The following is a 72,089-nucleotide window of genomic DNA, read 5'->3' as shown; positions in this document are numbered from 1 at the left end:
CCTTAGGGGGGGCCTCAGGACCACCGAGTCTAGGGGAGAGAGGGAATAGTTTATGGAATCTACGAACCAAGATGGGCGCATGGACATCTGAGCTCCTGACCCAGGAGCACTCCTCGGGACCGAACCCCTTCCACTCGATGAGATATTGAAGAGTGCCCCTGGAAAGACGAGAGTCCAAGATCCTCTTCACCTCGAATTCCTGGTGATCGTCAACCAGGACTGGAGCTGGGGAAGAAGAAGAAGAAGAAAAAGACACAGCAGGCTTAAGGAGAGAGACATGGAAGGCATTCGGGATCCGCATCTCTGGAACCGCCACCGGATTGATGATTTCAATGACAGGAAAGGGACCGATGAATCTGGGACCAAGCTTTGGGGTAGGAATCTTCAGGCGGATGTTACGAGTGGAAAGCCAAACTTTGCCACCAGGAGCATAGGGTGGAGCGGAAATCCTCTTCTTGTCGGCAAACCTCTTCTGGACCAGGGAGCTCTTCTGCAGATTAGAGGCAACAGCAGCCCAAATAGCCATCATGTGGGCAGCCTGATCGTTGGCGGCAGGAACATTGGTGAGGAGAAGATCCTGAGGGAACGCCAATGGATTCTGACCGTAGACACAGAAGAAAGGGGACTGATGCGAGGAAGAATGTAAAGCGTTGTTATGGGCGAACTCAGCCCAGGGAAGGAGATCCGACCAGTCGTCTTGGCACAGGGAAACATGGCAGCGAAGAAACTGTTCCAAAGCCTGGTTCACTCTCTCAGCAGCTCCATTGGACTGTGGGTGATAGGCAGAAGAAAATTGCAAAGAAATGTTGAGAGCTTTGCACAAGGATCTCCAGAATCTAGACACGAATTGTGAGCCACGGTCAGAGACGATCTCGGCAGGAAACCCATGGAGACGAAAAATATGTTGGATGAAAAGCTTGGAAAGTTCAGGAGCAGAGGGAAGTTTGCGGAGGGGAATGAAATGAGCCATTTTGCTGAACCTGTCAACGACAACCCAGATAACAGTGTGACCGGAGGAGACAGGCAGATCCACAATAAAATCCATGGCAAGATGAGTCCAAGGACGAGATGGAATGGGTAATTGAAGAAGGAGTCCTTTGGGAGGAGAATGTCCAGACTTGGAAATGGCACAGATGGTACAAGAAGAAACAAAGTCTTTGACATCCTTTCTCATGGATGGCCACCACACCAGGCGAGAAAGGAGTTCGGTAGTCTTCTCCACTCCGGGATGGCCGGCCTGTTTGGAACTGTGTGCCTGGGATAGGATAGACTGGCGACAATCAGGTGGAACAAAGGCAACCCCTAGAGGAATATTGTCAGGAGCAGAAGCTTGAGCGGAAAGGATTTGCGAAGCCAAGGAGGGAAATAGGGCAGCGACGATCTTGGAGGAAGGCACAATGGGTTCAGGATCTTCGGAGCAGGGAACTTCAGGAACAAAACTTCTTGACAAAGCATCAGCCTTTCTATTTCTAGAGCCAGGACGAAAGGTGATGACGAAGTTAAAACGGGAGAAGAACAGTGACCATCTGGCTTGTCGAGGATTCAAACGTTTGAGGGACTGGATAAATTCAAGGTTCTTATGGTCTGTAAAGATGGTCACGGGAATGGAGGATCCCTCCAGTAAATGTCTCCACTCCTCCAGGGCGAGTTTCACTGCCAATAACTCACGATTCCCCACATCGTAGTTCTGCTCGGAGGAGGAAAATTTCTTAGAAAAGAATGCACAGGGATGTAATTTCCCATCCAAGGATGATCTCTGTGACAAGACAGCTCCAACTCCCACATCTGAGGTGTCGACTTCGAGGAAGAAGGGAAGAAGGGAAGAAGAAGTTCGGGGTGTCTGAGAATAGGTGCAGAAGAAAAGGCAGTTTTCAAGGATTCAAAGGCTTCCAAGGCTAGAGGAGGCCAGTGCTGTGGTTTACCCCCTTTGCGGATAAGGGCCAGGATAGGAGAGATCTTGGAAGAGAAACCTTTAATAAATTGTCTGTAATAGTTGGCAAAGCCAATAAATCTCTGGATAGCCTTGACACGTGTGGGGAGGGGCCAATCAAGAATTGCTGAAACCTTGGCTGGATCCATCTTGAAACCCTGCTGGGAGATGATGTACCCAAAAAAAGGGATGGAGGACACTTCAAACGAACACTTTTCCAATTTAGCGAAGAGATTATTCTTTCTTAGGCGAAGAAGAACTTCCTTCACTTGGGAGCGATGCTCGTGGAGATTTTTGGAAAAGACAAGAATGTCATCCAGATAGACGACAACACTTTGCCCCAACAGATCTCTGAATATATCATTTACGAACTCTTGGAAGACCGCGGGGGCATTACATAGTCCAAACGGCATGACTAGATATTCATAATGCCCGTCTCGGGTATTGAAGGCGGTCTTCCATTCGTCCCCTTCACGAACTCTAATGAGGTTATAGGCACCCCGAAGATCCAGCTTAGTGAAGATCTTGGCCCCTCTTAACTGATCGAAGAGTTCGGAGATTAGGGGGAGAGGGTAACGGTTTTTAATGGTGATTTTGTTTAACCTCCTATAGTCGATGCATGGTCGCAGACCTCCGTCCTTCTTTTCGACAAAGAAAAATCCAGCACCAGCAGGGGAGGAAGAAGGGCGGATGAAGCCTCTTTGGAGATCCTCCTGAATGTAGGTCTTCATGGCAGCCGTCTCAGAAGGGGAAAGAGGATAGGTGCGACCCCGGGGAGGCATGGAACCAGGAAGAAGTTTGACCGGACAGTCATAGGGTCGATGAGGAGGAAGGGTCTCTGCAGAGCCCTTATTGAAGACATCAGCAAAATCTTGATAGATGGATGGAAGAGACAACTTGGAAGAAACAGAAGAAACCTTGATAAGGGGTACAGCAGGCAAACAGTTCCGTTGGCAATAGGGGCTCCAGCGGGAGACTTGAGAGGAGGACCAGTCAATGACTGGATTATGGGTGCACAACCAGGGAAGCCCCAAAACGAGTGGAGTTGAAGGGCAATCGATGAGTAGAAAGGCCAATCTCTCCAGATGCATGGTGCCCACTCTAAGAGAAAGTTCAGCGGTGGTTTGAGAAATAATGGCCGAAGACAGAGGGCGGTCATCAATAGCCAACACCCGCAGAGGAGAGGCCAAGGGTTGTAGGGGAACCGCATGACGAGCAGCAAAAAACCCTGTCCATGAAATTTCCGGCAGCACCAGAGTCCAGGAAAGCTTGCACTGGGATCTTCTGGGAACCGAATTGGATCTGTGCTGGAAGAAGGAAGCGTTGAGTAGAGGGTTGGGGAGAATGACAAACACCACCCAGATAGGTCTCCCCAAACCTACCTAGGTGCTGGCGTTTCCCGGCTTCACAGGACACTCATGGGCGAAGTGCGATTTGCCCCCACAATACAGGCATAGGCCGGCAGCCCTTCTCCGTAGCTTCTCCTATTCGGAAAGACGAGCCCGTCCGATCTGCATGGGTTCCTCAGTAGATGGAGCAGAGGAAGCAGAAGCCGCAGGAGTAGGAGAGGGGAAAGCAGAAGCCGGATTGAAAAGTAGGGGTCTCTGGAAGCGAGGAGCCAGGGTGGATTGGAACCGGGGATACTTCTTCGAACGCTCTCTGTCGAGCTCGAGTTGAAATTCCCTCTGCCGGGTGTCAACCTTTATAGCCAGCGCCACCAGATCCTCCCACCGAGAAGGAATTTCCCGGGAGACCAAGTCGTTTTTGATCCGCATGGCTAGGCCGTTGTAGAAGGCGGCATGGTACCCATCATTGTTCCAGGTGGTCTCCGCAACTAGGGTGCGGAACTCAATAGCGTACTCTGGAACAGAGCGAGTGCCTTGCTGGATCTGGAACAGGCGAGCAGAGGATGCCATAGCTCGACCAGGGGCATCAAAGACGACCCGAAGTTCACGGATGAAGGCACTGGCGTTGTCAATCAAAGGGTCCCCCTTCTCCCACAGAGGTGATGCCCACTCCAAAGCCTTCCCCTGCAGGCGAGTAATCATGTACCCCACTTTAGCTCGTTCGGATACAAACTGACCTGGCAGCAGGGCGAACTGGATCTCGCACTGGTTGATGAAACCTCTGCATGCATCAGGATCGCCGCTGTAAAGGGGAGGTGCAGGAATGCGAGGTTCCGAAGGCTGAAGTGGGCTTGCAGCAACGGCCACAGGGACCGGGGCCACAGGTGACAATGCCGACAACTTGTCCAGAATAGCTTCAAGAGCCTGACCGAAGTGTGACTGCTGGGCTTCGTATGACTGCATGCGGGAAGCCAGACCGCGGATAGCGCCACCGACATCAGGTGGAGCTGGAGTCTCCTCCGAAGGGTCCATGGCCCAACTATACTGTAACGGGCCCGAAGGCACAGTAATAGTGTAGACCAAAGAGGAGACCAGACCAGGTTCGAGGTACAAGAGGGTTTATCCAAAGAATCGTCAAAATACAGGCAAATAGGTCAGACCAGGCAGAAGACAAGCAGAATCGAAGAACAGGCAGAAGTCGGTACACAAGAATCAAAATAGACAATAACACCCAGGAACTCTGTAGCAGGAACCTATAGTTGGGCAAGGACTGGAAGGGAAAGTACGTTTAAATAGTCTCTGGGTTGGCGCCAAATTTTGACGCGCTTGCGTCAGACGCAGACGCCAGCGTCCTCACGCTGACGTCTCGACGCCGGCGCCCGATTCTGACGCCGGCGTCCGTTACGTCGCCGACGACCAATCCTGGAGTGGGAAGAAGGTGAGGTCATAGAGCTGTGCCCAGCAGGAGCCATGTGGTGAGGCAGGTGGTCACCATCTTGGACGCCATCTTGAAGACCTGAGGTAGATTCCATTACAGTAACCTGTTAAAAGCCAAACCACATGATAAATTTTTGAATTTATCCACAGATCTTCCCAATTCATAAATGTATATAACTAATGCTAGTAACTAACACATCTGTTGATAAAACAAACTTCTTGACCTGGATTTTTAATATACATACAGTAGAACCCCCAATTTCAGGAGATCAGGAAAAATTATGTAAAATCTGGGGAAATGTGTTAAAATAACATACTGTATACAAATGGGTGCTATACCATTAAACCCATTAAATTTAAAATGAAAGTACATTTGCATTTCAAATCCATTATGGTGGTATACAGAGCAACATTTTTAAAAATGTTGTAAATTAATGTCAACTTAACTGTATTTGCAAGGGCTGCATTCTGACCAGTAACATCATGGATGTATTCTTAAATAAATATTGCATAATAAAATGTTTCTCCAGCTCTTCATGGTCAGCAGCAACTCTATTAATCTACTAATATGTGTAAACTGGACCTAGAAGCTTCATCCACAGCTTTTCTATCACAGATCAATTAAACAACAGTATATTACAGGGTAATACCAGAAAGTCAAAATGAAAAAAAATTTCTCCCTTTTAACAGAAAGATGGCACGAGGATCTCAGATTTTGGAACACACTGTAGGTACCGTAGTCTATTAAACAAACATATACTAACAGGAACCAGGTAAAGAAAAAGGGTTTTTTTAATATCAAAGTAAGTTCAACTATTGTGGAAAAGAACCTGACGACAGATCTGCTTTTTAACAAACACACTCAGCCAGCCAATCATTGTGCCTGTCCCTGCATGGTGGAATGTAGAGTATATGTGATTTTGTATTGCTGACCCCACATAGGCTTGCACATGACATATTGGACTGATGTACTCACTGGCCAATAACTTTGATATTAGCACAATTTGGAAACAAAAATTGTAACTACTGGTTGGATAACTTTTTGAAAATGTTGGCCATTGCAAAAACCTACTACTGAAAGTTTTGCTTCTTAAAGTTCCCCTTTATTTTGCCATAGCCCTCTCCTACTTTTAGTGTGTGTTTAATTGTTTTTTTTTTAAATTACTTGCTAATAATATGCACATATATCTGAAGACTTATTTTGTGCTATTACCCAGCTGTATGCTGTAAAATGTAATATTTCCACAAAAATATTTTTTTTTATTCATTTTTGGAAGTTCTTAGTTTTTATGCACTATAGACAAAGTAAAAAAATTCGAAATTCTAAGTAATTTTTTGGATACTTCGACCATCGAATAGGATACTACGACTTCGAATTTACTTCGTATTCGATTCCAAGTAAAAATAGTTTGAATATTCGACCTTTCGATAATCAAAGTACTGTCTCTTTAAAAAAAACTTCGACTTCAATACTTCGCCAAATTAAACCTGCCGAAGTGCTATGTTAGCCTATGGAGACCATCGAAGTAAAATCGTTCAATCGCATGCTAAAATCGTTCGATTCAAACGATTTAATCGATAGTTCGATGGCAAAATTCTGTGAAAAATTCTTCGACTTCGATATTCAAAGTATTTTAATTTAATGGTCGAATTTCGAAGTATTTTTTACTTCGGAATTTGACCCTTGATATATCTGCCCCCTAGAATAAAAAGCACCTACCTCTCTTCTTAACTTGCTGTTTTCATGATCAGTTTCTACATTTCAGAGGGAAATCTCATAGAGATGTCACATACTAGCTGCTGTTACTAGTTATTCTCTGAAAATATTTGACTTTTATATGGTTATATTCTGGTTGACTATAGGCTGGTTCGCCTTCTTCTAATAAGTTTACACAGAAATTATTGCAATACAAGTAACAATACCATATACAACTATAAATACTTTATATCAGAAATATATTTTATACATTTTATTATATGTCCAACTTTGCTACTAAGTTTACCCCTAAAAAAAAAAAACTTAGGATCAGAGTAGCCACGTATGCTGTTGGAATTGACCCTGGTACCACTGGGACAGTCCCTTAGGTTTATTCCCTAGGCAGCTGTGACTGAGTACAATTTACTTCAGTGCCAGTAAATATAAATTTTGTACCATTCCTGAAATACTGAAGTCGATCTTCACTATCACCCTCTAAGCAATCTATTTTTTTGTGTCAGTCTATTTTTTGGATGGGCAGAGCCAGGATTTAAATAAAAAATGCAGGGACGGATTTTAAAGAACTGTGCGCCGATCACCCGCCCCCCACATGTGACCTGTACAAACCCAACCTACTCCCCTGCACTGTTAGCACACAACATGTTTTACTCGCAACCCACTGCACAGCTCTACCTCTCACTTCCCTCACCTTCGCAGCTCCTGTTTTGCCAGTACTAAGGCATGGGCAGGCAGTAGATTCAAACAACTGTCAACATTTACCACCCAGGCCCCAGTTCAGACGCAGTCAGCAGGCTGAATGTTGCCCTTACCTCTCTGCCATCCGAGGCAAGGACCAGCTCAGATATTTAATTCGCTGATATTCAGAAACTTTAGGGAAGGAGGGTTTGACATGACTCCAACTTCCAGTACAGCAGTAGCGAGAGGCTAAAGCTTATTAGAGCACGTCACCAGGTTAAGGGTATTTGGTAAAAAAAAAAAAAAAGACGTTATTTTGAATTGCAAAATGTAGTTTATCTGCTTTAGATGATGCTTATATTTAAGTCTTATTAACTGATTGGTTAGCACACTTGCATTGCGGGGCTGGGGTCCTCGGTTTTAATAGTTAGATGTTTGCTCTTGACACGCTGATTTCTCTGGATACTGTAGTTTTCTCCATACTCCAAGAACATACAGGCAGGTTAAAGGCTTCTGGTAAAAACTGACCATAGAGCATGTCGATGTAACAGGGATCCATTGGGTAGGAATTGATGTGAATAATGCATAATCTCTGTAAAGATTCTTGGAATAAGCTATATAAATTAAATAATAATAATCATATTTTCTAGTTATTGATAATACGGATTATGCAATAATCTGCTTTTGTCTGCTGGCTATACATGCCCAGATTTGGTCAGGCAGTTTGACCATACCGCCTGGCCATGTGGGCATGTATGGCTCAGATGATCATGCCTGCTCTAAACACCAAGATGTTTAGTGGAATTGCCACACCTATTTGTGTTGAGGCAAAGTTTTCTAAACTTTCCTGCAGTAGGCTGCATCTTCAAGCCTACAACAGTAGCCACTTGTTCATTTCTAATGGAAAATGCAATGCTGGTTGTCTATAATGTGCGCTAATATACTTGGAAAGAGTAATTTTGTTCTTCACATGTGCCTTTTCTCCAGAGAAAAACAAAAAATTAAAAAGTGGCCTTGTGTAATTGCATATACTGTAAATGCTCAGTATTACAATTCTGCACAATAATGTGAGAAGTCTGTTTTACCTGCAGTGATTCAAACGGAAACGATTCACTGAAATCTTCTGGTACTCTCTTACATTCGGAGAATGAATTTCCTTAAATTGGACAGTTTTGCCCATTTTTCCACTAGTTAAAAAACAGGACAGTTTCTCTACCGGCATGTGCTATTACGCTAAAGCCGAGCAGGGGTAAAAGCATACAAACATGGAGGTGCCATCAGCTCAGGCAGCTGAATCCTTCAGGAGAGGTGTCAGGGAGAGCTTTTATCTTGTTTCTTGCCTATTATTCTGTTGATTGACTGCTGGTGTAGGGGGAGGGAGGGTGGGTTTGACATTACTCCAACTTCCAGTGCAGCAGTAGAGAGAGACTAAAATATATTAGAGCACAAGTAACCAGGTTGATGGCACTTGGTAAAAAAATTACTTGTCTCATTTCAAAATGTAGTAAAAAAGAATAAAATCTATGTGCCATTTTATAAAAATGTATTCAATTGCAGGATTCTGCCTCAGTTTGTATTTTACAAAAAAAAAGTTTCCCGGTAACAGCAGTATTGGGAATTTTCTCTTAAGAATACATAGCATATGCTTAAGAAATCTCTTTAGTCAGCCCAGGAGCATACTGACAATGCTTCCTGGTGTAACTGAGAGATAGTGTTCTCAGGTTCACAAACTTTAATCAACACAATTAGTAAAGGGAGGCTTTCATTGCCATAACGTACTTGTTCATTAACTTGTTTCTCCCTTTCCAATGCATTTACCATATCTTTTTACTCTCTCTCATTCTGACACAACTGTTCCTCCAGCAGTCTAATTTCTTCAACAAAAACCTTGAATCTCTGTTTTCAGCAGAAAGCTTTGCCATCTGTTGTGAAAAAAAAGAAAGAGATAGATCTTAGAAATTAGAACTTTTCCTTTCAAATTGAACAATTTTACACTGACATTGAAGAAGAGAAAAGTATCACATATACTCTATACTGGCATGGTTCAACTTTTTTTTTAGAATTAAGGCTTTGTAATAACATTTTTTAGCCTAATAAAATATTTTAAAACAGTCAGAAAATGATTCATGGATATCCAGAGTTGCTGAACTAAATCTAGTAGCATCCTAAAGCTCCCCATAGACGCGAAGATTTTTTTTGCCGAACGACCAATTTTAGGGAAATCCGACCAATCCTTTGAAATTATCGTGCGGTTAGTGGGATTCGAACGATCGTACATCTTACGATTTTGCGGCCGACATCTGATCGGCCAGGTCAAAAAATCTTTGTCGGTCCCAGTGCAATCTATCTGTTTGCAGGGCCAAGCTCCCCTTTGTTTTCTTGGCAAATTGGTCTTTTTAGTTGATGGTAAATTCGTACGATCATTCCGAGAAGATCGTGGTCTCACAATGAGGATCTGATCTCAACATCTATAACCAGCTTTAGTCTGATGATATTGAAAGGCTGCAGGATCTTTATTTCTGCTTCAAGTGGATGCTGCTGTATGAATCCAAAGTTAATGAGTTCAGGGAAATCTTAATTATTTGTATATATGCACCTTTACATGAAACAGGAGTCCAACAACCATATCATATGGAAAAAGAGTGATAAAGATTTTTTTTATATATATACATACCTCACTTTCATTCTCCAGTCGCTTAACCCTGTTTCTTAATTGGTTTTCTGTCAAATGAAACAAAAAACATACGTAAGAACTGAAGCTGCAGTGTTGTTCATAATTAAAGTAAAATGGTCAGATAAGTGGCTGATTTTATCGAAAAGTTATCACTCTGTTGTGGTCCTTAGGAAAGCAGTTTCAACCATGACCATAATGAGCAGATCAGTATTCAGCATTTGAATAAATTTACAGAAAACAAATGTACAGATAATTTTAGTAACTTTTTAAATTTCCAGGGAGAGAATTAAAAAATATCACTACTCTTCATTTTTAACACACAAGCTAGCAGTAAGGTGTGTCTTAGGTTTACTCCACACGAAAAAATGACAGGGTGTTATTTTAACCATTTAGGGGCCGATTCACAAAGGGTTGAATATCGAGGGTTAATTAACCCTCGATATTCGACTAGAAATTAAAATCCTTCGACTTCAAATATCGAAGTCGAAGGATTTTAGTGCAAATAGTGCGATCGGACGATCGAAGGATTATTCCTTCGATCGAACGATAAAATCCTTCGAATCGAAAGATTCGAAGGATTTTAATCCAACGATCGAAGGAATATCCTTCGATCAAAAAAAAGTAGGAAAGCCTATGGGGACCTTCCCCATAGGCTAACATTGAGTTCGGTCGAAGTTTTTTCTTAAAGAGACAGTACTTCGACTTTCGAATGGTCGAATGATTTTTAGTTCGAATAGTTCGATTCGAAGTCGTAGGTCGTAGTAGCCCATTTGATGGTCGAAGTAGCCCAAAAAACACTTCGAAATTCGAAGTTTTTTTACTTCAAATCCTTCACTCGAAGTTAGTGAATCGGCCCCTAACTGTAGTGCTATATGATACATACCAGTTTTCAGTTGTTCTTCATTTGCCTGTTCTGCCTCTTCTAACAATGATTGTACCTCTCGAGCCTTTAACTAAACGAGGAAGTTAAAAACATTGGTAAAATATTAAGTAAAATATTACATTTCTGAAAACTTCTATCAAGATAACCAAGATGATTGTAACATTAATTCCTTTTCCCAGGTTTCCATAAGAGGGACAAGAAAAAAAAATGGAGATTTAAAGCGGACCTGTCATCGTGACATAAACAGCTGTATAATAAAAGTCCTTTGCAAATTAAACATGAAACCCAAATTATGTTTTTATGTAAACATGCATATCTCTTATAAACTTGTTTAAATTAAAGAGCAGGCAATTGCCTTCACGTTCCATTCAGCACTTCCTATATGTCACTGTACTCCTCACAGTGTTTTTATAAAAAGCAGGTATAAAGCACCAACATATGCCACAGCACTGAACAATAGCAGGGTTTATAACAAGGATTGTAACCAGTAGCATATCTATGCACGCGATTTTGCACTCGTTTTTTTTTTAGGGGGGGGCACATACCCCCTCAATTTACTGCCCTAAATGTAACGTTAAAGGGGTTGTTCAACTTCAAAACTTTTTTCCAGTTTAGTTGGTTTCAGATAGTTCACCAGAAGTAAAGACTTTTTCCAATTACTTTTTATTTGTTTTTACAGTTTTTGAAGTGTAAAAGTTTCATTTTTCACCTTCTAAAGCAGCTCTGGGACCCTTTAACTGTTCAAAATTGATATATTTAGTTGATACATTTCTTTTTTTTTGTCCCTGCTGATCAGAATTCCTGAGTTTCATTAAGGGAGAAGGAATGCTCCAAGATGGTTTATTGCCAACAGATTAGCCACAATAGTGCAAGTTAGAACGCTATATTTATTCTGCAGTATGCTTTACCATACCTGAGTAAACAGCTCTAGACACTGTCTCTGTTTGTTTAGGATAGAAGCTTCCATATAAACTTGGTGTGACATCACTTCCTGCCTGAGTCTCTCCCTGCTCACTTACAGCTCTGAGCTCAGATTACAGCAGGGATGGGAGGAGGGAGGGGGAGAGGAGCAAACTGAGCATGCTCAAGCCCTGCCCTGGAGGTTTATGCTGAAAACAGGAAGTCTGATACAGAAGCACATGTGTACACAATATAAGGAAAGAAATGCTGTGTTTCTTTTGTCGAAGTGGTCCATATTCGAATTGTACGATCGAAGAAATAGCGCCTTCGATCTACTTCGATTCAAAGTTTTCCCCCCCAAAAAACTTTGATCTCTCAGACTCCACCAATTGCCGAAGTTTTAAAGAGACAGTACATGATAAATTTTGATATTTGAATGTCAAAGTTTCTTTGAATCGAAGTTGGACTATTCCCGTAGTCGAAAAACCCAAAAATTACTTTTAAGTTTTTGATTTCGAAAATTCACTTCAACCTTTTATAAATCTGCCCTTACATGATAAATTTCGATATTTGATTTTTTTTAAAATTCAATTCGAATTTGGACTGTTCCCTAGTGGAAGTACACAACAAATAGCACAAAATTCACCTCGACCTTTGATAAAACTGCCCCTAACATTTACCTTACAGGTGAACCACCTCTTTAAAGATTAAGGTCCCCTTACAAAACAAATACATCTACTTTTCTTCCAAGCCCATATGCGTACGTTCAGAGCACTACATTAACCACACACATTGGAAGCAATCTCCTTTTGCGCTTAAACTAGGGACCATTTCCAATACAATGGAAACCTACCAGTCCGGCTGTGGCTTTCTTGGTTGCTAAGAGTTAGATGGCGCATGTAGATGACTTAAGCGCGATGCCTTTTGCGCATGCGCAGGATTTCAAGCGTTATTCCTTTTAGTATTCGTGAAGCCGCTTCAACAGAGGCGATATCGCGAGAGGCCCGAAACAACACAAGATTTCCTTCTGATGACGTGATGTCAATACTCTGGCGCTCAAGTTGGCTGCCGCTTTGTGTTGCTGGGGCACCGGCTGCGGCTCTGATCTGGGCGTCACACATGATTGTTCTTAGCTTTTGTCTGCTCTGATTCGTTGCTCCTTCTGAGAACGCTCTACTGTGTCAGTGTGCAGTACTTTATAGTGATGGGGACTTCCAACCACGAGAGAATGCCAAAATAGGCACCGTTTTCATCTAAACAGTGATCAATCGCATGCATCTGTCTTGAGCTGAAACACAACATGCACTGGCCGATTGCATTTTCTAAGTTTAAAGGTATACTGTCATGGGAAAAAATAAATTGAAATTTGACATGGGGCTAAACATATTGTCAATTTCCCAGCTGCCCCAAGTCATGTGACTTGTGCTCTGATAAACTTCAATCACTCTTTACTGCTGTACTGCAAGTTAAGGTGGCCATACACGGGCCGATAAAAGCTGCCGACAGACCAAGTCGGCAGCTTATTGGCCCGTGTATGGGGCCCCCCGACGGGCTTCCCCGATCGAGACGATTGGATGGGACAAAAATCCCATCCCAATCTGTTCTTTGTTGCAGTCCCGCGATCCGACCCCCATTCCCATGCGTTAGGATCAGCCTGATATTGCCCACATCAAGGTGAGCATATCCGAGAGAGATCCACTCGTTTGGCGACATCGCCAAACGAGCGGATCTCTCCGTGTATGGCCACCTTTAGAGTGATATCACCCCTTCCCTCCCGCCCCCAGCAGCCAAACAAAAGAACAATGGGAAGGTAACCGGATAGCAGCTCCCTAACACAAGACAACAGCTGCCTGGTAGATCTAAGAACAACACTCAATAGTAAAAACCCATGTCCCACTGAGACACATTCAGTTACATTGAGAAGGAAAAACAGCAGCCTGCCAGAAAGCATTTCTCTCCTAAAGTGCAGGCACAAGTCACATGACTGGGGGCAGCTGGGACATTGACAAAATGTCTAGCACCATGTCAGATTTCAAAATTGAATATAAAAAAATCTGTATGCTCTTTTGAGAAATGGATTTCAGTGCAGAATTCTGCTGGAGCAGCACTATTAACTGATGCGTTTTGAAAAAAACATGTTTTCTGTGACAGGATCCCTTTAAGTGACGACAATACAAAAGATACTATTGAATAATCATGTTGACTGTTCTGCAATGAGTGATTACGTAAAGCTTGCTATATACTGCAATTAGGATATAAATGGTTAATCTTACATGCCAACCTGTGAGATGTCCGAATACATTTACTAAAATACAAAAACACATTTCTTCAAATTATCTAAAGAAATATCCTCACACCTGTTTATGTGCCAAAGGAGTAGATGTGGGGCAGCCTCAATTGGAATTAGCATATGAGATTTAAAGGGGTTATTCACCTTTGAGATAACTTTTAGGGGCAGATTTATCAAGGGTCGAAGTGAATTTGAGGGAATTTTCGAAGTAAAAAAATTTGAAGTAATTTTTTGGATATTTCGACCATCGAATAAGATACTTCGACTTCGATTCGAAGTAAAATCGTTCAAATATTCGACCATTCAATAATTGAAGTACTGTCTCTTTAAAAAAACTTGGATTTCAATACTTCGCCACATTAAACCTGCCGAAGTGCTATGTTAGCCTATGGGGACCTTCCAGAGCATTTTTCTAAGTTTTTGGAAGTCGAAGTAAAATCATTCGATCGATCGCTGAAATCCTTCAAATCGTTCAAAGGATTTTACTTAGACCGCAGGATACCCAAATTCGCTGAAAAAAACCATTGACTTCAATATTCAAAGTATTTCAATTCGATGGTCGAATTTCGAAGTATTTTTAACTTCGAAATTGGGCCCTTGATAAATCTGCCCCTTAGTATGATGTCGAGAGTGATATTCTGAGACAATTTGCAATTGGTTTTCATTTTTTATTATTTGTGGTTTTTGAGTTATTCAGCTTTTTATTCAGCAGCTCTCCAGTTTCAGTTTGCATTTTAAAGGAGCACTAAACCCTAAAAATGAATAGGGCTAAAAATGCAATGTTTTATATACAAAACATATTGCACCAGCCTAAAGTTTCAGCTTCTCAATAGCAGCGATGATCCAGGACTTCAAACTTGTCACAGGGGGTCACCATCTTGGAAAGTGTCTGCAACACTCACATGCTCAGTGGGCTCTGGGCTGCTGTTGAGAAGCTAAGCTTAGGGGTCGTCACAAGTTTTCAAGCAGAAAATGAGGTTAGCCTGTAATATAAGCTGATGCTACAGGACTGATTATTAAATTCTGATGCTAATTGCACTGGTTTCTGTACTGCCATGTAGTAATTATCTATTCAGTCTTATACTGTGACATTTATATTCCATCGGGGGAATGTAATAAAAGTCGGTAACGGAAACACTATTCGCAATGCGAAAAGTTATGCCTTTGCGCGAACAAATTTTGCTTTGCTAGAATTTAATATATCTTTTGTGAACCCGGGAACTGTTTAGTGACCACTTCCGACAGTGGAAGACCGTTTGCGAAATTTATAGTTTGCGCCAATGCGCAGTCAATGTAATAAAACTTCTTACTGAAAAAGTCGGTGTGTTTGCTCCAAAAAAGTACGACACCTTCAAGCACTTCTTAAGAGTGCGCAATTAAAATTCGCAATGCAATAACAGTTTAAGGAACAATATTACATTACGAGATGTGTTTATTGCTGCAAATTGTTCTGTTCTTTGCGACTTTAATTACATTACGTATGTGTACTGTATCATTTGAGTCGGTCCCTAAGCTCAGTAACTGACAGCAGCACAGAGCAGCAGCACAGAGTTGCAGCTATTTCTATTTACCTTGCAGTCTGTAGTTGCAAGGAACTGGCTATGCAATAGTTGTGGTTGAGATGCCTGAGGAATAGAATATGATATGATATGCGTTTTTACCAACCAAATCTCAGTCCTGAGCTCTCTTGTGGGATTTAATTTGCCATGCGTGTCTTTTGCCCTATATGACTTGTTCAAGAGACACATTTCTTTTTCTTTTCCTTGGCAGTGATTCAAAAATTAAATTATACGAATGTTACAAAGCATTTCCAAGTAAGGGCACATTTTATCTGTGGACTAGTAAGAACTTGCATATCAACTTTATGCAACTAATTTAATCTTTGTAGTGCATTTCTAAAGCTTCTCTCTGTCAGTAAGTAGTGCCTGAAAAATGATACTTTCCATTTCCAAGAAAGGGCACGTTTTATTTGTGAACTAGTAAGAACTTGCATGTCAACTTTATGCAACTAGTTTAAACGTCATAGTGCATTTCTAAAGCTTCTTTCTGTCAGTAAGTAGTGCCGGAAAACTGATACTACTGAGAAAGAACAACTAGTAAAGGCTTCTGCATGCCTCAGCTTTTGCTGCATGTAGAGGTGTGAAAGTGTTCTCTTTTTCTGTTAGAGCAGTATTTATTAAAAAAATGTCTTAACCATTTAGATGTAAATTAACATATATATTACTATAAGAAATGAGAGCAAAATGTTATTTGTTCTTACTGACTTTCAGTGGAGAAATAAGACCCAAATTTAAGGGGCAAATTTACCTAGGGTCAAATATCGAGGGTTAATTAACCCCTCGATATTCGACTGCCGAATTAAAATCCTTCGACTTCGAATATCGAAGTCGCAGGATTTAGCGCAATCAAAGGAATAATCGTTCGATCAAACGATTAAATCCTTCGAATCGAACGATTAAATCCATCCTTCGATCAGAAAATTTATTGGAAGCCTATGGGGACCTTCCCCATAGGCTAACATTGGCCTCGGTAGGTTTTAGGTGGCGAACTAGGCGGTCGAAGTTTTTTTAAGGAGACAGTACTTCGACTATTGAATGGTCGAATAGTCGAACGATTTATAGTTTGAATCGTTCGATTCGAAGGTCGAAGTCGAAGGTTGAAGTAGCCCATTCGATGGTTGAAGTAGCCAAAAAAACACTTCGAAATTCTATGTATTTTTCTTCTATTCCTTCACTCGAGCTAAGTGAATGGGCCCCTTAGTGTGTGGGATACCTAATGATTGAGGGCTGCCGATGGTTGGAAGTCATGGTTTGTTACTACGTAGAGGGAGAAGCTGTGGCCGCAGAGATATACAGTATAACCCCCATTTTATGTTTTTCAGGGGACCAGAAAAAAATGGTGTAAAATCCAGGAAAATATAAAATCAATGAAATGTATTATGCATAATATATAGGAGAGACCACAAAACAACAATGTAAAATGAGGGAAAACTGAAAATCAGGGAATGTAAAATGGGGGTTCTACTGTAGTGATAAATATGGGAAGGTAAATAATAGGAATGCACCGAATCCAGGATTCGGTTCATGATTCTGCCTTTTTCAGCAGGATTCGGCCGAATCCTTCTGCCTGGCCGAACCAAATCCAAATTCTAATTTGCATATGCAAATTAGGGGCGGGGAGGGAAATTGCATGGATTTTTGTCACAAAACAAGGAAGTAAAAAAGGTTTCCCCCTTCCCACCTTTACTTTGCATATGCAAATTCGAATTTGGTTCGGTATTCGGCCGAATCATTTGTGAAGGGTTCGGCTGAATCCAAAATAGTGGATTCGGTGCATCCCTAGTAAATAACACAATGAGCACGCTTTTGCATACAAGTGAACTGATGCTCATTGTGTTTGAAAATGTTCTGGACAGTCTGGTAAGTTTTGTTATAAAGTGGAAAATGTCCTGCGGGATTCCCTAGTTTAATAGCTGGCTCTATAGGTAAACCTTTGACTTCACTTAGTCCAATAAAATGTTTTATAGGATTGTGCACTTTTTAAGGTAAAGAAAATGTAATATTTCAGGCAAGATAAAATTCCCTTTTTTGTTTGCAGTGCTCAGGCGTTTTCTGTGAAGTATTGCAACAAAATGCTCACTGTACAAATTTCACATTTCCCAGTCCTTATAGACGTAAAGAGCGCAGGTTGGCAAGGTCACTGACAGGATTTTTGGGAGAGGCACATTTTTATGGTTCCTTTTTAATAGTGGCACAAATTTCCAATGCAGGCAGTGCTATGAAGAGTCCTTTTGAATATGGTGGTGGTTACTTTTTCAACCAGAGCTTGGTAGTGTTCCTCATCAAAACTTAACAGCTATTTGATCCCAATGTACAAATAATTGATACATATTGGTAACATAAACATTGTTTTATGATTAAATTTGTGCACAATCATACAATTCTTTTACAAATGGGCAACTTGAAACCCCCCCCAAAATACATATTTTTGTTTTTACAGAGGAATATGTTTATTTTTTAACTAGACATACCTGATGCCACAGATTGAAAGAAGCTATGCTACTCAATAAAAAAACAATTCCCAGTCCCCTTAAGTTCATAGTGTAATGCAACCCGTCTGCTTTCCATAGTGAGTGCTTCACATATTCTGTGGAAAGCAAAGAATAGGGATGTAGCGAACTGTTTGCCCGCGAACTAGTTCGCGCGAACTTCGACCATTCGCCGAATGTTCGCGAACGTTTGGGAACGTTCGCAGTTTGAGTTCGCGTTCGATCGTTCGACCATTCGACCATTCGAATTCCTTCGACCGCTAAAAATCGAACGATTTCCATTCGTTCGAACGATTGTAAGCATTCGATCCAATGAAAAGCATTCGATCGAATGGCTTCGATCGTTCGATTCGAATGAAAATCCTTCGATCGAACGATTAAAATCCTTCGATCGTTCGATCGAACAATTTTAGCGGGTGTTCGAAGTTCGCGAACTTTTTGCCGGTGTTCGCGAACACCAAATCGGCAGTTCGCTACATCCCTAGCAAAGAATCCATTACTTCACAATGAAGGTGAGGGAGGAGTTGGAACACCTTGGAAGCTTAAGAGGGTGGGATCAGGTATGTCTGTATAAAAATGTTTATTTTGGAAAGTTTAGATAGTATGTATGCAGCTTTACTAAATAAGTACATAAATAAGTATAAGTTTCTTGCTGACATCTATTTTATCAAATTATGGAAGAGTGGGATTTCCAGTTTGCTTAAAGAGGACCTGTCACCCTAAGAAATAATTACAAATTCTTATCTATTGTTTTTTTTTTTTAGCAAAATAAACTTTATTTACATTATAAAAATTATTTAAATCTTTGTTGCCAGCCATTGAAATCACAATCGCAACAAGCAGGCAGCAGCCATTTGTGGACTATTAAGGCACGCTTTGTAACACCGCAAAATCTTGTTTGTGCCAGAATGAGGGACTTGATGCCCATGCCTTTGCGCTGGCTGCACAATTATAGACTATGTAATTTGTATTAATTACATTTAAATTTTTGTGTAGTAAACTCAAAATACGAGTTTGTGAAAAAAAAAGATTGCGGACAAAGGGAAAAAAATGCAGACAAAACTTGTGACTTTTTTTTCTCAAATGCTAGCTTATTTAAGAAAAAAAATGACAAAATATTCCCACGCTCGTTTGTTCGCGAAAGCAAAGTCGCGTTCCAGCGAAAACCTCATCATCCTATTCATTTCAATTAGCCTAATGTTTTAAAAAAATGGGAAAATTAATAAAGTTGTTTGAGAGCATTCCCATTGACTTCTATACTTTCTACTTTCTGGTGACTTTTCATGGTTTTTTTCCTTTAATAAATTCAGACTATTAGAAATTTTGGAAAATACGTGCACATTTTTATCAGAAATCCATATAAAATCTGCAGGCTGCATGGTTAACTTCTAATTAATTTAGATGATTGCTATAGACTGAACTACTATGCAATTTTGTTTATGGAAAAACTAGGTTAAAATATAAAAATTCACTTATTAAAAGCAAGGTAAACCCTTAAAACAAATTAATGCAAACCTTTCTAGGGAAGGCCCTCTATATCTTGTATTGGTTATGGGTTGTTTTTGTTTGTTAATCTGTATGTTCAGTGTATACACCCATTTAGTGTACAGCGCTGTGGAATATGTTGGCTTGTTGTGAATATATGTGAGTAATAACTAAAATTGCTCAGAGCTCATGTCTAGGCAACTGTTTATATAATGATTTTGAAACAGCACCACCTGCTATTTGTTTTGGCCAACTGGCTACATATGGCTAAAAATGTTTTTATATATATATATATAATATATATATATAGATATATATCTGCCTTGTCAGAGAAATGTTTGCTCATAATCATCATTTTCTAAGCAGAGACAAGACTTTGCTTTTCTCACAAAATACATTTTTAGCCAACTATTGTCATTTGGTAAAAAGAAATTACTCGTGGCACTCTCATGCTCATTATATTAGCAGTTTAAAATATATGAATATCTTGAATTTGCCCATAAAAAATACAAAATACAAAAGCCCAAAAAAGTGTATATTTTTAATGGAAATTGAATCCCGCTTAACGAGCAACAAAAGTATGACTTATTATTTCCTTTGTCTTGCAGAAATAATTATCATCACTGTGCAATAATGTATAGATGTATCTGGGAAAAAACTGTTTTTTACCTTCCACATCCACTGCTATTTATGCGGTTAAGGGTGTTTTCACACTATCACTATCTAAAAAAAAAAAGGTAAGCAATATAACCTGAGGTGTAATTATGGTTAGCATAAATGTACAGGCTGGATGGAGCTGGTTTGTCTAATGGATCATGTATTTCTCTGGTATTGAAAGGAACTCACTAACCTAAAACTAAGATCTATAGAAACTTGTTATTAAAATAAATTATTCACACCCCAGGGGAGCTTACAGTCTAAGTTCCTATCTGCCTGTATGTTTTTGATAACATTTGGCTTTTTGTATTAAGAAACTGTAAACTAATGAACAGGGTGCTTTTACCTCTAATTTCAGTCAATATTTGCATGGATTTATTATGATATGTAACTATACAGTTGTTTTGTTACATATCATAATACGTCTGTTAAAGGAGTGGTTCACCTTTAAGTTAACTTTTAGTATTTTCTATAATGGACAATTTAAAGCAATGTTTCAGTTGATCTTCATTACTAATTTGGTATAGATTTTAATTATTTGCCTTCTTCTGACTCCTTTAGGCCTTCAAATGGGGGTCACAGACCCCATCTTTAAGGCTACAAATGTATTGTTATTGCTTTTTATTACTCTGCTTTCTGTTCAGACCCTCTCCTATTCATATTAGTCTCTTATTGAAATCAGTGCATGGTTGCTAGGGTAATTTGGACCCTAACAACCAGACTGCTGAAATTACAAACTGGAGAGCTGCTGAATAAAACGCTAAATAACTAAAAATAAGTAATAAAGAATGAAAACCAATTGCTAATTGTCTCAGAATATCACTCTCTGCATCATACTAAAAGTTAAAGGGGTTGTTCACCTTCCAAACACTTCAGTTGTTTTTAGATTGTTCCCCAGAAATAAAGACTTTTTCAATTACTTTCCATTATTTATTTTTTACTGTTTTTCCAAAATCTAAGTTTAAAGTTATATGTTCGTGTCTCTGGTGTTGAAATCTGGCAGCTCAGTAATTTAGATGCAGACTCTAAACTGTTACAATTTTGCAACAATTAGTTGAGTTCTAACAACTGCCTGTAATGAAACCCAGGGATTCTGCTCAGCAGGGACAAAGATAAGAAATGCATCAACTAAATGTATCCATTTAGAACAGTCGGTGACCCCCCTTCCCATGGCTGCTTCAGAAGGTGAGAAATGACACGTTACACTTCAATATTAGAAAAATGGTCACATATAGAAAATAGAAAGTCATTAGAAAAAGTCGTTATTTCTGGTGATCTACCCGAAGACAACTAGTTGTTTGAAGGTGAACCGCCCCTTTAACTCCAAAGTGAACAACCCTTTTAATTGTGCAATATAGGCAAAAAATAAACAACATATATCTCCACTGAGACACTTATTTCAAGTCATCAATGTAACCACTGCTATATTATGCAGCATATTATTTTCAAATTTAGGATGCTGTTTTGGGATCCATTCTCCAGAAACCCATTATCCAGAAAGGTCTGAATTACTGGAAGGCCATCTCCCATAGTCTCCAAATTGTTCTGATTTTTAAAAATGATTTTGGTTTTCTCTGTAATAATGGAATAGTACCTTGTACTTGGTCCCAACTTAGATATAATAAATCCTGTTGGGTTTATTTAGGGGCAGATTTATTAAAGTGTGAATTTAGAACTCACCATAGAAAAACTCACTTTATATTTAATCCTATGGGATTTTTAAAAGCATATTTCTCATATGGTGAACGACATTGATAAATACGTTTTCCCCTTAATGTTTAAATTATTTTTAGTGGACTTAATGTGTAGAGATCCATATTACGGAAAGACCCCTTATTCAGAAAACCCCAAGTACTGAGCATTCAGGATAACAAGTCCCATACCCGTATTTAGTGTTTGTACTAACCTCTAATTTACTTAACGTCTATTTCCTCTTCTTTTTTTGCTGCAGGCATAGAAACTACATGAAACAAATGGCAGCTATTAGCTCAAAGGAGATTGGAATTTTAGTGTCATATTTTTATGTTATTGGAATAGTCTTTTCTGCGGGTTTGTTTTTGACGATGTATCAGCTATTCTGGACAATAAAGATTTACACCCATCAACTCCCTTAAAAAATACTTTTTCAAAATGACTTCTGGGGAACGCCCATGTCTGAGGTAACATTTTCCTTGTGTGTATTAAAAAGAAAGCTGAGAAAAATTGCTCATTGTGCATATATGCAGCACAGCATGACTGCCCACACCCGGAGCTCCTGGTTTCCCCCAAATGGAGTGCAGGCTCTATTGATGGACTTTGGTCTTTTTTTCAACCTAACTTAACTATGCAACTATAACTATTCTTATTCAAACCAAATAGACTGCTCCAAGCTCACCCTACTATTGGTTGTTCCAATCCCTCCTTGTTCGGTGCTCAGTCCGCAGCGTCCCCACCGCTTAGTGTCAATTCAAGGCCAAAAGAATGGACAGCACTCAGTTCAAGGAGGTAGCAAGTTTATTGCAGGCTCCTACAAGGATCAGGGAATGATTTTGTGGGAAGGAGTATGATGAAACATGACTGACCATGACCAAGTTTGGTTGGGGCATTGTTTTTTTAATACTTTGATTTGAAAACTATGATAGGACAAGGAGATTGCATTACTCAAATGAATAATGATAACTGAATGGAAATTACCCACAGCTGTTTCTAGATCAACTCTGTGCAACCTAAATGTAATTACATTAAGAAGTTTTCTTTACTAGAAAAAAAATATATATATTTTTTTCATGTAATCTTGTTTTTCATAATCTTGCAGGAGAGAAGCCATAAATCATATCGTCCCCTTACAGTTCTGACATTTCGTTTGAACTATTTGTTCAGTGTCTTATCATTTTCTCAACGTGGTTCTACATGCTGTTGTATGAGTAGTTTTTCTCAAAGTCTGCAGACTTTACATGAACACCAAAATCTTCAAAGTGTTCTGGCCGCTTTGCTGTTTGCTGTGCATCCTATACATACTGAGGCAGTAAGCATGTTGTTTTTCAGAATTGATTATGAATACTTTATTAATAACATTTGCTGCTTTGTATTTTCCTGAACCAACTTGCTCTCCATTCGTTATCGTATGTGCCATTTTTACAGAAAGGTATAAAAAAGGCTTCTTTTAAAGGAGACATATAGGATAAATGGGAAATCCCTAATTTTCTAGGCAAAAATGTATACTATATGGTGCTGGTTTTACTTTGGACTAAAAATAACATCATCTTTAATAAATAGACCCTTTATTGGAGCTCCCCAAAGATGCTTTCTGGTCCGTGTCAGAGTTTCATATGAGGGATGGGCGTGTCCTAACGGTCCCTGCCAGAAGCACAGTAGGAGGGGGATAGCCAATCACAGCCCTGCAGTCACACAAGCAAAGTCAAGCTTCAGTTCCCTATCAGGTCAGCCTAGCTGAGTTCCTATCCTACAGTGCCTTGAACTGAGTGCTGCCAGCTCCCCTGCACAGCCTGGTAAGGGAGGCAGCAGGAAGTGGAACAGTTCGGTGGGATTAGTAGGATTTTTGCAGAAATGTTTAGTAAAGTTCACAACTTTTTGAAAAACATTCCTTCTATATCTAAAACATTAAAATGCACTGGTGCATTCATGTTTTTTTTTTTACAAAAAATGTCTCCTTTAAGACTGCAAATTTGTGATACAGGTATGGGACTTGTTATCCAGAATTCTCAGGACCTGGAGATTTCCGGATAATGGATCTTTCATTAATTTGAATCTTCATACCTTAAGTCTACTAGAAAATTATATAAATATTAAATAAACCCAATAGGCTGGTTCTGCCTTCAATAAGGATTAATTATATCTTCGTTTGGATCAAGTACAAGGTATTATTTTATTATTACAAAGAAAAGGAAAATAATTTTTAAACATTTGGATTATATGATTATAAAGGAGTCTATGGGAAACAGCCTTTCCGTAATTCAGAGCTTTCTGGATAACGAGTTACTGGATAACGGATCCCATACCTGTACTGATAATCTTTTCCTATTGCTATTTCTGAACTTTTATTTCAGAATCCTACTGAATTAGAGCACCCACCAGCCCTGAAAAGATTATTGCAGGCTGTAATCCATGCAGGTGGATGGAAGGGGGATAGGAAGTGCAGAAGATTGTGTGATTTTTTTTAATAACTGCAGATTTTTTTTAAATTAACGTATATTGCAGATAGGTTACTTTTTCAGCAGTGGATTTGATAGTGAGATTTTATTTTTTAATTAGCTTCTCCTTTAAAGGTGAACAACCCCTTTCAATGCTAAGCCATAGTTTGTTAACGCTGCTTTCCTCCTTTCAGCAACTATACGCCCCATCATCTGCTACCAGAGATGTAGTTTGTGTAGGTTTAGTATTTAGGGTCCATATTAAAGTGACATAGCCCGCTATAATTCTACTACCCATATGTTGTACAGTGCTGCAAAATATGTTGGTGCTATATAATGTATGTGTTAGTAATCATCATAATACTTATATAAAAGTTTCAGGAATGCTGCATTCACTCGAGTACAGATAACCACCACATGAGGGCACCAGAACCCCATATTGCAGTGATCTTTTTCCTACTAGTCTCAGTCTATTTTATTTTGAATATTATATTTTAAAAAGAAAAGTTTCTTTTTTATTTTTTACCTCCTAAAATAAATGTAAAAAGAAATTCATTATTATACCAATATGAATTACTGCATTGCATTTTACTGGTTTATTCTTTATTCTGCTATTTGAATGCATAATAATACTTTTCTGGAAAACTGCCCTGCTTCTCATATATATTTTCTTACTGAAACTTTGTGAAAATCATTTTATTTTTTTTGTTGGTTTTCCCATCTTACCCCCCAACCCAAGACAGTTACAGTTACTTTGTTTTAAAATTATGGTGAGAGCAAGCTATTCCGTTGTGCATGTCACAGCTTGAACAATATGTCCTTTGCTCATAGCACCACTCGTATTTAAAAAAATATGTTATTAATTTATTCTCATGAAGGCCAGGTCAGTGTAAGCAATGCCAACTTCTGTTCATAGCAATGCCTAGTTTTTTAACAAGCAACTTTATCTGCAGATAACAGGTATATTTCACAGATATTTGTAACAAGATTTCCACTGTTAAGAGAAAAAAAAATCAAATAAAATCTCAAGTGTGTGAAAGTGCTAATTGTGCACGCTGAATTTTTCTACCCCTATAAATATAGATGCAAGTAGGTTAAATACTGAGGAAATGAACATATGTGCAACATTTACTACTTTGTAATGCTAATGGCTCTATACACTGTACATGTGTACAACCCTTCAGTAAATTGGTCAGGGCCCTCCTTTGCTGATAAAATGATTACTGCTATAGGAAAATATTGTAGTATCTGTTATTTAGCTGTAGTTTTAAGAACATATAGAACAGCAAATACATTCACTCTCTAGGAGAGCAAATAACCATTCTACTCAGTTGTAAACCTAACTGACCTGAGTGTATGCCCCTCCCTGACCTCCAGGACAGCCCCCACAGTTTAGGAACAACAGTATGTCATTTATTTGGCCCATCAACTGGGAAATGTAGGTAGCACTGTTCTATATGTACTGTGTACAAATATATTAATAATTATTATAATAACTAATAATAATATATTAAATTATTGGGTTTTTTTATCTTGCCTTCACAGGTTACAGGGGTTGTTGGAAGAGCTGAGCTTCTCTCCTCTATTTTCCTGTTGGCTGCATTTTTGTCTTACACAAAATCAAAAGGGCCTGGCAACTCTATAGGTAATTTTTTTTCTATTATATTTCTGTAAGCACAGTGCTATAGCAGTATTACGCTACCATGTTCAGTATGAATACAATTTTTTTTTATTAAAATGCTGTTTTGATATTGTTCAGATAAATACTTAATGATGCCCTCTTGGTTTTGACCAGTTATTGGAGAAGGAAAAGATACTCTTTTCTAAACACTGGTAACACTGAGGAGGAAAGGGCTTACTATATAGGGCTTCATTTCTCTACTTAACCTAAGGAGAGATCCACTGACTAAATAGTAGACTATTTGGTCATCCACACAGATGGGTATTTTTCTTTGTTGGAAGAAAGTAAAAGCCCATTTTCAGGTTCTCAAAACCATTCTCAAATTCACTTTCATTAAAAAATCTATACCATTTTTATTAAAAAAAAAAAAAAAACTTGCGCACTACAGCTAAACAGTCTGCTCTGAGTTCTGAATGGGAGGTGAGATTGTGGATTTTTTTCATGTGTTTATTTCTCATTAATCCTAAACTCCAAATGATTGTGTTTTTAATATAAATAGTTAAGTTTGGATACTATAAATTATCTTTTATTTTTGCCTTTAGATCCCCTTTAACTGCAGCTTCTCTAAAATTTTCAGTTGTTCAGTGCCCCAGTCCACATGCTGGTCCCCAAGGTGCCCTTCATGCCCATAGTCTAGTCTATTGTTATACTACTGAATTAAGTGTGGGCATGAATTGCCACCTTAAAGGTGAAGAAAAGTCTTCTTACATTTAGGGATGCCAAATGTTAGACACCCCCAAGTGATATACTATATAGTATATACTTACCTGAAACCCCGGGCCGGTGCTCCTATCAGGCGAAAACTGCACCGGCCCGGGGTTCTTCCAGCGAGCACCACGGAACGATCCTCTTCCGGTTTCTTCTTTCTTCATATTTCCCGGGGCAGATGCATGCGCAGTAGAACGAAATAGCCGGCTTTTTAGTTAACATTCTGCTTTTTGCTCTACTGCGCATGCGCAGCCGCGAGAAGAAAGAAGAAGCCATAAGAGGATTGCTTCATGGTGCTCGCTGGATGAACCCCAGGTCAGTGCCGTTTTCTGCTGGTAGGAGCACCGGCCTGGGGTTTCAGGTAAGTCAATACAATCACTTGGGGTTGCCTAACATTTGGCACCGCCAAGTGGAAGAAGACTTTCCTTCTCCTTTAAAGTGGTAATGATTTGTAACTGTACAACTAGTTTTATTTGGCTGCAAGGGTCAGTAGGGCTCAAATTTGCCCATGGGCAGTATCCCATAGCAACAAATGATTGGCCCGCTGCTGGTTAAGCAATGAATGTAAGCATTTGATTGGTTGCCATGGGTTACTGCCCAGGTACCAATTTGCTCAGTGTTTAAAAATAAGTCAATGTCTTTTTAATAATTTGTAGCATCCCTTTAAACTGTTGTATTGCTACTTGTGTCCCACTTAAGATAGTGGAGCTGTATTACACAGTGCTTCATCTCTACTGACGTACGTGCGGCAATGGAGAAATCTGCATGTCTGCAGATGCACCTAAATCTGCCCTGTGTGTGTGTTGAAGGACCCAAGCCAAACCTGTTAGTGCTTTTGCAGATACAGGGTGGAAGGTAGCTGATCATGTTACCATATTTTTGGCAGCAGAGAAACAGCACCAAAGGTCAACATGATAGAAGCATAAATATCTCTTGGTTAATGAGAGTAATGCCCCTGGCAACATAATAGTATTTTTCTTAACTAGAGAGAGGCAGAATGAATACAATAAATTGAGCATACAGCTTCAGAATACAAAAGAACAAATGGCAAGCGCAATAGCGTAGGTTACAAAAACATTTAACAAATGTTATTCATTAAAATACTACCCACAAATGTGATTTTAAGATCATATCATGCAAATAGCCTTTTCCCTAGTATACAGGAAACACGCTGCTGGATCAGGTTACATTGCATGTTATCAGAATTTATTTTCAGTACTGAAAATGTAGCCAATATGTAAGCATTTCTCCTCCACTGTGCACCTGTATTTTTCAGCTCCTGCAGTCCCTTCAATTGCTTCAGAATATCTACATTGTACAGAAAGTTCATTTTAAGGTTAACTGTCCATTTAAGGAGCAATTCTGTGTATCAAGGGCTTCTGTATTCTCGTACCAACGATTTATTTTGATAAAACTTTTTTTGTTGTAAGGCTATAGTAAAATGGAGTGGCACAATTAATCAAACTGATAGCTTTACTCCCATTAATACTCCTAATGAGAGCTATATTCCTCAGGGGGTGAGCCATCGCTACAGTGTGGAGGCAGGATGTTGTGCAACTATATAACTATGTAATGCACAATATTTGGGCGCCAGTGGTTCTTGCAGACCCAGCAGGGTAAGAGAGAGTATATAGCTTGTATGGAGGTACACCCAGCTTTCAGCCTTTTCCCTAAGTGGAGCAAACTCTGACACTTAGGCCATACTTATGGGCAATAAGTACCCTGGATCCTAATCCTACTCTACTCAGCACTCCTCGGTGGAGCCTCAGCTGCTCAGCTAATAGCCTAACTAGCTATCACTCCTAGACTGACCTATTAAAGTAAGCAACCTATAACTGGCTAGCCCTGACCGGTCTAGATTCCACTTCTCCCTTGCCTGCTCGGACAAAATGGACCCTGAGCATGTGTGTTCAGCTTTTATATTAGAACACAGTGCCACTTAGTGGCTGAACTTGGGATAATTAAGGGTCATACTTTGACCCAGCAAATGGAGTCTAGCTCCTTTATAACTAAGGGGACCCTAAGTGACCAAATTATAAAAAAAGCAATATAAATGGGTAATACATGTATTAGTTTACTACATTGTAATTAGTGAACAATTCTGTAAGGGATTTTAAATAGGCCTTACAAGCTTCTTTTTCTATTTTCTAGTTTGGACCCTAATTGCAGTTGCAGTTTCTCTTGTTGCTGTTGCCACACTCTGCAAAGAGCAGGGAATTACTGTTGTGGGGATTTGCTGTGTCTATGAAGGCTTCATTGCTCAAGGGGTAAGTTTGGAAGGCTTGGTTTATTATTTTCTGTGAAAAAAGAGAGCGATACAGAATGAGCTCCATCAAAGAGCATTCTGGACATAGTGTTTGTTTAGAGCAGGCTTTTTTAATAGCTTTAGGAGCAAGTGACATTTTTAAAGTATATTTTTATCTATTGTGACACAGTGACTAAAAAATATAGGTAAGATATGCACTTAACAAGGGCCATATTCAGTAAGTTTTGGCAAGCTAGTGCAGGTGCTGAAATTACTTAGTTTCCACCTAGAAAAACTGGGAGTGGTTATAGGTGAGCTCTCTGCCTACGAAACAGGAGAAAATGTTTGGGCCATGCAACTGAGAAATGCTCAGGGGAAAACTTGTGTGCATTCATATTGATATCAGTTGATAAACATTTAAGTGTCCGACTCTGTGTCAAAAGCAGGTATACTGTCAGCTAGCAAACCAGTCTGTTTTGATGTCAGAAGAGTGATCTTTCATTTCACGATTTTATCGAGTCTTTTCCTGAACAAGAAATTTTTGTTAAAATGTATTTATAGATATGGGGGAAAAGTCAGTGGGAATTAGGTGAGAGTGGCTTTCAGAAAATAGTGAGAACATTTCGGATTTTGATAAATAGCCCCTTACATTCAGCACAGCCACTCCCAATTAAACAACAAGCACCCCATTATGCTAATCCACCCTGAACGCCACCCATTTCCTGGTAAAGCCAACCCTTTTTGTGCTCCATGAATTAGGAATGTCCCATGGAATCCAGGAAATACCTAACAATTGCAGGTCAGGTGATTAGGGGAGCAATTTTGTTTTGTTGCCTAACCTATTCCTATCCCAAGGTAAACAGCAGATTAAAAAATATATTTCTTTAGACAAGCTTGGCTTTTAACATGTATTGTTTTTCTTTTGGCATTCCAGTATACTCCCCAGTGCTTTAGGATACAACAAAACTGATTCTGATGGGCAAAGGCAGCATTCCATACTCCATGCTTCAGACTTTGCTCAAGCTTATTGTTTTGATGTTCAGCACTCTTCTGCTTGTTGTTGTACGGGTTCAGGTCATCCAGTCTCAGCTTCTAGTCTTTACAAGGTAAGATAACATTCCTGAAGAACATGCATGACCCAGGAAATGTTAGTACGGGTGAAAGGTACAAGGGGGAATAAATATGGAGAAACGAGGTATATTTTTAGGTGTCCTTGGGATAGAGGTGGTATGGATGCCTGTAGGATGATATTAAATTGCCAAGGCATGCGTTTTATATATCGAAAAGAGGAAGATACTGGTGAAAACAAAACACTGTTCAGTAGTGATGGGCGAATTTGCGCCGTTTCGCTTCGCCGGAAAATTCCCGAATTTCGCGCGAAATTCGTGAAACGGCGAAAAATTTGCGAAACGGCGCCGGCGTCTCGTTTTTGACACCGGCGTCCGTTTTTTCGAAAAAAAATTTTTTGCCGCCGGCGAATTTTTTCCGCGAATTTTCGCGGCCGTTTCGCGAATTTATTCGCTGGCGGCGAATCGCGCAAATTCGCCGCAAATTCGCCCATCACTATCTATTATAATATTGGCTTTGCAAGCTACTTCTAACTTTGCCATAAAGTATTTGCATGATGCTTTTACATTACCTGTCTGATCCCCCATGTTAGTGTATGAGGTGGCTGCCATATTTGTGCAGCAGGAGTCCGTTAGCATTAGAAACTGTAACTAACAGGCTGAGATTATATACAAAAACAAACCTCACAGCAAAAAACATGACCTATAGGTAACATTTAATGTACATTCATATGCTAAAATTCATTTTTTTGTGTCAGTATCACTTTAACAACCATACAAGCCTCCAAATGTATTTTGTACTTAATAAATAATCCAGTCTATACAGTTTTTTCAAAATAAAATATCTATACAAAATTTGAAAAAACACAATTTACATTTTTAATGTAAAATGTTTATGCTTTATTTACATTGATAATCATGCTTATATAGGTTAAAGGTGTATGCTCTCCCCGGAGCTCTGATAAAAACCTTAAGGAAGCCTATCATTTTTCATTATTATTTTTTTTTTTTAACATGATTAGGTTGATAATCCAGCAGCAGTAAGCACAACACCAGCAAAACAGTTAACATTTAAATACTTGCTTCCTGTCAATGCCTGGCTTCTCTTAAATCCCTCAGAACTGTGCTGTGATTGGACGATGGGAACAATCCCTTTGATAGAATTGATTTCGGATATCCGCAACTTGGCCACACTACTGTTCTATTTTCTTCTGGGTTACCTTATAGTTTTTAGTGTACGATATTCTGGAAATTCTTCAATAACTGTGCTCATGGTAAGTTAATATTCTTATTATATAGTTTGCACTGCTGTTACAAATGAACGGTACAACCTCCTTATCTTAATAAGGATTTAAAGCTCCTACAGTACTTGAAGATATACAGACAAATACAATTAAAGTTATTACGGCCTTTAATGATGTCTATACATGATTTTCATGGATGTCATAAAGGTTTTGGCCCTTTAGTAATCTCTTAATTGTATTTATTAGCCTATAAATAATTTTATAAATTGCTACCTGGTAAGTAGTGGCAGTAGATGGGGATTGCCTTTCTCTTCATAAAAACATATATTACCATCTTCCCCATGATGCTTGGCTGATGTGAAATATTCCTTGATTAACATCTCAGTTTTTATCTGTATGGTACAAGGGTCTGCAGAGTATAGGCCATCCCAGCTTAGAGGTACACGCAACAAAAGTTAAAGTGTATCACTGAGACAAACATGATAGTCTTCAGGAAATCGGAGTTGGCAGTCTGATTTTAATTGACATCTTTTGGAGGTGCTCCCTTTGCCCTGAAATGAAAATCACAAAAAAATACACACATATCTATATCTATATATATATATATATATATATATATATATATATATATATATATATATATATATATATATATATATATTACATTTTTGTTTTTATGATTCCCCTTTAACTTCAACCTTTATCACTAGTTTTACCTTGCTCTGCCTGGGGCATACAGTTGCCAGGTTTATACTCAACCATTTTAAATCCTCTTGTTTTTAAGTAATTTGACCATCTCCCAGTATTTACAAGCCTTCTGGATTCTTTGGTACTTCTGTCAGTTTCCACACGATTACTATTTTAAAACTCTGTAATCAGTTGTACTTTCTCTAAAGTTGTTTTCGTACTCCGCACGTAGCTAATGTACTGATCTTTGCCTTGATAACTACAAAAACCATCTCTTTGCTTCTTTGTGTTGTGACCTTGAGTATTTGCAGTTCTGGCAATTAGTTCTCAATACCTTGTTTTAGTTTATTTAAAAAAAAGACTGACTTATTCAGGAATATTCCCTGAATGTCCTATTAATAAAATTGATATAACTTAAAGTGGACCTGTCACCCAGACACAAATCTGTATAATAAAAGTCCTTTTCAAATTAAACATGAAATCCAATTTCTATTTTTTATTAAAGCATTCATAGCTGTTGTAAACTCATTTAAAAATCTCAGCTGTCAATCAAATATTGTCTGCCCCTCCTCTATGTCCTGGGCATAGAGGCAGGGCAGACATTACTTTAACTTTCCATTCAGCACTTAGATGTTACCACTCTCCACACATTCCCCTGTTCTCTTTACCATTTAATTATGTAGCCAGGACATGGGAATGGACATCGGGTCACCCATTCTGGTGCACAAACAAGATTCTGAGACGATGCAAGGCTTGCCTTAATAACAGTGTCCACAACATGGCTGCTGCCTGCTTGCTATAATTATGAATTCCCAGATTAAAGGAAACAAGATCCAAATAATTTATACAGTGTAATTAAAGTTAATTTTGGGTGATGGGTCCCCTTTAATTATAAAAAGATACCAGACAATCATAACTATTACATTTGAAATTGTTAAAGCAAAACTGAATCTTAACTAAAGAAGTAGGGTAGAAATGTTGTACATTACGTTTTGGGCTTTTGTATCAGCCCAAGGCAACCACAGCCTTTTGCAGTAAAGATCTGTGCCTCTAAAGATGCCCCAATAGCTGCCCATCGTATTTTCTCTGATTCACTGCACATACTCTGTGCTGTTGTCACTTACTGAGCTTAGGGACCCACTCACAATATACAGTACACATAGAATAGAAATGTCACAATATAAGGCTGATTAGTAATGAATACAGATAATTACTACATGGCAGCACATAAACCAGTGCAACTAACATCAGAATTTAATAATCAGCCTTGTATCATCATATAAGGCCAACCTAATTTTCTGCTTTATAATTAGCGACTACTCCTAAGCTTATCTTCTCAACAGCTGCTCAGAGCCCACTGAGTATGTGAGTGTCACAGACACTTTCCAAGTTGGTGACCCCCTTGTGACAAGTTTGAAGTCCTGGATCATTGCTGCTATAGACAAGCAAGAATTTTAGGCTGGTGCAATAAGATCAGTATATAAAACATGGCATTTTAGCCATTTTTAATTTTTAGGGTTTAGTTCTCCTTTAAGCCAAACATACAGTGCTTCACAGACCTCCAGTTTTTAAATGTTGCAAAAAAGCTTGTGTGAATTAAGTCTCTACTTGAACTCAAATGCATGCTAGGATATTTTTATAATATGTTGTTGATTCACAAGTTGACAAGTTTATTCTTTCCAAAGTTCACACAGCCCAAATGCCTGCAGTTCATTGGAAATTAAACTGTCTGCAATGTACTGTATTAGACTATAAAGAGTGTAGGTATTGCACAAGCCATACATGCTCAACTGCCTTGGCATGTATACCACCTTTTGGTGCAGCTTCAACAGTCCATCCAGTGATCATAGTCCATCTGCCTAAAAATTCTACAATACAACTTGTCAGCTTTTACATGGTGAATTGCCTTTTTCCTGAATAAGCAAACCCAAACTTATCTTATTGGTCAATTGTTTTATCTGCCTTTATTATTTAATAGTGGATCTATACATCAAGGTTCCCCTGCATCTGCATGCTCTTGGGTCAATGGCCTGTGCAATAGCAACCAGTAATTAAGCATATATATATATTTTTTAAATATTTTAAAAGTCCTGATTTGTCTGTTTTGTATATTTTATTTAAAACTGTGGTACTGTATTTCGCGAATGAACTATATTTCCTACAACTTTATATTATTTTTATATTTTTATCTGCGTGTTTTAGGCACTTTGTTTGATAATACTGCCTTTCATCCCTGCATCAAACCTTTTTTTTCCTGTGGGATTTGTAGTTGCAGAGCGAGTTTTGTATGTCCCTAGTATGGGATTCTGCATGCTTGTAGCACATGGCTGGAAGAAATTATCAAGCAACGGGTGAGTGTCACGTGATCTTTAAAATGTGTGATATTTGTTAATGTTAATTATTCGGTACTTTTGTTAAACCGGTGTCTATGCAAATCAAGTTGATGAGTTTTGAAGGAACTTGAGCAAAGCTTCCCACAGTCTAATACCCTGTATATAACAATCACATAATTACTTACACTTTACTAATGGAATTAGAATAGTAAAGCATATCTTACTTCTTATTTGTCATTGCTATATTTGAAGCAAAACTTAATTTTATTTCATAAACATTTAATTATGAAAAGTTTTGAAAATTTGAATTTCAAATTCGAATTTTCAATTCGACCCTTGATAAATCTGGCCCTTAGTGCTTATTGAAAGGATTTTTTTTCCCTTCTGTACTCCTGGAAGTTTTATCGAACCTTTTTAAGATCTGTTTAAAAGGGGATTTACACAGGGAAGGTGCCCTTTTTGTACAGTTTTAACAGAAGAATATTTTTCAACCGCAAGCCTCTCCTTGTCTTCATATTAAGCAGACTTGATAACATTCTGCATGTCCATTAGTAGAAGAGACAGTGTAATTACCAATCAAAAGAGCAATTTATGCGGAGGATTTAACGGTCACTAGGTGAAGAGGCTAAAATGTCTCAGTAGGCAAGCTTTATGCTTCCCAGACCAGCTGGCTTATACAGTCAAATAAATTGGATTTGTGAAGTTGCTCATAAGGACATTTTATTCTTAATTAATATAAATAAGTTATCTTAATTCATTTTGTATGAATGACCCAATATTATTTCCTGTCTGGTTTGTATCAGACCCTCTTGGATTCCTTGGACATATTTCCTATTTTCATTTAAATTTGCAAGCATTTGCAGTATATTTAAAAGTAAAAGGGTCAAATATCTCAGTATCTTATCCTGCGAGCTGTGCACAAAACATTTTCAAATACCAGCAAAACAATTATAACTTACAGAATGATTTGAAAAATTACATTTGATAAATAGAATGAGGACAGACTGAGGATCCTGCTCAGCTAGGCTCCTGTGGACATGCCTCGTGCCCACCTGATATTTGACTAGTTACTGACTTTCTCTACCTTCTTTTAAATTCCTTTATTTTATACAATTGGTTTCCAATCCTTTACTTATGCATACATTTAAAGGAAAGGTACCACCAAAAAAATTGCATGTTTTGTTGCCTCACAACCTGGAATTAAAATGGATTTTTTGAGAGTTTGCACCATTTCATGTACAGAACATGCCTACAACTTTGAAGATGTTTTTTTTTATTATTATTATTGGGAAGCAAACAACAAATAGGACACAATAACAGAAATCTTCAGCGTGCATAACTGTTCACCCCCCCCATCAAAAGTCAGTACTTTGTAGAGCCACCTTTTGCGGCAATTACAGCTGCAAGTCGCTTTGGACAAGTTTCTATGAGCTTGTCACATCTCGGCACTGGGATTTTTGCCCATTCCTCGAGGCAAAACTGCTCCAGCTCCTTCATGTTGAATGGTTTTCCCTTGTGAACAGCAATCTTGAAGTCATAGTCAATTGGATTGAGGTCTGGACTTTGACTAGGCCATTCCAACACATTTAAATGTTTCCCCTTAAACCACTCAAGTGTTGCTTTAGCAGTATGCTTCGGGTGATTGTCCTGCTGGAAGGTGAACCTCCGTCCCAGTCTCAAATCACAGGCAGACTGACGCAGGTTTTGCTCAAGAATATCCCTGTATTTAGCACCATCCATCTTTCCCTCGACTCGGACCAGTTTCCCAGTCCCTGCTGCTTAAAAACATCCCCACTGCATGATACTGCCACCACCATGTTTCACTCTGGCGATGGTGTTCTTGGGGTCATGGGATGTGTGGTTTGCGCCAGACATAGCATTTTCCTTGGTGGCCAAAAAGATAAATTTTAGTCTCATCTGACGAGAGCACCTTCCTCCATACATTTGGGGGGTCGTCCACATGCCTTTTGGCAAGCTCAAAATGTGCCTTCTTATTTTTAACTTTAAGTAATGTATTTTTTCTGGCCACTCTTCCATAAAGCCCAGCTCTATGGAGTGTACAGTTTATTGTGTGACTCCAGTCTCTGCTGTGAAACTCTGCAACTCCTTCAGGGTTACATTTAGTCTCTGTGCTGCCTCTCTGATTAATGCCCTCCTTGCCCGGTCTGTGAGTTTTGGAGGGCGGCCCTTTCTTGGCAGGTTTGTTGTGGTACCATGTTGCAGCCTATGGAGCTTTTCAGAAAAGTTGTGTTTATACTGACAAATCATGTGACACTTAGGGGCAGATTTATCAAGGTTCCAATTTCAAAGTACAAAAATATCGAATTCAAAGTTTTTTCACCGAATTTGGCAATCCTACGATCGAATAAAAATCGTTCAATCGAAGGATTAAATCATTTGATTCGAACGATTTTAGCATACGATCGAAGGATTTTTATTCGATGTGTAAAGACTTAAAAGTTTGTAGAAGGTCCCCATAGGCTAACATAGCAATTCGGCAGGTTTAATTTGGCGAAGTATTGAAGGCAAAGTTTTTTGTACTTCGATTATCGAATGGTCAATTATCGAACGATTTTTACTTCGAAACGAAGTCGAAGCAAATTCGAAGTCGTAGTATCCTATTCTATGTAAATCTGCCCCTTAGGGTTTTTTTTTATCTAAATCCAAATTTATCTAAATATTTTCTGAAAAAAACTCATTTTTATTAAATTATTTATTAATACATTTTCCTGAAAAAAATTTTTGCAGGGAAAAATCTGGAAAAATAGTGAGAAATACGATTTTCACGATTTTTTTTAATTTTTCATCAGATTTTCACGTTTTTTAAAGATCTTTCACCCAAAAACTTCGGGGTATTACCAAAAACCCAGCTCATATCAAAAAAATCAACTTCTCCCATTGAATTATATTCAACCTTGACAGGTCTGAGATGCCGGATTTTCAGATTCTGACTTTTCCATCCTCTGGGTTTAATAAATTACAAAAAATTTGTGATTTTTTTTTTTTAAAGTCAGATTTTAATAAAAAAAAAAAAAATCACAAATTTTTCGTGATTTTTGCATTCAGAGTTTAGTAAATAATCCCCTTAGATTGTACACAGGTGGACTTCATTTCACTTATTATGTAACTTTTGAAGGTAATTGGTTGCACCAGGATTTTTCAGGGGCTTCATGGCAAGGGGGGTGAATGCATATGCACATACCAATTTTCAGTGTTTTATTTTTTTTTTATATATATATATATTTCTCATTTTACTTCACCAACTTAGACTATGTTGTGCAGATCCATCACATAAAATAAGATTAAGAAACATTTAAATTACAGGTTGAAATGTAACAAAATAGGTAAAAAGCCAAGGGGGTGAATACTTTTGCAAGGCAGTGTAACCGATTATTTATATAAACATGAAAAAAAACTATAAACTCATTTATATAAAAATATAAGCTCATTTATATAAACTATAGTTGTTTTTCTGAAGCAAACACACCTGTTTTGCCAGTGCAGGGCAGAAGTACATTATATTGTTATTCCTTTACAACACTTTCATTTTTTTAGTGTTACTGTCCCTTTAATGCATATTTTTGTTTTTGTAGCATCAAAGTAAAATTGAGTTGGACCAACATGCTCCAGAGTAAAAGACAATAAAACTGAATGTTGCCCATTGAATCATTTTATCCTCTGCTTAATAATAATAATAATAATAATAATAATAATAATAATAATAATAATGGCGTAAGATATATATATATATATATATATATATATATATATATATATATATATATATATATATATATATATATATAGCCCTTGTGTTGCCCCAGATTGTAGAATCTATGAACTTAGTATAAAGGGACCAAAGTGTCCCAGCTCAAAGATTCTACAACTGGCAGCACTTACATGTCTGGGAACTCAGAGCAGCTTTAATATTGTTCCTTTGCCCCAAGGCAACAAGCAAAGTTGAGAACAAGTGGCCCCTGTCACTAATTTCTTATTTATTCCTCTTACAGGAGCTGTGTGGTACCTTGTTTGTGACCCTTTGTATACATTTTATTGTTTGGAATATGCCACTATATATTGACCCATGGTAATCAATAACATTTTTTCTTTACCTGCAAATCGGGGAGATAATCAGTAACTATGGGTTACTGGCGAGGTGCAAATTTTCCTAGTGTTGATAAATGAGCCCCACCATTTTTTTAAAGCCCATTGACTTACTTCTTATTACACAACTGCTTGCAGATGTTTCTTGTTCCCACTACATTGATTTTTTTCTTAGTCTGTATGTATCTTGAAATTTAAAAAATTCATTTTGGCCAGTCTGTATTTACAAAATAAAGAGACATAGCATTTTTTTAACTGGCCAAGTAGTGTTCATCTGTTTGTGTGTTTTGTATTAAAAAATAAATGTACTTCTATATTTCTTCAATTTTTTTTTTTTACAGCAGATTGAGGAAGCTTTCTTGGAAATTTTTGGCTTTGGTGCTGTTTACTCATGCCATTTAAACATTTAACAAGAATTGGGATTATAAATCTGAATATACTCTGTTCATGTCTGCTTTAAAGGTGGAGTATCAGTGCTGCTTACATTTTAACTGCCGCATTGAAGCATGTACACACAAACACACACACACACACTGCTCACATTTTAACTGCTGACCAAACAAAACACAGCATGCCCGGGTGCAGGTAAAATATGTACAAAATAACAAAAAAGTACCGCACTCAATAGTATGTTTATGTGTGTATTAGGTGGTTCACCTTTGCATTAACTTTAATATGTTATAGTATGGACAATTCTAAGCAACTTTTCAATTGGTCCTCATTATTTATTTTTTATAGTTTTTAACTTTGCCTTCTTCTTCTGACCCTTTCCAAATTTCAAACGGGGGTCACTAACCCCATCTAAAAACAAATGCTTTTTAAGGCTACAATTGTATTGTTATTGCTACTTTTATTACTCCCCTTTCTATTCATGCCCTCTCCTATTCATATTCATGTCTCTTATTCAAATCAGTGCATGGTTGCTAGGGTAATTTGGACCCTAGCAACCAGATGGCTGAAATTGCAAACTGGAGAGCTGCTGAATAAAAAGCGAAATGGCTCAAAAACCACAAATTTCAAAAAATGAAAACCAATTGCAAATTGTCTCAGAATATCACTCTCTACATCATACTAAAGGTTAACACAAAGGTGAACAACCCCTAAAGGAACAGTAACAGCAGAAAAAAAGTTTTTTGAAGTAATGAAAATATAATGTACTGTTGTGCTGCACTGTTAAAACTGAAATGTTCACTTCAGAAACTCTACAATAGTTTTTGGTGTTACTGTTCCTTTTAAGAACTATTTAATAATTTTCAGAGGCTCAAAAATGACTGCACAACTTATTAGTTTCAGTGGGAAGTGTGCTGCCAGTGGCAGCCTCTGTCTAACATGTGCAATATTTGTTCTTGAGTGATCACTGTGAAAGTCAGTCTGGTGCCCTGTGAGAAAAGGGGGCCAGGCTGCCGTGAAAGGGAAAGGATTAGAGTCACTGACATACGGATTTGGACTTTGGTGCCGTGAAAGGGAAAGGATTAGAGTCACTGACATACGGATTTGGACTTTGGTCAATCATAAGGAACCATGCTACTACCGTATATACTCGAGTATAAGTCGACCCGAGTATAAGCTGAGGTACCTAATTTTACCTACGTAAACTGGGAAAACTTATTGACTCGAGTATAAGCCTATACATAACTACAGCCCTGTCTCCCAGCAGCGCACATTCCGCCAAATCCACCCCCCCAGCGATCAACCGGACTTTGCAAAGTTGATGGTGACAGAGAATTGCCAAACGGATTACTGTGTGCATTGTCCCAAGGTCCCACGACCATGTGCAGAGGGTGCTGTGTGATATTGTAGCCAAGGAAATTCGGTCAACCGCACACGAACACCACCGTTCCTGTAATAATCACCTGGTGCACAACGATAGAGGCATCGGCCACCTAGGTATTTTGTGTCATTTTTGCATCTATTCACTTTTGCACAGCAATGGACTTAATAGGATGGGACTTTTTTACACTTATGAAGGAGTGTTTGGACCGCAAGTGGCTACATGAATTTTTATAAATTGTTTCTTACATTTTCAATTATTGTTTAATTGCAGTTTATATGTAAATCATTGCACCATGCACTGCTAATTTTATTGATTGATTGCCTTTATAAACTTGTCTGTATCACATCTGTACTATGCTTGACAAAGGGGCGTGACCCCGAAACGTTGCACCTGCACTGCATTAAAAAATTGCAAGGGCTTGCCCTGCAGCCTAAAATCCTGTGTGCCGGCAAAATTCTTTTCTATGCTGTGTGATATTGCCATTACTGTTAATCCTTCATATAACCAACAAAGGGCGCTGTGTGATATTGCCATTACTGTTATACCTTCATATAACCAACAGAGGGTGCTGTGTGATATTGCCATTACTGTTATTCCTTCATATAACCAACAGATGGCGCTGTGTGATATTGCAGTCACTGTTATTCTTTCATATAACCAACAGATGGCGCTGTGTGATATTGCAGTCACTGTTATTCTGTCATATAACCAACAGAGGGCACTGTGTGATATTGCAGTCTCTCCCCAAGCGAACTGTTGGTATAGGAATGATTAAAAGTGACTGCAATCTCAGCTACTGCCCGCTAACTCGAGTATAAGCCGAGATAGACTTTTTCAGCACATTTTGGATGCTGAAAAACTCGGCTTATACTCGAGTATATACGGTACTTATGGCAACCCTGGTTTTGATTGCCATAGTTCTTCCTGAATGAACCATGATGGTCAAAAGCTGGTGTGTGTGGTCTGGCCTGTATTTATACTATAAAGTTAAGTTGTATTTTTCTTTAATATTAATTCACTTCTAATTAGTACAGAACAGTTTTCTGCTTTCTAAAAATATGCAGTGTATTAAAATTAAACATTTGTAAATTGTCCTAGAGTTGCTTCATTTCCCTTAATAAGCTTTCTCATCTGTATCTGTTTAATAAATTAGCTAGTTAAGAAGTAACAATTTTGAAAGTTTGAATTTTGTCCATAAAGCAAGATTTTACTACAATACCAGAGAAAACAACCAGAATAAAACATTTGATTATACATCCCCTTTTAAGCACAAAAGTCACTTTGATTTTTTTCCATTTCATAAATTGTATTCTAGTGTTTGTTGTATAGTGTCTGTACTTGGAATTTGGAAAAATGTATAAATTCCAAATATTAAAAAATTACTCTGCGATACCTTACAATCAGTTGAGGTTTCAAGTACAAACTTGTTGATAGTGTGCCTTAATTTGTTTTAATTATAAACTAACAGTTTGCTCTGTACTTAAAGAGGTTGTTCACGTGTGAGTTAACTTTTGCTATGATGGGTTTTTTTTTTCATTTTTACTTGTTTTTTTTTTGCTTACTTGGCTTTTTATTCAGCAGCTCTCAAGTTTGTTTAAGCAGACTGGTTGCTAGAGTCCAAATGACCCTAGCAACCAGGCATTGATTTGAATAAGAGACTGGAATATGAATAGGAGAGGGCCTGAATAGAAAGACGAGTAATAAAGTAGCAATAACAATACATGTGTAACCTTACAGTGCATTTGTTTTTTAGATGGGGACAGTGACCCCCATTTGAAAGCCGAAAAGAGTGAAGAAGAAGGCAAATTATTCAAAGATCATAACTTAATATCAGGAACACATGCATCTATGTACAAAACAGGTGAGTGTTCCAGAATGAGTAACCACTTATTATTCAAAAAAGTGATAAATATCCTTTTTTGAATAATATGTACAAAAAGAACGTCTTTTAATTTTCCATCCATAGTTGAATAATACATACAAGAAGAACTATTTTGATGGAAGTATTCCATGGATTCTCATATTTAAGAGAGAACAGATATAGCGGTACTTATTTTCCTCCAACTTCCTTCTAGAAGTCCAACCATACCTTAGAACTTGTTTTTTGTCCCTAAATGTCTTTTTTGGCGCATGGGCCATTTTGTGTGCTACTACTCAAGGAAAAGTTCTGCACGTAGCAGTGACCATTGGATATCGACAGAAAAACCAATATCACTGCTACATGTGCTTCACATTTAGTAGCATTAACAGCAGTGACTGGTTGGCAGGAATGTTTTGACTTTAACTGCTTTTTTTTTTTTTCTTCTTCAATTTTTTTTTTTAAATGTAATTTAATCCTATCTTATTATGGAGAGAACACAATGTGTGCACATTACGCTAAGGAACATATTTATTAAAGCACTGCGCATCTTGATAGCGCTATATAAATACATGATGATGATGATGATGATGCTGTGTAAAAACAGCAAGATTATGAACTGTAAATGAAAAACATGTAAACAAATGTATGCTGTTTTTTTACACGGTGAAGCTTGGCAATGTGTAATGTATTATCCCACTGTTTTTTACATAGTATAATAAATGTGCCCCTTACAGTACAATTTCAAATGTGGATAGCATATAGCTAGTGATGAATTTATTCGCCGGGTGCAATTTGCGGCGAATTTGCGTGTTTCGCCACCGGCAAATTCCCAAAATGCAGCGAAAATCCCCCCGCGTCAAAGTTTTTTGACTTTAATGCTTGTCAGATGTTGCCGGCATCGGAATTGTTTCGCAAATTTTTCGGCTGTTTCACGAATTTCAATGGGAATTCGCCCATAACTACATATAGCCTTTGAAAAGTGCTATGTACAGTAATTGCAATCTGTGGGCTTTATTCTTGGAATCACTTCAACATACTTGTGAGATTATGAACTGTAAATGAAATCTGCTTTCTGCACTGAATCCAAGATAAACAATCTCTCTAAATTGTTGCCAATTTATTTCATTGAGTCTTGAAGTTGCTTTTGAAGTAATGAGACCAACATGATGCATTTTCTGGTTTTATATAAACATCCTAAATTCTTTTATCTTGTGTATTAAAATGGCATGTCTCTTTTGTGTCAAAATTGCTTCCTATGATTTCCCTTTTCTGTCAGATAACTAATTTGCTATCTTCACTGATTGTGTTGCTTTTGATCCAAGTTTAGTTTTTAGACTTTCATGGATATTCAACTTGAACTATTTGCCATCTGTTGCTACTTAATCATATCTCTCTTTATCATTATGTAAGTTTCTGAAGTCACAAATGTGGCCCATAATTTACTTAACATTTTATATATAAAAGATCATGTGTGAGATGGAAATGCTGTTGGAAATGTTAAATTTAATTTAAACAGTATATTTTGCCTCCAGTAAAGGTAGAACACACTGTTTTTTTTACGTTACATACAAGGTTATTTATATTAGTAAGGACCAACACTTCATACTTCAATTTAATTTAATCTCACCATATTATTCTGAGTTGTAAACGAAAAGTAAATTTATGCAAAATAGCAGATTTTGCCCTGTTGGGTGCAAGAAATGACAAAAAAATACATATTTTCTAATTATAACGACAGGCAAAAATATGTTCAGCAAAAGCCTACCCTCCCCAGAGCCCATCCCACCGATGGTCAGTACAAGTTAAAAAAAAACATTGGTGGCCAGTCTCCCCCCCCCCAAGTTTAAAAAACATTGGTGGCCAGGGCCCCCAGTGCAAGTTAAAAAAGACATTGTAGGCCAGAGCCCACTACACATTCAAAAAGACATTTTAGTGATAAGCCGTCTGTTGTGTCTATACATTTTGTATTACATTAAACATATTTATTATAAAACATATACATTATATGTTACATATACATTTTTATTAAGGAAATGTAATACTATATTTAGTCTAATGACATTCTCTTAGCTTATTATGAATTTGTTGTAGTCAAATGTGAATGATAACTTGTAAAGAGTTCAGCATTCCATAGGCCAAACTCTAATATCAAGCTAAACAGTGCATGCTGTGTACCGTATATACTCGAGTATAAGCCGAGTTTTTCAGCATCCAAAATGTGCTGAAAAAGTCTACCTCAGCTTATACTCGGGTCAGCGGGCAGTAGCTGAGATTGCAGTCACTTTTAATCATTCCTATACCAACAGTTCACTTGGGGAGAGACTGCAATATCCCACAATGCCCTCTGTTGGTTATATGAAAGAATAACAGTGCGCCCTCTGTTGGTTATATGAAAGAATAACAGTGACTGCAATATCACACAGCGCCATCTGTTGGTTATATGAAAGAATAACAGTGCGCCCTCTGTTGGTTATATGAAAGAATAACAGTGACTGCAATATCACACAGCGCCATCTGTTGGTTATATGAAAGAATAACAGTGACTGCAATATCACACAGTGCCCTCTGTTGGATATTGGTCAATAAGTTTTCCCAGTTTTCGTAGGTAAAATTAGGTACTTCGGCTTATAATCGGGTTGGCTTATACTCGAGTATATACGGTGATCTGCACCTTTTTGTTTTCTCCCATTATTCAGATGATATTGGTGCCCACATGAATGTAGGAAGAACATATAAAAATTTGAACTGAAGCAAAGAAGCAGAGGAGTCGTATTTGATTGCTAAAAAACTAATGCCACATGTAAATAATATATTATACTAGATGTAAATAAATGGTCTGAGCCAATACCATTACAATTTTTGCAGATAACATAACAGAAAATGACAAATTTATATTAATATTGAAATCTACCAGCTATCTTTACCTTTCCTTACTCTTTTCCCCTAAGGGACACAGTGCAGCAGATAGCACTGTTCATGTCTATACCCTTTCTGAGGCTATTTAAACAAGGATAATATTAAGACTATTTATGAACTAGATTGATGAACTTAGAAAATCAATGGACACTATACAATATATGATTAGATAGCATTGCTCTACTTGATTTACTAGATATAAAACATACTAATTATTTAAGGCTTTATTTCATATACCAGCACTTGCATTATAGTTCTGTATAGAAAGCCTCTATTTAGACATAAAATATAGCAGCTCCCTTTTATACACATTAATACAAATATGCAGTTGAAGCTGAAATACAGAGAGAAGTTAGCCATCCCAGGTCACACCAGAGTTCAAAAAGGGGCAGGCAAAATGCATATGTTATTGCTGTTCTTTGCTCAGAACCTTCTGAGACTCTATCACACATACAAGTACAGAGCACTGCAAGACTAAGTGCATTAACAGTTTCTATCAATGAGCTTTATCATGTAGAAGTAAATTCAAAACAGCTAAAACATAAAAAAATTATGAATATGTTTTTTGCTAACCTTATGAAAAAAAAAGAATAGCTTTCCATTCAGTGCTTTTTCCCCATTTAAATATCAATGCAAAATTACTTGGATATCTAAAATATAGTTTGTTTTACTTTCATAACATAAATATCAGAATTAGAAATGTATACTTTTTTTCCCCAACAGGTCATACCAGGAAAGAAATGTGCAGCACGAGTGGCTCCTAATCACCTCAATGTATATATAAATCTTGCAAACTTAATACGTGCAAATGAGTCCCGGCTGGAAGAAGCGGATCAGTTATACAAACAGTAATAAGCATGAGACCAGATTTCAAACAAGCTTATATAACCAGGTGAGATGTTTTATGTCTTCACAAGATTATTTTATTGCATATTTTAGACTTATTATAGATAGACCCTTTTTATCAAGAGGTGATAATGTGATTACAGTGATCTAAAGCCCAGCACAGTTTTGTACCATGCACATTTAAACTTTATCAAAAAAATATTATTTTATGGCAGGGGAGAACTACTGTTAAAAATGAACAAGCCACTAGAAGCCAAGGAGGCCTACGACAAAGCTTTAGAGCTGGATAGGATGAATGCAGATTTGTGGTACAACCTTGCTATTGTTTACATTCAATTGAAAGATCCATCAGAAGCCTTAAATAATTTTAACCAAGCTCTGGAGTTAAGTCCCCGGCACAAACTTGCCCTGTTCAACTATGCTTTGCTTATGCAAGAGTCAGGTCTGTTACTATTTGGCATTATTACTTGTTACTGTTACTCTTTTGTTCAATTCTTTTGTGTCAGCTGTCTTGCAAATATTCAGCTTTAATGAATCTTTTAGGTTTTGCTGCAGCCCAGTCCTTTTATTCATTTCCTTTTAGTCATCCACTAACTAATCCTCCTAGCCTTAGCACTAATTCTGCAGCCAAGTCTGTCACATATTTACTGCTTCTACATTTAACAGTGGCTGGGGAATCACTGCTTACAATGTACAGTAGTATCCTTTAGAAAAATACATTTATGGCTTTGAATTAATGGACACAGCTTAACATAGCTTTGTTTATCTAGTATTATGGTATTGGATTGCTCTGTAATATCCAATCGGTTATGCAATAAAAATTAATATCTTAAAAAACATAAAGATCATTTATAAATTATATTTTGTAATACTATTGTCTACATAATACTAAAAGTTAACCGTCAGGTGAAGTACCACATATATCCTTATTTATTGTGATTAATGCTAACACTTTCCTTTGCATACAAGGATTGTAAAGTAAAACAGGTGTAAAATAAACCTGATGAAAAAACGTATTCCCTGTGCAGGGTATTTCAATTATTCAAGGTAACATCTGGTTATGTAAAAAGAATCACACATTTGATTAATTTCAAATGTCCAGAAGTAGAAATTATGGAAGATTTTCAAATTAGTTTTTTTAAAACCCATATTTAACAGCCTGACGTAAAAGTTAGATGATAGCCTAAAAATGCACGCATATATATTGTATATGCAGCCAGCTATGGGCTGGTCTTAATACAAGTTTATTTCATTTTAAAGAGGATTATTTGCATATCTCTGTGTTTGTGTGTGTGTGTGTGTGTGTGTGTGTCTTTTAAACAAATCTAAATTAATTTTTTTTCTCTTACATAATAATCATACCTGTTGATCCCTTACAAATAGTTATTTTACAAGTAACCTGGCAAGTCTATATTGCTTATAGATATCTACAAAGTAGTTGAAAAGTATATTTTGTAAATGCCACTATAGTCCATAAGTGTCAATTGTATGTGCTTAGCTTGTATTAGGTTTGTGTTTTGTTGACAGAAGGAGTCCACATTCTATTTAAACTTCTGTGACACTTTTGCAAATCTTAAACCTGGAGGAGCTTCTGTACATTTTTGTGTTTTCTTAATGTACACCAGTGCAACTCACCAGTAAATATAGTTGAAAAATGCAGAAGTATGCTCGCTGTGTGTGGACTAGATGGCATAAGCTGCTACCAGTTGTGAACCTGTACCTTAGTTGGGTTTATTCTTGGTTTTGCTGTTGATCTAGCTATACCCTCTTATTTGTAGGCAGTGCAAGACTTCGCCCTGAGGCTAAAAGAAGACTTTTAACCTACGTAGAAGAAGAGCCCCATGATGCAAATGGCTACTTTAATTTGTGAATGCTCGCAATGGATGAAAAAAAAAGATTTCGAAGCAGAAGTATGGATGAAGAAAGCAATACATTTGCACCACAGTTTCAGAAGTGCTCTTCAAACTTGCCCTGCTTTACACCCAGACATCAAGGGGCCAATTCACTAAATTCGAGTGAAGGATTCGAAGTAAAAAAACTTCGAATTTCGAAGTATTTTTTGGGCTACTTCGACCATCGAATGGGCTACTTCGACCTTCGACTACGACTTCGAATCAAAGGATTCAAACTAAAAATCGTTCGACTATTTGACCATTCGATAGTCGAAGTACTGTCTCTTTAAAAAAAACTTCGACCCCCTACTTCGGCAGCTAAAAGCTACCAAAGTCAATGTTAGCCTATGGGGAAGGTCCCCATAGGCTTTCCTAAGTTTTTTTGATTGAAGGATATTCCTTCGATCGTTGGATTAAAATCCTTCAAATCGTTCGATTCGAAGGATTTAATCGTTCGATTCAAAGGATTTAATCGTTCGATCAAAGGAATAATCCTTCGATCGTACGATCGCAGTATCTGCGCTAAATCCTTCGACTTTGATATTCGAAGTCGAAGGATTTTAATTCCTAGTCGAATATCGAGGGTTAATTAACCCTCGATATTCGACCCTTAGTGAATCAGCCCCCAAGAGAACTGGAGGCCCTTCTGGTGCTAGATGAGCTCCTGCACTACTATCCAGACCACACGAAGGGACTGATACTGAAAGGTGACATTCTTATGAAGCAAAGGAAGGACATTAAAGCTGCCAAAAAATGCTTTGAAAAAATATTAGAAATTGATCCTAATAATGTTCAAGGGAAGCATAATCTTTGTGTGGTTTATTATGAGGAAAGAGATTTAATAAAAGCTGAAAAGTGCCTTGTAGAAACATTGGCTTTAGCACCACATGAGGAGTATGTTCAACGCCACTTAAATATTGTCCGTGGGAAAATAATGGCCCTAAATACTGCTGGGCAGTCTGTTCCTACAAAACAGGGTGCTCTGACATTTCCAGAACAAGAAAAAAAAACAAGCCGAGGAAAAGGGTAAAAAAAAACTCCAATAAAAAAACTAGAGGATGAAAAATATGTACCAAAAGTGAATTCTCCATCAAGAAGCAAAACAGGGCATGTGAAATCAAAACCCCAAGAAGAAAAAAATATTGACAAAGAAGGGCAAAAAAAGTCTACAAAAGAAATCAAAGACATTGAAAATAAAAGAGTAGCTGCTTTGTAGAGATTGGAGGAGATTGAACGTATGTTATGCAGAGAATAATTTGTGCAAGACCATTCAGACTTAATGGGCTGGGGACGTTAGGCACTTTTAAGATATCATGGCCATTAGGGGACTGTGTACATCTGGATTTTATACATGAAAATAAATTGAGCGAAGTAAAGTAACTGCTTTGCCATGCCTTCTCTGTAAAGACTCCGTTTTATACTATTGAACATGAACAGACCTTGCACTTGTGTTTACTATTCAACATGAATTCATTCTCATTTTTGATACAGTATATCATTGAAAAACACTATTTTTCTTTATCCTGTGTTAAAGCTGGCCACTTGAAATCAGAACCCGAAAAACCTTTCAACTGAGTACTGTTTTGTGAAGTGTTCTTTAGGTTTTGACTTGTTAACTGGGCACATGCGTAAAAATAAATCTGCAAGAGCTGGAAAGTGACAGCAGATGTATAAGCTACAACTTATTATTTATTTATTTATTTGAGCATAAGTAAGATAAGAACATTTGATGAAGACTAAAGCACTTCCGCATCTTGATCATTGCCTGTGGAATGGTGCATAAAGTAAATAAATGGATCACAGAAAACATTATTGCGTTGTAAGTGCCTAGGAAAGCTCTATGTATTATTCTAGGGCTCATTTATAACTCCTAAATGGAAACTGAACAGTGACAGAAAGGAGAAATGTATATTTTAGTTTAAGTTAATCTTGTTCACTAAAGAGTAATTGGATTATTGGAGAAATGCATAACATGCCATGGCAAATGCCATTCAGTTTTCACTGCAACTGAACCTTAAAGTTGTTTAACGTGTGTTTATGCTTCATAGTTTTCAAAATCAGAAATATCTGTTGTAAAGGTGTCAGTCTGGTGTCGATCGAGATATATGAACATACAATATTTATTCAGTTTAAATACCAACAAAATATACACTTCACCTCTGAATACATTTCCAGGTACATTGTTACTTGACAGGAATATATTGTCAATTGTAATAGCAAGATACACTCATTACAGATATGCAATGAGGCTATGACCACAAAATACATATAGACAAATACAAGAGTCCTCTGCACTCAACCCATTATCAATATATTTAAGACAGAGACATTTTGTGCATACTGCTACTGAAAAATGCCTTACCCTTTAAACAAAACAGGGATTGTTTGTCCATATATTGCAATATATTTTAAATAATGGGATTGGTATTTATTATTTTGACTGCCCAGGGAGTTTTGTGATGTGCTGCTTGAAGTCTGTATGCTTTTTAAACCACTATAAAGTGTAGAATTTGACATTTTACTGGGACATTCCCTATATCATTTTATCATATAACATGTCTGGTAGAATTTTGTAGTTTGAAGAAATTTGTTCTGTCATTGTAGCAGTTTTCTAGGTCTATATGAACTTGGCTATTGGCTATACCAGTTTCAGCCTAGGGATAGGCCCAGTTCGACAAGTGCAGCTGCAGCGGTCTTTAGCAACCTAACGTGCCCCACTAATTATGTGACCAAACATCTCTCCCTACTTGCGACCATGTGTTGTTTTGCCCAAAATATATTTGAAAGCTGTACCACCACAACTGTCCATGCTGACTGAGCATTCTCCCTACTGTTTTACCTACCAGTGGCATAATCACAGCTTTTTGTCTTATGGGGAATGGATGGGATTTGGGTGGATTGATGGTTGGAGCTGTGGCAGAATCTGGGAATGGCATGGGCAAATTAGGGGCATGACTGTGACTTTATTTTTATCCAGTTTATATTGGCAGGGCCCATCACCCAGGGGGCCCAAGTGACAATTTGGAGCCCCCAAGGTGGAAGCTCTGCTAACGTAGTACTATGGGACCCCATCATTACTGATGGAGTCCCTATGTTGAGCTCTATTATATATATATATATATATATATATATATATAGACAAATACAAGATTCCTCTGCACTCAACCCATTATCAATATATTTAAGACAGAGACATTTTGTGCATACTGCTACTGAAAAATGCCTTACCCTTTAAACAAAACAGGGATTGTTTGTCCATATATTGCAATATATTTAAGCTGGCCAACTACGTCAAAGTCATCCCATATCTGGCCAGTCCTATGCTCAATTTTCATCTGATTCATTAAGAATTCTATGGTTTAATTATACATTTTATAAAAGGGACGAATACGTTTTACCTGCAACTTACTAGCTGCTTTCAAAGTAAAAACTCCCAAACTTGGCTGCCCTTTTATTAGACACCAGTGGGATCACCTGACTATAGTTGGAGAGGGTGGGAGCTACAACATGGAGCTGGTCACTGCTCCTGTAGAACTATAACAAACAAGGGAAAGTTGTGCTCACCACTAGTTTTTAAAATCATTAAGCGGGGGTGCAATGAGGGTGTGACCACAAAATACATATAGTCAACTACAAGAGGTCCTCTGCACTCAACCCATTATCAATATATTTAAGACAGAGACATTTTGTGCATACTGCTACTGAAAAATGCCTTACCCTTTAAACAAAACAGGGATTGTTTGTCCATATATTGCAATATATTTAAGCTGGCCAACTACGTCAAAGTCATCCCATATCTGGCCAGTCCTATGCTCAATTTTCATCTGATTCATTAAGAATTCTATGGTTTAATTATACATTTTATAAAAGGGATGAATACGTTTTACCTGCAACTTACTAGCTGCTTTCAAAGTAAAAACTCCCAAACTTGGCTGCCCTTTTATTAGACACCAGTGGGATCACCTGACTATAGTTGGAGAGGGTGGGAGCTACAACATGGAGCTGGTCACTGCTCCTGTAGAACTATAACAAACAAGGGAAAGTTGTGCTCACCACTAGTTTTTAAAATCATTAGGCGGGGGTGCAATGAGGGTGTGACCAATAATGGGTTGAGTGCAGAGGAATCTTGTATTTGTCTATATGTATTTTGTGGTCACACCCTCATTGCACCCCCGCCTAATGATTTTAAAAACTAGTGGTGAGCACAACTTTCCCTTGTTTGTTATATATATATATATATATATATATTTGTCAAGAACTCAGGGAGTGTTCTATAGAAGTGCATCATATACAGTATATACTCTCATGATATTTAAAGAATATTTCTCCTTTTATTGCCCCAGAATGCTGTGTTAAACACGTGGTTGGCTTGGTACATTTACAAACGTTCTTACTGTATTTCCCTTTGTTCACCCTCTAATAGTATTTGTAAGTCATGTTGTGTTACTCATAAGAAACAATTACAAGTGTTGTAGTTGTATGGTTTACGCTTAAAGCTGCAGTTTTCATGTTTATATTTTTATGAACATACTTTCAAGGTGGCAAGAGTTATGTAATACTTGATTAATGTAATTCTGTATGTCTGACTAATTAAATATTATACAAAATTAATTTTGTCTATGCAGGTGCTTATTTCAAGGGGACATGTTAACTAGTGATACCATTCAGATCATTTTATTCCCAGACATTTATTCCGATCAATAGGAACATAATAACACTAATAATGGAATAGCTCATGCCATAAGGTAAGTGTGAGTAGCCGATTTTTGATAAATTAAAAATTAAACGGAGAAGACCAGGATTTGTTTAACTATTGAACATTTTAGCTCTTTCTATACAGTTGTGTTCAGAATAATAGCAGTGTCTTTAGAAAAGTGAATAAAGCTCAAAATCCTTATAATAGGTTTTATTTCTATACACAAAAATGCATTGGGAACACTGCACATTCTATTCCAAATTGGAACATGAAGAAAAAGGTATCAAATTTGTGTTATTCCTTTATAGAAGTGAAGAAAAGGGAATATTAGGCTGTTCCAAAAAAGTGTCTGCATTCTTCTTTACAACTCAAACATTCACTGTATAAACTGAAAAATGTTTCAAGATGTTGCTCTCCTTTGAATCACAACTAATATTTAGTTGTATAAGCAGTGTTTCTGAGAACTGCTGCACATGTGTTGCATAGAGTTGACAAACTTCTGGCACCTGTTACATTCCACATTTCTTTTGCATTTCTTGGTTTTGCCTCAGAAACTGCATTTTTGATGTCACCCACACGGTTTCCATTGGATTAAGGGACTTCTTGTTGATAGCTTGGCTTCCCATAGGCATCTTCTAATTATAACAGTAATCATTGTAACGTTAGACCTTCCTTGATCTTCCTGGAGCTGATCATTGGCTCAGTCTTTGCCATTTTGGCTATTCTATCCATTCGAATGGTAGTTTTCTGTTTTGTTCCACGTCTTTTCAGTTTTGATTGCCATTTTAAAGCATTTGCGATCATTTTAGCTGAGCAGCCTAACATTTTCTGCACTTATATGTTTTCCCCTCTCCGATCAACTTTTTTTAAAAGGTTTTATTTATTGGTTTGTACAACAAGATATTCGCCGATGGGCGCAATACAACATTCCTTCTCCACACTGGAGACCGAACCATAGTTTTGCATTATTCCAACAAGGCAGAGTGAATGAATGAACAAACCGTTTTTTTTACCCTTTTAACTTATAACAAACACACAACAAATAGGGGGGGGGAGAGGCCGTGTAGTTTACCCAGTGTATTCAGCCATACCTGTCCTGAGTGCTAATTTACCTGTTGCTTTGTGCTGTAGCAGAGTCCATAGTGTCTGCCCACGGGCCCCAGATTCTGTCAAATTTGTCTGGACAGCCTCGACCTAAATAGGTCAGCTTATAGAGTGGGAGGGCCTCATTTATCAAAGATTTCCAACCTTTCAAGGTAGGCGGGTTAGGTAGCTTCCATGCCAAAATAATGGATTTCCTAGCATAGAAGTACAGAAGTCTCAACAGGGAGCGCCTGTGCTTGTCTGGCTCTATGTGTTCCACCAGACCCAGGAGACACGCCTCTGGCGAGCGCACCTTAGGCAGGTCTAGAGTTTGTTCAATGAACGTTGTTACTTTTGCCCAAAATGTATCAATTATCGGACAGGTCCAGAAGGCGTGTATAAATGTGCCCGGACTGGCTCCACATTTGAAACAAAGGTTATTTGGCATAAGGCCCATTGAGTGCAACCTCGCCGGTGTGAGGTAAGTTCTGTGTATTGTGCGGTACTGTATCAGTGTATCATTACTACTAATAACGGAAGGCAAGTATGAGTGGGTGATGTCGTCCCAGTCTTCTAGGTCTAACTGCGGCATATCAGTTACCCACTTAGCGTAGCTATGTGCAAAGGGATTTCCCCTTTGCTTGTTGAGAATAGAATAGATCCGGGAGGTTAGCCCTTTCTTGACAGGTGCCCTGAGCCCTTCCTCAAGTGTTGAGAGGGATACCCTGGGAGGAGCAGGGAACTGGCTATTTGCTGCATGTCGGAGCTGTAGGTATCTGAACCACATATGTCTAGGAAGATTAAATTCCGTTGCTAAAGTTTCGTAAGATTTAAAGTTTTGGTTTTGGTACAGTTGTCCCACATATTTAATTTTGTACTTTGCCCACAGTGCTGGGTCCGGAATGGACATAAAATGACTCATGCGGGGGTTACACCATATAGGTGTGAAGGGAGAAACAAGGTTTCGTGCCTCTGTGTCATACTTGAGGGCCGTTTCCCATATCTTCGGCAACATACTTATAGTAGAAGGGGGGCACCCCCTTTGAGTGGACCCCCGTAGGGGAACGTTAGCAAGTGATTCAATTGATCCAGCTGCCTCCGCTGATATGAAAAAGGCTGCATTGTCGGCCGGGGAGGAAAACCACCACGCTACATAAACCAGCTGTGTGGCTAAGTAATACAGGAAAAAGTGTGGCATTGATAATCCACCTTTGTTTTTGGGGGCAGTTAATGTCTTGAGGCTTATGCGTGGTTGTTTATTGGCCCATATGAAGGAGCGAGCCATCGAATCTAGCTTGGCAAACATATGAGCTGGAAGAGGGATTTCCGATCAACTTTTTAATCAAAGTACACAACTGTTCTTCTGAACAATGTCTGGAACTGCCCATTTTACTCAAATGTTCAAAGAGAAATGCACTGTAACCAACATGCACAACATTTGATGCCTTCCATCCTTAAACAAGGGCTATAATTGACATTTTTTTTTCATAGAATGAATGACCTCACTAATTGAGCTCCACGCTGCTATTATTCTTTTAAACAAGCCCCAATGAATGATTCGGTGACACAGAACCAGCAGCATACATGTTATGACTGTTGGGTCAGTTTTCAATTACTCTACTACACCTACTAGTAAATTATTTGCCATGTAGAAAAGCAATGATTGATTAGGTTAGTGATGTTGGACTGTTATTATTCTTAATACAACTGTTTATAAATAGAGACTTAGGATCTAATTATTAGAATGTTAGGGTTTTTCAGATAAGAGAAAAACCCTAACAGGTAATCCTTCTGTAATTTGGATCTCCATATCGTAAGTATGCTTAAGATATGGATAAGATAAGTAGCTTAATGCACAAAAATGTCTTGGGGGCCAGTTTACCAAAATTCGGATTTCCATTTCTTTTTCGTTAATCGTGTTTTTCTCTAAAACATCAGGGTTTTTTTTCTACAAAAATGTAATATTTATTAAAGGAACAGTAACAACATAAAAATTAAAGTGTTTTAAAGTAATGAGAATATAATGTAGTACATTTTATATAAACAAACTGCTGTCTAGCCATGTGGTCAGCCATTCAAACCTGACAAAGAATAAAAGGCACAGGATACACAGCAGATAGATTAGTTCTGTAGTATACAATGGGATTCTTCAGAACGTATCTGTTATCTTCTGTGTATCCTGTGCTTGAATGGCTGCCCCCATGGCTACACAGCAGCTTGTTTATATAAACTATATTTTTGGTTCTGAAGCAAACACTCAAGTTCACGGCAACAGTACACTATATTTTTAATCCTTTGAAACATTTTCATTTTTTGGTGGCACAGTTACTTAAAGTGTAAAAAACCACAAACAATCTCTAATACAAAACTGCACCAAGTAAATGCTGTCAAGGTCCTATAGAAGTCAATGGAAGCCGTGCTGACCCCATTGGACCATTTTAATCATTTTGGACTTTTAGAGGGCTTTGGATGTTTTTATAAATCTTCAGAATTTTTTTCCATTCTCAACTTTATGTTCAGATCTTTTAATAACTTTCATGACATTCATAGTTTTAGATAGAGTTTAATCACGATTTCAGAAACCTTTACATCTTAAGTTCGACCTTAAATAAATAGACCTCTAAATAGGCCTCCAAAAGTCCTATATATATTGATAATGGGTTGAGTGCATAGGACCTCTTGCCTTTGTATGAATGCTGTGGTCATGGCCTCATTGCTCCCCCACCCAATGGTTTAAAATGTAGTGGTGACCAAATTTAGGATTTCATTCCCTGGGGAGGAGACCAAAAGATGGCTACCATGGGTTCTATTCCACATATTCCTCTAACACACTTGTCTAAAGGGTAACAATACATGAAATCTTTATACATCAGCATCAGTCACATGGCACATAAATCACTAATGAGACCAATCTAGCTTACCCCACTCTTCTAACCAAGGAAAGCCAGGCTTCACATCCCATACTTGATAAGGCAGCTAATATAAGGCACACATTTTAAATAAAAGATCCAGTAGATTCCTACAGGATTAGAATGCCTCTTATGTTTGACTTCCTCTTTAAAACAGTTAAAACTACTCTAGTATGTTATACCAGGCTTCACCTGCATAATATTTGCTCTTTCATGGACATAGAGGACTATTATCCTTCCTTCATAATGAAAGTGAGTAAATAAATCTGCCACATTGGCAGATTAAAGGATCCCAGTTCCACATGATCGGGTGCATTTACACTGAAGAATGAGTGTTTTCTTTAGGTGTTATAAAATTAATACATTGAAAGTTCTTTAATCTTTTGCTTAGAGTAAAAGATAAAAGAGCTGGAATTAATAATCAACCTTTGCTGTTATTCTGCATATTTGTTAAGTGAAAAATATCACACACACAAATATGCAAGGTCTGGCATTAAGATAGAACAAGCCAAATAGAAAATGCTGAAAAAAAAATGCAGTGAGATAAATGGAGGCTCAAATTAAGTAGCATGACTTCATGGCACATTCTGCAACAGGTAGCTGTGTAACTACTGCTGCCCCCTACGGTAATTCCAGATTTGATGTGGCCCTGTACCTCATCTATAAGATACAATGCTGGAGAGAAGGAAACATATCATTAAAGAAGTTGTTCACCTTTGAGATAACTTGTGGAATGATGTAGAGAGTGATATTCTGAGGCGATTTGCAATTGGTTTTCATTTTTTATCATTGAAAGTTTTTGAATTATTTAGCTTTTTGTTCAGCAGCTAATTTGCATTTTAATCAATCTGGTAACTAGGGTCCAAATTACCCTAGCAACTATGCATTCATTCGAATAAGAGACTGGAATATGAATAGGAGAGGGCCTGAATAGAAGGATAAGTAAAACAAAATAACAATACATTTGCACATTCCCTGGTCCCCTGTCTCACAAGCAAACTAGTGTAAGTGCATGTGTTTACAAAAACAGGGTTTATTAGTTAAAAAGCTATGATCATAACATTGGTAAGCCACCATACCACATCAAGGTAAACCTCATATGGTTGTCCCTAACTATTTACCTCCGGTCATAGTATTCAAAGGCTGGCACCTCCCTGCATGGTAGAATTTCTTGGGATAAGTGTCTCTTGACCTAAGCATTGGTTTCAGTCAGAGGGCTTAGTCCTCCCCCACCATTAGCTATTAGAAGAGAGAGACTGTCTAGACCACAGCATTGGTTCTCGCAGACTGAACTTCAGCATTGGGCAGAGCTGGCCATGCAATAGGGGGCATAACAGGGTGCAGTTGGACATAACAGAGCACATCCAAGACACTTCTGTAATCTAGAAACACTGGGTTGGTTTCACTCAGGGTTTTTGTCACCTTTTTTTACCTTTTATTAGGCTATCTTTCTGTTCAGGACCAATTTATATCCCAATCTCTCATTTATATTACTGTCTGGTTGCTAGGGTAAATTGGATCATAGTAACCAGAGGCTGGAATTCCAAACTGGAGAGTTGCTGAACAAAAAGCTTAATGTGTCAAATGCCAAAAATAAATAAATAAAATGAATGACCAGTATCCACATCATACTAAACCTAACGGTGAAATGTGCTCTTAGCTTACTAAATACTTTTGTAATACATTGTAGTATGGAGTATGGATGAGTGACCTGGCATGGAGTTTTTCCATATTGTGAATCATTTCCATTCCATTCATTGGAAATGATAAAAGGGTTGTCCTTTTAATCATCTTCCCTGATATCCAGTCTAATGGATTCATTACATATGGAAGTGGCTAAATCAGTGCATTTTTTGGCCAGGCTTACCCTATAATAATCTTTAGAAGGGCAAATATGGTGCTATTTAGATGTTTTGCGCCAGACGTAGAAAATATTTGTTCGATGCCAAGACTTGGACATGACTGTGTTACCCCTGTTCAAAGTGTAGGCAGGGAGCCTTTTGAATCAGTTGAGCTTCAGTTGTTTTAAAAATACATCTATATGGTTGCGGGGAATATCTTGTTATATACAGGAGACAATGTTATGAATATGGCAGCAACATATTAGTGGAACAATACTGTTACGGAGGGTTTTTAACTGGATTATGTCCACACATTTCTAAATGCATTGCATATAGTAATAGAGCTATTATCAGGTTTCTTACCAAGGCCTCATATATTTATCATCATTACGACCCAGGTCTGTTCCTTGTTAGGCTCTTCTACCAAATATTGCAATTATGGTTACAAGTCTCTGAAAAACTTACTTTACACTGCTACTACAGAAAAAGTAGTAGCTACAATAACTACAATACAGAGGGGCAGATTTATCAAAGGTCGAAGTAAAAAAAACTTCGAATTTCAAAGTAATCTTTGGGTACTTCGACCATCAAATAGTCCAACTTTGATTCGAAGTTGAAAAAAACATTGAAATTCCAATATCTATCATGTACTGTCTCTTTAAAACTTCGACTTCGACCTTTTGCCACCTAAAAGCTGCCGAAGTGCTGTTTTAGCCTATGGGGGACCTCCTGGAACCTATATGGAGGCAATTGGTGGAGTTTGAGTTCGAATCAAAGTAGATCGAAGGCGCTATTCCTTCGATCGTACGATTCGAAGTAGGCCAAATACAGACCACTTCGACCCCCAAAAACCTTTGATCTCTATTCGGTTGGTCTTTTTGAATTCTCGAAGTTCGAAGTTTTTTGAACTTCGAACTTCAACCCTTGATAAATCTTCCCCAGAGTGTCAAGAAGCTAGGCCCAGCTATCAATGTTTATATGTAACAAAGGGACCACTTGCATCTCATTAGAGTATTAAAGGAACAGTTTTAAAGTAATGAAAATATAATGTAGTGTTGCCCTTCACTGGTAAAACTGGTGTGTTGTATTTAGAAAGACTACTATAGTTTATATAAACAAGCTGCTGTGTAGCCATGAGGGCAGCCATTCAAGCTGGAAAAAGGCACAGGTTACACAGCTTATAACAGATAAGCTCCATTGTATACAATGGGAAATCGTTGAGGTCTCAAATTGGTCATAAAAGTCACAAACAATTAAAATATAATGTCTGCAAATGTATTTGTGTATGTTTTTGCGCTAACTAAACATATTACATTTTTTATAGAACAACAACACTTTTTGAAGTCACATCATTGAACTGTTCTAACCATTTAGGGGCAGATTTTTCAAGGGTCGAATTTCGAAGTAATGGGAGTTTTTTGAACTTTGAAATTCGAATAAAAAACCAAAATTAATTACAAAAATTAGAAGTTTATTTCTGAGGCTGAATAGGCTGTATTCGAATGGTTTGAAATAAAGTAACATTGTATTCGATCGAATTAGATTCGAAATTTTGGACTATAACTCTAGTCGAAGTACACAAAAATAGCTCGAAATTAGAATTGTTTTACTTAGAATTTTCACTTCGACCCTTGATAAATCTGCCCCTCAGTGTCTATCATTACAACAATCTGGGATCTATCATTCTCCTCACTAAGTTTCCTGCTATTATAGAGTTAATCAGGGGAATTTAAGCAGTGGAATAAAGTTTGAAGGTTTAAAACATTCATAGTAACATCACAAATACTACTCTTCTTCTTCCATACACTGCATTGGTAAACATATCCCACTTTTCCTGCACAAATAGTTACATATTGAATACATGTATAGTAGAAATGTATCTATTTCTGATTAAATCACACAGGTGAAAGATTGTACCATAATTCTCTGGTTCATTTAATCTCATTAATGGAAAATTATATCTGAATATTGGGTTACATGGTTTATTTTTGGAGCCAATAATGAAATCTGGGCCTGGGAAGTAATTTTATTTGGTCTAATACATAAACAGAGCTGCTTGTATCCTGTTTCGTCTTGGCATTATAGTTAAAGATAATGATGTACTGTAATGATCTAAGCTGACAATGTTTTGTGTTTGTACAATACACTATACTATAAACTTTGAACATAGTAGACATTACAAACATGAATTATGGTAAAAATCACATTATGAAAAATAGTAAAATTCTTAGGCCATTATTTTTAATGTGGGATATATTTGAACAATGGTTTGTCAATGGTTTGTCAATTGAACAATGCGTTGTCAAGTCAGGGTGGTTTTCATTAATATAACTTTCTTTTCATAAGATGTACACCTAGCGGCAGAATTATCAAGGGTTGGATTTTGAAGTAATGGGAGTTTTTTTGAACTCCCATAACTTCGAAATTCAAAGAAAAAAAGACCAACTGAATTTTATTTTAAAAATAGTGTGAATAGGCTGTATTCGAATAGTTTGCGTTGAAGTAACATCGTATTCGATTGGAAGTATTAAAAAAAAAAAAAAAAACTTTGATTTCTCCAAGTCCACCAATAGGTTCTAGGAGGTGCCTCATAGGCTATAACAGCAATTCGGCAGGTTTTAGATGGTGAATGGTCAAAGTTTTTTAAAGAGACAATACATAATAAATTTCGATATTCAAATAGTCACATTTTTTTCAAATTCAAATCGAATTTTGGCCTATTTGATAGTCGAAGTCCACAAAAATAGCTTGAAATTCTAAATAATTTTTTTTACGTCGAATTTTTACTTTGACCCTTGATAAATCTGCCCCTTACATACAAATAAGGTTATCACCTGTGCAATTGAACATGTGTAATGCACCATCAAGTAACAGTGCTTATATTGAAAAAAGCACTTACAAGGTCCTGGAAAAAAAAGGAAAGAAAGGGTTACAGCTTTGTTAGGTTGACATAACAACACGCAAAATAAAAAAAAGTAAATACTGTATGTCATTCAAATTAACAGCGCTTTTATGTTATTTAATTAAACTTCATTTCAAAGCCAAATTAATTTCCCTTCTTGTACCAAAAATAATGTATCCATAACCTGGAGGGATTAATGACAGATTATCCTTTCATAACTCTCAATTGACTAATTCTCCTTTCCTGAGTCACTCATTGATGGAAAAGCTTCCCTAATGAATGATATTTATATATGATGAATAAGCATTACACTAAGGGCAAAACCTCTTTCACAAAGAAACATTATTACTTAACACAACACGATAAAGAACCCATTTGGCATTTTTTAACACTGAAACTAGATTTTGTACTACAGTTTTCAACTCAACAGGATGATCTTGTTTAGATTTAGATTTAGGGGTGCATAGACTACCTTTATATGTTGCATATGTAGGGGGGCAAAAGTTTTAGTTCACTTTTACTTAGAGGCTTAAAAGCCAACCCCTTACATTGGACTGGCTCTGTTAACAGTTTGGAAAGGGGTGGATTTCTCTTTTCAGGTTACGGTCTCATTGGCTGGGAATGTTAGGTATCCATAGCAGGAGTGTCTGCGAAATAAAAATGAAAACCTTTTAAAACATAAAGGTGTGCTCTCCGGCTATTTTTGATTTACTAGGTATCCATAGCCTTTAAAAAAGGAGGCACCTCTCCTCACTAAACTCCTTTGTTCTCCTAGGCTCTTCCCTTTACATACAATCTTCTATTCTTCCCTCTATTAGTTCTGATACAGAAATGGGGAATGTTTGTGGTATAGGCATATCAAGAAAAATGGTTTGGTGAGCAGAAGGTCCACTGACTTATGTGCCAACCACAAGTTTTCCTGTTACCCTGGTGTAACAGACCAACACTGGGGAGGCACCATGAGGTTCTGTCACTTTGGGCCTCAGTTGTTGGAAGGGGTAGAAGAAGGAGGTAGAACTATCCAGGGTAAGGTTAAATTCATAGCTCACATGGTTTTCAGGCACATATAAAATGCAGCATTCAGTACCTTTCCAGGAATGCAGCACCTTATTTTTTGGTTATAATTCACTTAAAGCTTCCACCGATATAAATATTTACTGTATCCATAGCAGGCTGAATATTGGGCATAGTTACATGGGTGCTGTGAGTTTAAATATGACTAGTGATTAAGGGGCAGATTTATGAAAGTGTGAGATTAGAGCTTACTGCACTAAAAGTCTGCCACTCTCTGTTCATTCCTATGGGATGTTTAGAGACATATTTATCAAATGGTGAACTCTAAAGTCCACCCATTGATAAATATGCCTTTAAAAATCCAATAGGAATAAACAGAGAGTGGATTCCAGCCAAGTCCCCCATATCTTAGGAAACTTGATTGGTTTTCCGTAGGGCATCATATGAAAATCTAATCACAGGCAGAATTGTATCACTATAATCTAGCCGTTTGTCTTTAAATGGTAAATGGGTACCATCTAATGCATTCACATTTTAATAGCATAATATATATGAAATTCTCAACCATTATTCCTGTATTATTAGTGGTCAGAAGAAGACCCAGCATGCAGCTTTCCTTTGCAAAAAATGTGCCTTATCAGAAGGCAGAACATTCTTTTAGTTTACACATCAAATTACTCTATTACATTTTGATCCATTTGACTTGTTGGACGCGATCTGTCAATCCAACTGAACATATCAAATGTAGTTTAGCCCTTACTGGGGGTGTCTTCCCTTTTAAGTGATGAGACAGAGCCAAACTGACATCTAAATACATGCCTGTAATTTGCATAAGAATTGTGTTGGTGAGGGCACATATTTTAAATATCTGGCAATTTATTCACATACAGGAATATAACAAATAACACATTTTGAGCACTAAAATCCCTGAAATCTAATATGTGAATAATCACCTAGGGCAGGGATCCCAACCTTTCGAACCTGTGAGCAACATTCAGAAGAAAAAGGAGTTGGGGAGCAACACAGACATGATAAATATTCTTGGGGTGCCAAATAAGTTCTGTGATTGGCCATTTGGTAGCCCCTATGTGGCTTGTCAGCCTACATTAAGGCTCTGTTTAGCAGTGCACCTGGTTTTTATACAACCAAAACTTGCCTCCAAGCCTGGAATTCAAAAGTAAGCACCTGCTTTGAGGCCACTGGGAGCAACATCCAAGGGGTTGGAGAGCAACATGTTACTCACGAGCTACTGGTTGGGGATCACTGATCTAGGGGCTAAGGGGGAAAATACCACATTCCGGGGCTTGATGTCCTTTCCAGATTAAATGTGCACCACCATACAGGGAAAGAATGCTTCAAGTCCTGAATCCATCACTTCAACATGGAACAAGGCGCGGACAGGATTTAGTGATTCTACAATAAAGAACAGGATGTGGCTCTCCCTTTTGCAAAAGTAAAAAAGTGTGGTCTTTGACCACAATAAAAAATTTCTTTATATGGGAGTGCCACAGCCAGTTCTTTACTGAATGATTTGACACCCCTGGCAAGGGTTAAACTGCTTGAGCAACATTACAACAAGTATATCATAAGGTGGTTGTTGCTCTCTTAACTCAAATAGGCTTTAGTGATTCTTCCTGCCTAAAGCTGGCCACAGACGCAAAGATCCGATCGTACGAATCATCGTACGATCGGACTTTCCCATCTCCCATCCCAACCACTAACCATTCCGATCAAATAAAGTACAAAAGAACAGATCAGCCGATGTTCTACCCCTGAGAGCAATCATACGAAAGTTATGTCCGACCAAAGCTAGTGACAGTCTCCCTCTGAAAATCGTACGATCGGCAATACACGCAGAGATATTATCGGCAGCCGACAGAAATCTTTTAACCTGTCCGACCGACCAAACGACCAATCTCCGCCGGACGAAAAATGTCGGGACTCTCCACACAAGGTCCAAAAATCGTACGAATCCTCGATTCGTACAATCAGATTTTTGCGTCTATGGCCAGCTTAAACAGGAGGTGAAAAATGGTCCCTGTGAATCAGAGACAGACTCTGAATACCACTGTCTGTAAAATGTAAGGAGCTTCATGGCCATATAATAGCACAAGGCAGCAGGCTATTGCATATAAAAAGGATGTAGAACTCAGAAAATAACTTTTTATTTAGCTCTAACTTATAACAGAATACTAACCTTTCATCTACATGCTAGCTTCGCGTAACTAAATTTCAGTGAATTAAATTGTATAGCTACATACTGTTGAGGGTGGCATGCATAATGTATTTGATATAATTTTGCTATGCTGCAATAAACCATTTAGTTTAAGGTGGGCTAAAATGATCCAGCGCAGATCAAGCATTTTATACAATAACTCTGATACCAATGTTTAAAGTATGAGCATAAATAATATGTTATACTTTTTAAACCAACCGGCAAGAATCTTTCATGCAGTACACTTTTAAAACACTGCAGACCATTTCCTGAGAATGCTTGTAATATATTCATATAAACCTATATTAAGTCTTTACGATAAAGAAAGTCTTTTAACTATGAAGAACTTTTAAATATTTGCTAAAATATGTCATAATGCAGAATTGCGCTTCCTAGTGTGAGAGTGGCTAAAATATACAGTAACTTGGCAATAACTGTATCTAAAGTGCTAGTTGCTTAGCTTACTAAAATATTATTTAAATATTAATTGAACCCAATAGGATTTTTTTACCTCCAATACATATTAATTATATCTTGGTTTGGATCAAGTACAAGTTACTGTTTTATTATTACAGAGAAAAAGGAGATCATTTTTAAAAATGTGGATTATTTGGATAAAATGGAGTCAATGGGAGATGCTCTTTCCATAATTCAGAGCTTTTGGGATAAAGGGTTTCTGAATAATGGATTGCATACCTGTATTAGAGTCTATGGGGCAGATTTATCAAGGATCTAATTTCGAGCTCATGGGAGTTATTTTAAACTCCCATAAACCCCCATGAACTCGAAATTTGACCAATTGCAATTTATTAAAAAAATGACATTTTATAAATTCAAATTCGAGTTGTTTGCAGCCTTCCTGGCGTTCGAGTTTTTTTGAAGAAAAAAAATCGAATGCCAGGAATGCTTCAAACAACTCGAAATTGATCCCAGGATGTCTTCCATAGGCTAAAACAGCAATTTGGCAGGTTTAAGGCGGCGAATAGTTAAATTTGAGTTCTGAAAGGGCCAGTGTATGATAAATTTTGAAAATCAGATTTGAATTTTTTAAAAAAAACTCGAATCGAATTTTAACAATTCCCTAGTCGAATTTGACCATTTTGGCCATAAAAAAACTCAAAAATATGAATTCGAAAATTCGAGTTTTCACTTTGACCCTTGATAAACCTGCCCTTATTGTTTCCTTATATCTTCTGTCATAGGTTGTATGATCTTTGGTACAGGAGACTCCTTCCAACTGTGTCACAAGTTTCTCAGCTTGCATTTTTATTTAATGAACTTATGATCTATATTTTTGTCTACCCTTGTTGATAATAAAAGGTACAGCATATTAAAAAAATGTAGCAGTAATATTTCATAATTAATTCATTTAAATGTAAATACTCTTTGAATTCAGTAGGCAAAATGGGAGTAAAATTGGGTTAAAATCAATTCACAAAGGTGGTTATGACTACATCCTCTGCTTTTATTATGTACGAAGTCCTGATTAGCAGTATGTGCCTGCCATGATACATATGGTGCTCCATGCAATTTATTTTGTAATTAAATTATGTAACATTTTTAACAAAAATTAAATGCATGAATTTTAAGTAATATAATTTGTGTTTCAGTGTAATGAGTCCTTAGTATCTTAGTATCATATGGTCTGTATGAACTCTGGATGCTCTTCCTCTGCCTCAACACAAACCTCCACGCTTGACTTTTTCAGGATTGCTCTGACACTTCAAATAAACCTCTCTGGAATTCCAGCTTTGGACAGGTGTCTTAAGAACATTTTTTTTAATATGTCTTGCATTTAAAATGTGACAGACATCTAGATAAAATCAACAAATACAATGAGATGGGAAAACATAGCAAAGAAAATCATGCAGATGAGCTAGCTACTTGGCAACAGTAAATGGTTCAGGAAGGCCATTTTATTTTGCTTAAATATTTTTCTGGTAACATTTCACTTGACAATACAGGCATTGTTGTTATGTGTTTCCAAATTGTTACTTGAGAGGAGAAGATGAGTGATTTGGGATTATAGAGACTATTGAACAAAATCTGTTTTCATTTAAGGATTGGAGCCAACAGATTTGGAAAACAATGTTTATAGGGGAAAAACCTTTAATAGAAGTATTGCTTCACCCAGATTTCTGCAAATAATAACTCCTGGCATTCTTCAACATATTATCAAGATGTTGGAACATACTGTGGACTGTAATCCAGCAAAATGAGGGAAATGAGGGTGCCAATTTGTTAGGCCCTGTTGAAAAGATCGCCACCATTTTGCTTCCAACTCTGGACACTGCACATGTGCATTAATGCAAAATTGGAACTTTGCTAATTTTTGCACATGCAAACAACCCAGAGCAGCAATGAGGATCACTGCAAGATGCCAGTGTTTTCTACAGTAGTACCGAGGGCCAGTGCATTTTTCAGCAAACAAAATTACCAGTCCCCTGGCTAGCAATTATAATTAAGGAGGAATTCCTAATAAATTGCCCCCCCCCCAGTGATTAAGCATTTCCTTTTCCTAAATGTTTACTACGTGTCTAGTAACCCATAGCAAGTAATCAAATGCATTGGTTAGATATTTTGCATTTTTAGGGGTAATGTAATAATGGTCCTACATGTGCTACTTGTCTAGGAACTTATAAAAAGCAATAGGCAGACAACAATTATTGGTTAGCTGTTTGAAAACAAAAATCTGCATGCAAGAGTTACTATATGTTGGCTTATGATTTTTTTATTTCATTGATTAGATTGCTAATAGCAGGCTTTGGGCAAAATTGAGTCAGCAACCTTAGGGTAAACTAACTATAAGAAGTACTGTATATAGAAAGTGCATAGACAGTTAGGAAAACTATCACGCTGGGTCTTAAAAAGAGTTGATGAGCCAAAAATTTAACTTAGAAAACATTTACAATAAAAAAACCTGTAAATTGCAAAAATGGTGAAAGGAATACTATGGGGCTTATTTATCAAGCTCCGAAATGTTCTTACTTTTTTCTGAAAATCACTCTGACCAAATCCGTCCAGAGTTTCCTCCCCTATCTATTAATACTTTTTCACGAATTTTTCTTGTGCGAAAAAAATCACAATAACATCATAAAAAAATCAGAATCCCAGGATTTTTGAGGATTTTGTGCTTGAAACTATGGTTTTTTTTTTGTTTTTTTGCTAAATGGCCGAAAACTATTTTTTCCCGGAAACCCAGAGCAAAGTCTCGGCAGGTCTGAGTTGGAGTACTTTTTTTATTGAACTTTTAATACCATCGGATAAATAAATACCAAAAAAAAATCAAGTTTTATTTCTCCAAAAAAAATTTGTATTTTCCTCTTTAATTGTCAGACTAGAAAAATTGGGAGCTTAATAAATAACCCCCTTAGAGTATGTTTATATCAGTTCATTTTTGAGGGCATTGGTCTGCTTTAAGCCCATTTATTAGTTCCTCCTAAGTTTTCCCAAATTCAGTAACCTATAGCAACCACTTAGCAGGTAATATTTACTGATCACCTGACTATCTAATTGGAGCCAGGTCTGCTCCAGTTTTTATCAGTTTTTGTTCCAGGAATCAAAGAAAGGAATGCTGAGAATGTAAACATTCAGACAGCTGCTGCTTTTAATAGAAATTACATTTACTAATAAAGTTAAAGGACAAGGAAAGCCTGTACAACAAGTACTTCATATGTAATAGAATACCCATGTTTGTACCCGATGGATAAATAATTTTTTCAATTTTTTTCCGATCTCTTCTGCTGTGCGCTTTAATAATATCATCTTTTAGTGCCCCGTTGTGTCCGCCATTTTTCCTTTGAGTGACATTATTAAGATGGCCATGCTGAATGATATGTGCATGTGTAAAAAGCCTGCCGCCCCCTGACCTGAGCGCATCAAAGTGCAGGAATGTGGTAAGAGGCTGCAAGCAATCCAGAGAAGGAGACAGCAATCAGCACACAGCAGAAATAAATAGATCCTTAAAGGATTGGGTTGTTTTGTCGCACATCACCTGAGCAACTGCATTAATTTCTTGCTATTGGTTTGCGCTGACTGGAGGTTGGGTATAGCTAGTCAATGTTTGCAAGTGCTTCTCTGCTCAAACATCAAAAAATGAGATCACAAATTTGTTTTTTGCACATGCGCCAAATAGTAACACTGTCTACTGTGCATGTGAATGGTCTTGGTCTTGCAAGCAAAGAACAGCATGATGGGATATTTTTTTCCTTTACTCAACGTTTTTTTCAAAAGTGACTTTTAAACTGATAAAGGGCTGGAAAATAATGGGAATTAATAGCACTGCAGAAGAGTATGAAGGTATGCATTTCAATGGAGTTGAACTGTTACACTTTCCTTGTCCTTTAAAACCGTTGAAAATGTGTTCTTAATGTATACCGAAAAGTTGGTAAAGATGTCCATTTTTTTCTTTCTCTATGCAAAAACTGTTTTTGGGTGGAGCACCCACTATCAATATATTTGTTTAAATGATTTATGAATTCCTCAGAGCACTTCTTATGATGAAATGATAGTATAATTTTTTTGAAAGTAGAATCTGTGTCATGCTTATAAGTATAAAAGTGCTCTATTACTCAGATACACAGGCCTTTGTATATATAGACCTTTCTATAAATATATATTCAGAAAACCTATGTCTGCGCATGTTTATGTGTGTCAGGGACTTACCTCAATAGCTGGCACTGGGTCCGGTCGGCGCTCTGTGTTCTGGCGATGTGCATTCCAGCATGGTGTGGGTCAGTGACGTCACTATGGGGGCGTCATGGCGCTGATTCCAGGGAGCCAGGCGGCGCAGCGTGATGATGCAGGCGTCTCTATTTAAGTCTGCACAGAGGGGATTTCCAGTGCTCGGACATCGTATTTCCTGGCTACATTTTGAGTAAGTTACTCTCTTATATATTTAACTCGGTTTTGACTTGTTTCTGCATCTTGACTATTCTCCTGTATTAACCCCTGGAACTCTGCTTGATTTTGACCCACTGTTGCCAACTCTGCTTGCTGTTCGACCATTCCATTGTATTAACCCTTGATACTTCGATTGGACTTTATTTATTGTTGAGACCCTGCCTGTCTTCTGACCTCTCCGCTACGCTTATTCCTGATACATAAACTGTGATTTGCTGTTGCCGACCCTGCTTGCCTGATTTTCCACAATTGATTAACCCCTTGATATCCAGCCTTGTGTGCTCCTATTTTGCCGATTGGGACGCCTGCCTGATCTCTCTGCGCTGTGAGTTTCGTGACCAATCTTCAACATTTGGGCGGATCTTCAACTCCTGCTGGTCTCCACGCCAGAGCCTGTTTCGCCTGACGCCAAGTCACGTTATCCAACGCTGAAGTCGCATTACAGATTGGTGTATCCAGCTAGATTTACAGGCTCCCATACATCGCCTTCACTGGCCTCCCTCCGTACCTATTTGGGGGTAGAACTGGTGAGGTAGCTGTAAGGTTGTCTTCCTCAATGTCAGTGATTTCACCTGGATCGGTAAGTCTGACAATGTGTTTGCAGGCCAGATTTATATAATGGGCACCCCTAGGCCCGCTGGTGTTCGTCACCCCTGTCCCCTCTCCTTCATTCGTGCACATGCATACATTTTCATCATCAGGTTGGGAGTACTGGGGATCGGCGCACAGGAAAGTAAAAAAAAACTATTGTATCTCATGAGCAGCACTAGAGCAGCATGTTGCCCCCTAAAATCCTTCCGCCTTAGACCCAGGCCTTATTGGCCTTTCCACAAATCTGGGCCTGTGTGTATGTGTATATATGCTGACTCAAACTCAAAGACTGATGCAAACTCAAGTGCGCATTGACAATATTTGCTCCTTTCCAACTTGGTGTGAGCTATAATGAGCTCCTTCGACCTGCTCAGATGAACTACATGTAAATGCAAACACTGACAATAATTACAAGGTTCTCTTGCCTTACCTGACCTACTCCAAGTGAATGCAGATGCACAATTAAAACATAATGATGACAAAATAACACTGCATTGTGATTAAAAACTTGGCACATTGTGTCTTACATTTAGCACATTTTATTGCATTCACAATGAGAATTCTGGTGCAAAATATGCAACATTATTAAATTGCACCCTTTATTAATTTAGGAGAAAGTATTTTACACATCATGATCCAAAAGAATCAAGGTTCACTTACTCTTGCAAAATATATAATCAGGGAAGGAGTAGGAAATGTTTCTTTAAGGAGGTTTTTCATTGGAGTTGATCAGTTTTTAGGGAGTCTAAGCTTTCCTAAATTCACATTATTCTTCAGCTGTGCATATACTACACAAAGCTGTAATAACATTTGAATTGCCTTCATCCAGATGCGAGAAGCAATGCATAAATAATTATGTACTTATTCCTTTATTTGCTGGAATTAAAGGCAGGGCTTAAGGTGGCCGTACACGGGCAGATGAAGCTGCCGATATCGGTCGTTTGGACCAATTTGACAGCTTATTTGCCCGTGAATGGGGGCTTCCGACATGTCTTCCCGATCGATATCTGGCCACGATATTGATCGGGAAGGTTTGATTTTTACCCGACCGACCCGTTGGAGCCCCTTGGCGCCAAACGAGCAGATCTTTGAGTCTATGGCCAGCTTTAGGAGCTAATTCAGATAGATAGCTTTTGTTATCTCGATTTTTTTGCAGTATAGGGCATGTTTGCTTAAAAACCCTCACAAGGGGAAAGGTTGTTTTATGTGCATGTAGTATGTAAACCATTTACCATAAGCATGGTAATGTGTGTAAACGTTGTATGGCAAATAAAATTGTACATTTAAAAATCATACATTATGAGTACTAAATTTCCTCTGGGTTTGTTTTCTTTTGAGGATTAGTTGATGAAAATGAAGTCAGCCTAGATTTCCTGATACAGGAAAATATAATTGTCATCTGTTGCTGATTAACAGTAAATCACAATTGGACAAACTTTCTTGTGGATTTGATATGCTGAATGAACCTCAGAAGAATACATAAGACAAGTTATAGGCCACACAGATGTGAGAACTGTTTCCATAATTTAACTGCTACTTTGCACAATGGTATATGACATTTCACATATCAGCAAAATGTTTATTATAGATTATAAGAGCTAATTTCCCTGGCCCTCTGTCATGCCAGAGCAGTATTGCTCTGGCATTGTTAAGGGTTAACAGTAGAAACATTTGGTTTTGTGTCCACAAAGAGACCCTTAATCTGTTGATCAAAAGAAGGAGCTGTGAATCTAGAACTGCAGGGGGGGACAGTTATGAGAAATATTTTAGGAGGAATGGTTCCTAGGGGATTAGAACAGGAGGCACCCCTCATGCTTGATATCATTCTGATCGCCCACTTATAGATCACCTCATGCCCATATTTTCATTATAATATTGGGTACTGGCAAGTCACAATATTATATTACAGAAAACTGGCATAAAACCCACAACCACCTATGGGTGGTCATTAATGCTGGGCACTCCTACCTCATGCATAGGAGGATGCAAACAAATTCTGGCTTGGTACTGTATATATAGGGGTTTCTCAGTGTTTTATTCCCTTTTTTTCACCTGTAAAGCATGTACAAATGTGTATTAACTGTTTTCTCAGTTTCGGTATGTTTTGGGGTATCTGATGTTAGTCTAACCCTTGTGTAAGGTGACTCCTAGTAACCACACCCAAGAGTCATGTGTGGCTGAGAGTCCTGTTTTCCTGATATTCTCTTTACCTCCTGTATCAGTCAGTATTTCTTATCTGTATGTACACAGTATAATATATAGTGAATAAAGTACCCCCTCTTGTAAATTATAAGGATATTATAAGTTACCGAGGAGTTTCATGACCATATAAAAACAAGAGGCCGAAGGCCGAGTGTTTTTATACAGGTCATGGAACTCCGAGGTAACTTATAATATCCTCATATT

General features: G+C 37.8%; 1 pseudogene; it reads left to right on the top strand.

The window, feature by feature from the left end:
• The first annotated feature begins 22,006 nt into the window (after window positions 1-22,006).
• On the top strand, window positions 22,007-49,466 carry LOC108712375 (annotated as a pseudogene).
• Window positions 49,467-72,089: the final 22,623 nt, after the last annotated feature.

This window comes from Xenopus laevis, chromosome 3S (genome assembly GCF_017654675.1).
Source record: "Xenopus laevis strain J_2021 chromosome 3S, Xenopus_laevis_v10.1, whole genome shotgun sequence".
NCBI lineage: Eukaryota > Metazoa > Chordata > Amphibia > Anura > Pipidae > Xenopus > Xenopus laevis.
The sequence above is the reverse complement of the archived record's forward strand: the minus strand, read 5'-3'. Positions and strand labels throughout refer to the sequence as shown.